At 40.7% G+C, this 72,089-nt stretch overlaps 1 long non-coding RNA gene across 1 annotated transcript; it reads right to left on the bottom strand.

The window, feature by feature from the left end:
* Positions 1 to 41,908: 41,908 nt before the first annotated feature.
* Positions 41,909 to 48,705, bottom strand: LOC104248148 (uncharacterized). The gene is made up of 5 exons (XR_011404513.1): positions 48,371 to 48,705; positions 44,574 to 44,954; positions 43,601 to 43,865; positions 42,578 to 42,901; positions 41,909 to 42,091 (listed from the first exon to the last, which is right to left on the bottom strand). It is a non-coding gene; the product is annotated as an uncharacterized lncRNA (long non-coding RNA).
* Positions 48,706 to 72,089: the final 23,384 nt, after the last annotated feature.

The raw sequence follows: 72,089 nt of genomic DNA, 5'->3' as shown, positions 1-72,089 counted from the left end.
TTTATCCATAACTGGGTACTGAAAGGATAAGCTTATTATACCCGGTATGGATAATCTTCTACCGGGGGTAATGTTTATCCATAACCGGGTATCGAAGTGATAAGCTTCTTCAGGAAGCTTATTTCCAATAGAGTACTTAAATAGATAAATATATTTATAACAAATAATTATTTTTCCAGCTTGATTCTTCCTAAACATTTTCATGGTATCGGAACATTGCTAAAAGAAATCGTTCATTTTTTTCCTTTTTATCTCTCTCTATATTTTCATTTCTCAAACACCATGGTAGAAACAATAATTGATCCTGATACACAGGCTGGTAGGTCTTCACAAACTACTCTTACTCCTTCTCAGCAAATTATTTCTTGCTATCCTTACTTCTTAACTTCTTCTGATAACTATGGAATCAACCTCATCAATATAAACTTTGATTGAACAAGCTATGGAAAGTGGTGCAGGGGAGTACTCATCTCTGTCTCAGCTAAAAACAAGTTGGGATTCATCAATAGAACTTGCCCATGTCCAGCTCTTGATTCACCCTTATTTGAGCAGTGGAAGAGATGCAATGACATGGTTATTGCTTGGTTGCTTAACTTACTCAACAAATACATTGAAGAGAGTGTCATTTATTCCCAGACTACTGAAAAACTTTGGAATGAGCTTGAGCAAAGATATGGCCAAGCAGATGGTATTAAGTTATTCCAGCTGTAAAGGGAATTGAACAATTTCACTCAACGGTAAAGTGATGTGGTTGGTTACTTTACTAAGCTTAAGAGGATATGGGATCAAATGAAGGTGCTCAATACATTTATGATTTGTAGCTGTGAGTTTGAGAGTGGAGCCAAAAAACACAATATTAAGATGAATGGAGACCATAGACTAATCTAATTTCTTATGGGGTTGAATGAATCCTATACTAGTGTAAGAGGAAACATCTTGATGATGAAACCTCTTCCTTCCGCTTCCTAGGCATATTCAATCATACTACATCAAAACACAGAGAGAGGTATGGGCACCACAAAGAAATACAGGTGAATACAGAGGAGCAAGTCAGAATGTTATTAGTAGGGGAAAGAAGAGAGACTTGTTTTGTAAATACTGTAAAAAGTCAGGCATGGTAAGGAGGAATGTTATAAGCTGGTGGGTTATCCACAATATTTTAAGTTTAACAAGTAAAAAAAAGGTCCAAACGGTAATAAACAGGTCAATGCAACCATATGTGGGAGTGATCTTCCCTTAGGAATTGTAGGAGACACAGTTTCTACACTTGTTGCAAGCCAAGGGTTCACTAAGGAGCAGTGTAACCAGCTGATAAAATGTTCTAATCTGTACGAGGTAGTTTTGCAGCCTCAGCTTCTCAAGCCACTGCAAATGCCAATCTAGCTAGTATACATCATGCTTGTCTACTATTCACTTCTTTTCTTTCTAGATTAACTAAAATGTTCCCTGGATCATTGATACTGGTGCTACACAGCACATGACTTTTGATAGAAGCTTGCTTCATGACATAAGACTACTTCCTTCGCCTCTCTTGGTCAATTTAGATAATTCCTACAAGGTAAAAGCTTACTATGTAGGTAGTTTGCACTTATCTCCCGGACTAAAGCTACACAATGTGCTTCATGTACCTGCATTCAAGCACAATCTCTTATTAATCAGCCTCATTGTTAGGCAAATAAATTTTGTTTTGTTATTTACTAAGGATGGATATGTTTTACAGGAACCTTCAATGAGGAAGGGACCACACTTCGGTGAAGCTACAACTGGTCTCTATTTGCTGAAGGATAATACTTATAAGTTGGATGATGCTCCATTTAAGTCCCAACTTCCAATTTCTTGTCCTACTAGTAATGTGTCTAGGTCCAGTTTATCAGAGTCTTTCCTTATTTTTCAGAGTTTGCTTGTCAAAGGCTTGTGTGCCCAGTCCTCTTAGTCCTGTTTGTCATGAGAAATCGAATGAGAATGTGAATAAAGTTGTTTCAGTTTGCAATATAATTGATTTAGAGAAATTATGGCATTATCATTTGGGACATTAGCCTTATAATGCAATGAAATTGTTAAAGGGCTACATATTTTATTCACTGATAAAAGAGAATTTCCTTGTGATGTTTGTCCTATGGCAAGACAATCAAAGCCACCTTTTCCTAATAGAACAATTACCACAAAGCAGTGTTTTGACTTGATACATATTGATACATGGGACCTTATAACACACCGACATATAAAAGGAAAAATACTTCTTAACAGTGGTTGATGACAGCTTCACATACTTGGCTTTTCTTCTTTCTACCAAATCAAATGCATTACCTATTTTGAAATAATTTATGGCATTTTTTGAAAGACAATTCCATATCAAGGTAAAAGTTATCAGGTCCGACAACGCATATGAATTAGGATCTCGGCAAGTACATAAGGATTTCTTTTATTCTCAAGGTATCATTCATCAGACAACTTTTGTTGAAACCCCACAACAAAATGGGGTGGTTGAAAGAAAGCATAGACATTTATTGGAGACTTGTAGGGCTTTATTATTTCAGTTGCATGCACCAAAGAAATATTAGGGGAATGTTTACTAACAGCAACCCATTTGATCAATAGGTTCCCTTCTAATGTACTCAAATTCAAGTCACCTCATGAAATCCTATTTGGAAAAGAACCAGATTACTCCTATCTAAAACCTTTCGGTTATTTATGCTTCAGTTCCACTCTTTCTAGAAATAGGGACAAACTTAGTCCTAGAGTTTTACCTAGGGTATTTGTTGGTTATCCTTTTGGGAAGAAAAGGTACAAAATTCTCAATTTGCAGAATGATCATGTTTTCACTTCTAGAAATGTTAAATTCATTGAGTCTATTTTTTCTTTCTCTTATGCTACCCAAATGTCTAAATTGTTCCCTACTTGTTTTCCCACTATTGATGACTCTGTTTTGCCCCCTACTTCCCACATGTTCTCATCAGAATGGTCTTTCCAGAGAATACCTATTTATCATTCAGCTACCCATTCCAGTCCTATGTCATCGCATTTGTCTATGCTTCATGAATCTTTTTCTGATTCAATTCCTACAACTGAGCTATTTCCCTCAATACAAGAGAAACAGTTGTGGAGGTCACAAAGAGATCACAATCCTCCTAAGTATTTATCAGATTATATATGCAATAGTGCATTTTCTGTTGTCTCACATAATCCTCCCTTTCTTCCTCTTTATCATTGTTCTTTTTCTGCTATGACACCACAAAATAAATCTAACATTACTTCCATTTTTCACATAAATGAGCCAACTTATTATTGACAAGCAATGATGCATCCTGGTTGGAAGGCAGCAATGGACAACAAATTTGAGGCCTTGAATTCTAACTAAACATGGGACATCGTGAAATTACTGGAAGGGAAGAAAACTTTACCGTACAAATGGGTTTATAACGTAAAATTAAAGTCAGATGGTTTCCTAGAAAGACTAAAAGCAAGGTTTGTCATTCGGGGCGATACACAAAGAGAAGGGATTGATTACACGGAGACATTTTCTCCGGTAGTAAAGATGACTACAATTGGGTACATATTGTCTATAGCAGTTAAAAAAATTGGAAACTTTACCAGCTTGATGCAAATAACGCATTCTTGCACAGCGATTTGTACGAGTAAGTATACATGAAATTTCCACCAGGTTTGAATCCACCAACTCATTCACATGTCTGTCGTCTTCGGAAATCATTATATGGACTAAAACAGGCCTCGTGCCAATGGTATTCATGACTATCTTCAGCCCTTGCTACAAGGGGATTTACCTCTTTGCTAAATAATCACTCACTTTTCTTCAAAGTGACTGATGATTTGATTACTCTCCTAGTTGTATACGTAGATGACATTCTAATTACTAGGAACAAGGAGGATATCAGTGAGATTAAGCAATTTTTGGATTTTGAATTCAAGTTTAAAGATCTTGGAGAAGCTCACTATTTTCTAGGCATAGAATTGGTCCAAGAGAATGGGGGACTTGTGGTAGCCCAACGGAAATTTGCTCAGGAGCTTCTTCATGAATTTGATTGCATTGGTTCTCAAACAGTATCCACTCCCTTAGATCCTACTCTTAAGCTGACCAGTACTTGTGGAGCACCTCTTGTAGACCCTATTTCTTATAGAAGACTCTTGGGCAAATTGAATTTTTTGACGAACACCGGGCCCAATCTTTCTTATGTTGTGCAGACCCTTAGCCAATATATGCAATCTCCTCATACTGGGCCCTTCCAAGCTGCTTTGCGCACTCTTCAATATTTGGATGGCGATCCAGGACTTGGTTTGTTCATGACACCTGACCATTCTTTTCAAATTCTAGCATTTTGCGACCCGAATTGGGCTTCTTGTGCTGATACGCGACGGTCTGTGAGAGGATTCTTTTTGAGCTTAGAAGGATGTCCAATTTCTTAGAAATCCAAATCAACCTGTTGTTACTCTCTCTTCAACGGAATATGAATATAGATCGATGCCGCGAAGATGTACCAGGATTTGAGGTAGCACTATTAGTGGAGGAGGATGAAGAAATATATAGTTGTGTTTGTAGCTCGGTGCCTCAATTGTCAGCAGGTGAAGTATGAGCATCAGAGACTGGGTGGTTTGATTCAGCAGATAGAGATTCTGGAGTGGAAGTGGGAGCGGATCACTATGGACTTCATAGTTGGACTCCCACAGACATTAAGGAAGTTCGATGAAATTTGGGTGATTGTGGATCGGCTGACCAAGTCTACACACTTCATTCCTGTATGTACCACTTATTCTTTAGAGCGGTTGGATGAGATTTATATCCGAGAGATTGTTCGTCTGTATGGTATTTCAGTTTCCATCATTTTAGATAGAGGTACTCAGTTTACATCATGGTTCTGGAAAGTTGTGCAGCATGAGTTGGGTATTCGGGTGGAGTTGAGCACAACATTTCACCCCTAGATGGACGGACAGTCCGAGCGTACTATTCAGATTCTTGAGGATATGCTCTGTGCGTGTGTGATGGAGTTTGGAGGTTATTAGGATCAGTTCTTACCACTTGCAGAGTTTGCCTACAACAACAGTTATAAGTCCAGCATTCAGATGGCACCGTATGAGGCTCTGTATAGTAGGTTGTGGAGATCCCCGGTGGGTTTGTTCGAGACGGGCGAGGCTAGATTATTGGGCATAGACATGGTTCAAGATGCTTTGGAGAAGATTAAAATGATTCAGGATAGATTCCGCACAACCCAGTCCAAACAGAAGAGTTATGCGGTCCGGAAGGTTCGCAATGTTTCATTTATGGTTGGAGAGCGGGTTTTGCTTCGGGTTTCGCCTATGCAAGGCGTTGTGACATTTGGAAAGAAGGGCAAGTTGAGACCAAGGTTTATTGGTCCCTTCGAGTTATTGTGACGTGTTGGGGAGGTTGCTTATGAGCTTGCGTTACCTCCCAGCTTGGCAGGAGTTCATCCGATATTTCATCTTTCGATGCACTAGAGGTATTGTGGCGATCTGTCGCACGTGTTGGATTTCAGTTCAGTCCAGTTGGACAAGGATCTATCTTATATTGAGGAGCCAGTGGCTATATTGGATAGGAAGGTTCGAAAGTTGAGGTCAAAGAACATTGCATCAGTAAAGGTTCAGTGACAGGGTCAGCGGCCAGTAGGATATGCACAGTCGTTACCCTCATCTTTTCACCACTTCAGGTATGTTTCTATGCTCGTTCGAGGCAGACGAATATTTAAGAGGGGGAGGATGTAATGACTCGACCGGTTATTTATGCCCCGATCCCCTATTAACTGCATTTCCTATGTCTATTTTTGCTATTGTGATTTGCTGGTATGGTTCATCTTGAGTTTCGGAGTGTTTTGGGACACTTAGTTCCTAAATGAGAGTTTAAGTCTTAGAAATTTGAACGTAGTCAGAGCAATGTGAAGACGGGTCCGGAATGGAATTTCATCAATTCTGTTAGCTCCGTTGGGTGATTTCGGGCTAAGGGGTGTGTCTGGATTATGTTTTGGAGGTCCGTAGCCTATTTAGGCTTGAAATGCCGAAAGTTGAATTTTTTGAGTTTTTAGGCTGATAGTGAAATTTTGATATCGGGGTCGGAATCTGATTCAAGGAGTTGGAATAGGTCTGCAGTGTTAAATATGACTTGTGTGCAAAATTTGGGGTCAATCGGACATAGTTTGGTTGGTTTTGGCATCTGTTGTAGAATTTTTGAAATTCAAGTTCATTAGGTTTGGATTGGAGGGTGATTCATGGTTTATTGTTGTTTAGTGTGATTTGAAGGCTCGACTAAGTTCGTATGATGTTTTAGGATTGGTTGGTACATTTGGTTGAAGTCAGGGAGGCCTCGGGTGAGTTTCGGATGTTTAACGTCATTAATTTGGACATAGGCAAAATTCTGAAGTTGACTACTTCTGGTATTTTTGCACCTGCGGTGGGGAGGTCGCAGGTGCGGTCACCCAGAAGCGAGGAAGGAGGTCGCAGGTGCGGTCTGAGGCATGAAGATTAGTAGTCGCAGATGCGACTTAGGAACCGCAGAAGCGGAACCGCGTCTGCTATAAACTGAGCGCAGGTGCGGTGCTTGGGGATTTAATGAAATTCCGCAGATGTGGAGCCCGAGCTGCAAAAGCGGGACCGCAGGTGCGGTCCTGGGAGAGCAGATGCGGGCACCGCTAGGCAGAAAAGGAAATTTCGAGGGTTTGAAGTTGATAACACCAAATTCGATTTTTAGCTCGGGAAAAGGCAATTTTGTGAGGATTTTGAAGAGGAAATTTGTGGGTAACGATTCCTAACCCTATTTTGTTTATATTTCATCAATTCTAGTAATTTTCTCAATCTAATCAAGGAATTTGAGTGGAAAAATGGGAATTTGGAGGAAAAGTTCCCCAATCGAGTTTTTAGGTTTTGATAAGGTTTTAGGTGTCGGAATTGAATAATTTTTTGACGAGTGATCTCGTGAGTGAATGGGTGTTCTAGATTGTTAACTTTTACCCAATTCTAAGATGTGGGCATGGAGAGGATTTTTGGGGGGTTTCCTAATTTCTCGTCGTAGCTTTAAATTCATTAGTTAAATTCGTTTTTTGAAGCTATATTTATGTTATGCAATTGATTTGATTAGATTTGGGTCACTCGGAGTTGGATACTCGTGGCAAGAGCATGATATCGGATTGAATTTGAGCTTGGTTCGAGGTAAGTGGCTTACCTAACCTTGTGTGGTGGAACTCCCCTTGGGATTTTGGTACTATTGTTATATGAATGCCGTGTACGTGAGATAACGAGTGCGTACATGTGCTAATTGTTGAAAAGCCCCCATTTTCATTAAGTAAATATTTATGTTTTATTTTAACTGAGAAATACTAGTATATGAAACCTCCTGTTTAGCTTTGGAAATCATGCTTACTTGACTTAACTGTCTTATTTGCTTTGATTGCTTACTTGGATTCTCTAAAGCATGTTTAGGGTAGAAATTACATGTTTATTTGATACAAACTTGAATAGAATTGTAGATTTCCTTCTTGAGACTATTGTGCATATTGATTTGGTTTGTATTTACTTTGAAAATACGGAACAGTATTCCGGGAGATCCCCTTGTACTGCATGTTTACTTTGGGACTACGGAACGGTATTCCAGGAGATACCCCTGCACATTTGTATTTGCGACTACGTGACGGTATCTTGGGAGATCCCCCTGTACTGGATATTTACTTTGGCACTACATAACGGTATTCCGGGACATTTCCCTGCACATTTCCGATTTGGACTACGGGACAGTATTCCGGGAGATCCTCTGTTCATTTACGTTTGGGACTACGGGACGTTATTCTGGGAGATCCCCTGTTCCTATCTCTGTGTATTGAGTTATTTCTTTTTTTGATTTTATTTTTCATTGACTGCTAGTTTTTTAACTATACTGCCATATTTCACACTGTTTTACCTTATTATATATATATAACCAGTAGGTCCCTGATCTTCCTGGTCAGTACTCAATCGAGGTTTGGCTTGGCATTTACTAGGTACCTCTGTGGTGTACTCTTGCCCTTTCCTGCACATATTTTTCGTGTGCGGATCCAGGTTCTTCTGTTTAGCCATACTATCCGTGAGGTGAGGCAATCCAGAGACTTTGAGATATATCTGCCTCGTCCGCAGACTTAGAAGTCCCTTTTTATCTCCCTTGGGTTATAGACTTCTTGTATTTTCCTTCGTTTAGACATGTGGAGTTAGAACACTAGGTATTTCTTTAGCTTTTGATTTATGAGATTTCGGGATATTGGAGTGATATGTTCAGTCGAGAGTGTTATCATTGTATATACCGAGTGGCATTTTAAACTCTTTATTTATATTTACCTGTTAGTTGGCTAGTTTTGTATCCTTAATTCCTTTTTCGTAATTTGTTAGGCTTACCTAGTCGTAAAGACTAGGTGCCGTCACGACAGTTCACGGAGGGAAAAGTTGGGTCATGACAGAGTTGCTTTTGTCTAGTTGTGAGCCGTTCTGAGGTCGCTACGCGCGTGATGAAATTTTTGGAGCATCGCTTGGCTTACTAGGTGTTGGAATTGGCTTGTTCAAGATAAGTATTTCTTCTAAATTTAGTGCAGAGAGTATGAAACCCCGAATTACATGCTATGTGATTGATGATGAGGTACCGCACATGCTAGGTGATAGGCGTGTGGCCGTGCACCCTGTGAATTGTGACTCTGTTGTTTTCATGACACTGTTTAGTGGTCTTATTTTGTTTATATTTGTGTCATCACCATGTGCTAAAGTAACTGAGCTATCAATCATGCTAGATATCATATTTAGGCTTATGCTGATATTGTTAGGGCCCAGAGTGCTCGTTACTTGCTGTCATCTCACTATCATTAATATTTCGTATTCAGTCATATTCGTGCATTTATTTCATGTCTCAGTATTAGTTGTTACGTATTGATACATCATATCAGTTCTGGATTAGCTTCCATGACATTGTGAGCTCGTGAGTAAGACTGGAGAGATTGATCACTGAGTGAGGCCGGGAGCCTGATTATGAGTGACAGTTGTAGGATAGGGCTGCACGCCACAGTAGTATTATTGATATATGATAGCGCTTGGGCTGAAGGAGCCCCTTCAGAGTTCGCACACACCCCTAGTGAGCGCAGACGATAGTATTGAGGGATGAATTTTCCTGGACATGAATTTGTCCGAAATACTAAATACCTGGAGGTGGATTTCTTCACAGGGTTGGATTGCCCTTTTTCCTCGATACTAGGTGACTTATAGTTAGTGTTATATATGTTCCGGGATGAATTTTCCTAGACCGCATGGGCCATATACAGTACCGAGTGGTTGAGCATGATGAGTGAAAAGTGTGAGGCAGTGAGATTGAGTATTCTGAGAGTGTGAGTAAATATTTCATCTCTGAGAGACATGGTATTGACATGCACACATGACATACACGCATAGAGATGCATTTTTTCCTCATGCTATACGATATCACATTATTCATGACTTTTTACACTCATTGATATGTGGGCGTAGAGGGGTATTTCACACTTACTATCTGGAAAGAAAATGAAACATCTTATCTATTGTGAAAAGGATTTTAGAAAAATTATAGTTTCAAACTATCTCATATTTTTCGACGATTTTGATAAAGGATTTGGGGTTTCACTGTTAGTCTTGAAAAGATGAATTATTTTCGGAAAATTATGAAAAAGCTGAGCATTTTAATTCTGAATTGCTTCCATATTTATATGCTCTACACTGTTATAAATTGTTGATTGGTTATTGGTGTTGGACCCGACCATGTTCCAGCTCATCACTACTTTCAACCTAAGATTAGGTTTATTATTTATTGAGTACATGAGGTTGGTTGTACTCATACTACACTTCCTGCACATTCATATTTTGGATGCCGATGTTACTGTGTTTGGTGGGAGCTGGATTGGAAGGTGTACCTACGTCTTCGATTGTAGTTGCCTCTTGTTCATGGTAGCCGTAGATTTTAAAACTCTGTTTATGTACTTTTCAAACAGAAAGTGTATTAGTTCATATCAGCTTTGTAAACTCTATTATTAGAAGCTCATGATTTGTACTACCATTCCTTGGGGAATGTATAAGATTCAAATAATTCCTTTGTTTAAATTGCCTTATTAACATTATTGAAATTGGATAGTTCTTAGTTGACTTACCTAGCGGGTTGGGTTAGGTGCCATCACGACTAGTGGATTTTGGATTGTGACATCTAGTGGAGTTGAAGTCGAAAATCCTATGCAGTAGGTCGTAGTTTTTGCACCTTTTGAGCGGGTGATGTTTCACATAAAAGTTGATGTGTTTACTTTATTGCTTATTCTACTTCACGTTTAAGGAACACAGTAAAGAACCTACTTCTTTAGTAATTCATACGGGACCTCAAACTAGCATCTATATTGATAATTTGTATATATTCAATGAATTTTTGAAGGTAAACATAGAGTTTGGACCAAAGCTATTGAGTTCGATCGAACCCGCATCCGAAACTCTAGCTCCACCCCTGCTCTAGATTAAGAAGATTCCCCCTGTTGCGTGTTGTTATATTCTAACCAAGTTCAATTTACTACAGTTTTCATCAGTCTCATTATCCAGTATACATGTCATTACACAGAATATCATGCTAACAATTAAATCCTTTTTATAAAACTTATTATTCAAACGTAGTTGTTTATTATCTACTGATCACGTATCCTTTTCACTATATTTAATTTAAAAGATTTTTCAGTGAGACACGGCATGGGGAGGGACCAAATGATTAATACTTACTGAATATATAATTAACGTACCTTATATAAAAGTAATGAATGAACCAATAAAAAAGAACGCTGGCAAGTAATCCACACTCCATATATATTGTTTAAAGAACTAATTAAGACGTTTAGCATCATTAACCAATGTCTAATCATGGTCCCATTGCAACTAATTAGCTTATATGCATGTTGTTAACGTTGACAAAGTTAGTATAGATACTCGAAGGGTTTTTGTCGATAATGTTTTCTAGTTTAGGACAATTGACTTTTTCTCCAAAATTGGAGTTGGTAGTTGCTTATATTATAATTAATGTGCATAACTCCTTGATTAATCCCTCATATGATATCATTCTAATTAAACAAATCATTCTTGTGAAGTAAATCTTTTGGCTATATCTATCCCCGGAGAAAATGTTTGATATGTGGGAACCAAAATACTTTACAGATGACCCACCGTCATATTTTATCCAAATACCTGTCATATCAAATCATTGAGAATTAAAACTAGATACAGAAGCCTACCTGAATCCATGAGAACAAATAAAATTGCTCATTTTGCGGTCAGCAGTATTCCAAATCAAAACTTAGGAATTGCATAGAAGACGACTCTCCTTTTTCCACCGATAGTTTATTAGAAAAGAACTCAACGTCTGATTTGGGGACCATAACCCTATTTATAGATGCACACAGTTTACGTAATTCTAATTTAGCTCATCATTAAATTAGAAATTACATCCGGGTATCAATATATTAGACCCCATACATTAGGATGTGTCTTATAGATCTAATTAACTTTAAACCTTAGTAGATCACTTGTAATTTGGGTCAACCTTTTAATGATAGCAACCAACATACAATTATTCTTAATACCATACATGTGCAAGTCCATAAAAAATTCTAACAATCTCCCACTTGGACTACACATATAACTCTATAATTGTATGTCATCTTATGAGCCCAAAATATTTGCTATCATAATTCAAAGTACCGCCGAGGAATTTCGTCCATCAATCATGCCAATATTGAACGAAGGCGGCTTTCGTTACATTTGTCGTAACGAAACCTTCCTTGATCATGAATACCAACATAATCAAATGACATAGATCAAGTATGGATGAGTAGCATGAAAATTACATGCAATGTAATCCAAGCATGCTAATTTTGAACTGGTCCAAATAAAAAAATAAGTCAGAGTGGAAAATAACTTGAATAATCTATTTCTGCAGAAATAATCTTAAATATCCTTAAACTGAAATCATTACCTGAAACTGTTAATTGAAATTGAATTATATCCATACAGAACATTTAAGATGTTACAAACTCGCACTGGAACTGAATATCCTTAAATGATATGACACTCATATGAGGAATATGCTCATGAAAACTTTTGGTGGTGGTCCCTTAGTAAGTGGATCCATAACCATGAAGTTTGTATCAATATTCTCTATAGATACCCAACCACTCTGAACTCTTTCTTTAACAACCAGGAACTTTATGTCAATGTGCTTTGACTTTTACCGAATTCCTATTGTTATTGGAACACAAGACTGCTAACTTATTGTCACAACATCACTTAAATATGCTTTCAACTTTATGTAGTGGCAAAATTATGTAGTCATATTTCATAATCAGATGCTACATAATATGATATAAATTAATTGTCATGGTGAAAAAGGCTATAATCATTTGTTTAACACTCTTCTTTATTGTCACGATTCGGATTTTTCACCCTCGGGAATTATGATGGCGCCTACTAGTGAAAGCTAGGTAAGCCGGCAATTCCAGATTTTATTATCCTTTTTACTTATCACTTAACAATTTCACAAGTTAACATATGATCAACAGCGCAATAAAAAGTATGGAAGACGAAATTCAATAATTTAACTAAATGCTGGTACGAAATTCAAAATACAACTCCACCCAGAATTGGTGTCACAATGTCACAGACTATCTAATAATACTACAAATAGGGTCTGAACAAAGAAAGATACATGTCTGTCTCAGAAATAAGTAAGAACAGAAGGAAATAGAATAAAAGGGGATGCCAAGGCCTACGGACGTTTGTAGGACTACTTCGGGTCTCCGCTGGACTGAAGGCAGCAACCTTATTGTGGTCCAAATGCTCTAGCATCGGGATCTGCACACAATGCAGGGTGTAGTATCAGCACAACCGACCCCATGTGTTTGTAAGTGTCGAGCCTAACCTCGGCGAAGTAGTAAAGAGGCTAGGATAAGACTATCAAATAAACTTGTGCGGTTAAATCACATACAACAAATAATGATAACAGAAACTAGCAGTTAAAGATGGGAAGGGAGAACTTGATGCGGGGAATATCAAGTACTAACAGAATTTCAGTGGAGAAGCATAAAGAACACCATAATTTCATATCAGCAAGAATAAGGAAAATAGTAACAAGTGCACGGCATCACCCTTCGTGCTTTTACTCTCGTTCTCACCATAAGAATCAATATTCACTTTTATTCTTTCTTGTTGCGGCGTGCAACCTAATCCCAATTATATAATACTGTTGTGGCGTGCAACCCGATCCCAATCATATAATGATATTGTGGCGTGTAACCCGATCTCAATATACAAATCAACATCAATCACAAAAGAATCCTGGCAAGGGTACAATAATATAACAACAATATCCCGACAAGGGAAACAATATCATAAGAAATAACATCCCGGCAAGGGAATCAACAATATATCTCATCTCATTTCCACCATCCTTTCACAACATAAGTCTCAACTTGAGGCAATGCTCAACAATAGTCAATTACAAAGAATACTTTCATAAGCCTTGTTCAACATTTATAATCATCATATTAAGCATGGACAATACATAACAGAGTCACAACAATCATAGTATAAGACTCATGGGCATGCTTGATACCCACGTATAGATACTCGTCACCACACCTATACGTCGTACTCAACACTTAATACATAGCAAATAAGACCACAACTTTTATTACCTTAAGCTAAGGTTAGGCCAAATACTTACCTCGATTCCATGGACAAATTAAGCCTCAACTACCGCTTTACCCTTCGGTTCCACTTCCAATTCACTTGTATCTAGCCCAAATTAATTTAACAAAATCAATAAATGCTAAAGAATTCAACTCCAATTGTATATTGTAGGTTTTCTATCATTTTTCCCAAAAAGTCAAAAATCGAGCGTGGGCCTACTTGGTCAAAACTCGAGGTTCGGACCAAAACCCGATCACCCATGAACTCAAATATGTAATTTGTTTTAAAATCGGACCTCAAATTGAGGTCCAAAACCCCAAAATTTGAAAATCCTAAGTTCTACCCAAAATCACCCAATTTTCCATGAAAACCCCTTGATTTTGAAGTGAAATCATGTAAAAAGATATTATGGATCAAAGGAAATAAGTTAGAAATTACTTACTAATGATTTGGAGAAGAATCTTTCTTTAGAAAATTGCCCAAGAGAGTTTAGGGTTTGAAAGAGTTTGAAAAATGAATGAAATCTCGTCTGAAATCCCATTTATCAGGTGCAGATGTCGCAATTGCGACCAGGGATTCGCAATTGCGAACCCTTTGAAAATTAGCTGTCTTCGTAAATGCGAAGAAACTGTCGCATTTGCGACCCTTGATAATTCCTACCATCTTCGCAATTGCAAAGCGAAATGTCGCATTTGCGACCTCTAGCCCATCTGACAGCCTTCGCATTTGCGAGGAAGGCTGGCCCTGAGGTCTTTGCATTTTTTAGGCAAAAGCTCGCATTTGTTGTCCCTAAGTACATCGCAACTGCGATGCCTGATCTCGCAATTGCGAGATCAGGAGCCTGTAACACTGCTGCAACACTTCAGAAATCTCCCTAAGTCCAAAATCACTCTGTAGCCTATCCAAAACTCACTCGAGCCCTCGGGGCTCCAAACCGATCATGTACGCAAGTCTAAAAACATCATACAGACCTTCTCGTGCGATCAAATCATCAAAATAACATCAACAACTACGAATTCAACCTCAAATTCATAAAATTACTCAAGAACATTGAAATTTTAATTTTCTCAACTAAAGGTCCGATGTATACCAAACGAACTCTGATTCTTACCAAACTTCAGAGATTCGACTAAATTATTATTTTAAACCTGTACCAGGCTCTGAAACCATCAAGAAAATGCATCATTTCACTTCTAAAAGTCTTTATATTTACCAGAAAATAATTTTTTTTTAAAAATTCTTTTCTCGGAATTCGATTTCGGGCATATACCCAAGTCCCATATTTTATTACGGACCCTACGGGACCATATGATCATGGGTCCTGATCCATTTACCAAGAATATTGATCAAAGTCAACTTTAATCAATTTTAAAGGCCAATTTCCTTATTTTACTTAGATTTCACATAAAAGCTTTCCGAAAATGTGCCCGGACTGCGCACGCAAATCGTGATGAGACAAAAAGAGATTTTTAAGGTCTCGGAACACAAAATTTACTTTCAAAATGAGTGATGACCTTTTGGATCATCACACTGTCATGACCCAGATTTCCCACCATCGGGTGTCGTGATGGCGCCTACTATCGGAGCTAGGCAAGCCAAATATTTAAAATACCTTCCCTGCTTTCTTTCAAACAATATAATAAATGAGACAAAATTTAAGCGGAAGACTTTAAATTTAAAGTAACTGAGAACCAAAAGTGCGGATGTTTGAACCAAAATGCTACCCAGAGTCTGGTGTCACTAGCTCACGGACTACTACAGAATACTGCAATAAATGTCTGAAAGGAAAATACATCATGTTTGTCTGATACAAGATAAACAAATGAAAAACATGGAAAGGGACTTCGGCCTGCGAACGCCAGCTAGGCTACCTCAAGAGTCCCTGGACTGAAGATAGCTCCCAGAAGTCCTACTGCTGTGGTCCGTAAGCTGCTCCCTGATATGTGCACAAAAATGCACAGAGTGTAGGATCAGCACAACTGACCCCATATGCTGGTAAGTGTCTGGCCTAACCCCGTCGAAGTAGTGACGAGGCTAGACAGGACCTACCACAAGTAACCTGCACAGATATATCTAAAAAATGCAAGAAAACAATAACAAAATAATACCAAGTAAAGCTGGGAGGGGAACATGCTATCGGGGAGTAACAACTAAAGATAAAATATCGAAAATAAACAAAAGAAACTCCGGATTCCATGATATATATATATATATTTATAGTAGACGGTGTGCCACACGATCCCATAATATCATATATAAGTGGACGGCGTGCCACACAATCCCATAATATCATATATAAGTGGACGGCGTGCCACACGATCCCATAATATCATATATAATTGGACGGCGTGCCACACGATCCCATAATATCATATATAAGTGGACAGCATGCCACACAATCCCATAATATCATATATAAGTGGACAGCATGCCACACGATCCCATAATATCATATATAATTGGACGGCGTGCTACACGATCCCATAATATCATATATAAGTGGACGACGTGCCACACCATCCCATAATATCATATATAAGTGGACGGCATGCCACACGGTCCCATATTATCATATATAAGTGGATGGCGTGCCACACGATCCCATAATATCATATATAAGTGGACGGCATGCCACACGATCCCATAATATCATATATAAGTGGACGGCGTACCACATGATCCCATAATATCATATATAAGTGGACGGCGTGCCACACGATCCCATAATATCATATATAAGTGGACGGCGTGCCACACGATCCCATAATATCATATATAAGTGGACGGCGTGCCACACGATCCCATAATATCATATATAAGTGGACGGCGTGCCACACGATCCCATAATATAATTCGAAACATCTGATTTTGTAAGGAGAGTCCCATTAGGGAAAATCAACAACATATCACTCTAACTCGGCAAGGGTACAACTAACAGCCCAAAATATCCCGACAAGGGAGAGTATATATATCGGTCTACACATCCCGGCAAGGGAGTAATCACAACACATTCTCTTTTTAAATCCATTCTTCCTCAACTAACATATTCATGTTCGCGCTAACGCTCCAAAAGTACACCAATCGCAATTTTACCTCAACCGTTTACATTATATGAAACTCATCAAATAAACAAGGAGATTGTGTCACGTTATTCGAATTAAAATCAATTAAGACTCACGGTCATGCTAGACTTCGATGTATAGATAACCGTCACCATGCCTATACACCGTACTCCGCATTAACAAGTAGCAAATAACATCCTAATCCTATTCCCTCAAGCCAAAGTTAGAACAAACACTTACCTCGAATGCTTCAAACTCAACTCACGCTTCTAGTATAGCTTTACCTCTTGATTCCACCACCAATCCACTCGAATCTAGTCATAAGTTACTTAATCACATGAATAATTACTAAATGAATCACTCCCAATGCATGAAAATAATTTTTACAAGGTTTTCCCCAAAAAGGTCAAAAACACCCCCGGATCCACGTGGTCGAAACTCGAGGGTCGGACCAAAACCCGGTTACCCATTCTCCCACGAGTCCAAATATATGATTTGTTTTGAAATCGGACCTCAAATTGAGGTCCAACTCCTCAATTTGTTGAAAACCTAGGTTCTACCCAAAACACCCAATTTCACCCCTGAAAATCTTTGATTTGAAGTTGAAATTATGTTAAAAGATGTTAAGGGATAAAGAAGTTAAGTTAGAAATCACTTACCAATCGTTTTAGAGAAGAAAAGTTGTTTGGAAAATCGCCTCTTAGGTTTTGGGTTTTTGAAAAGTGAAAAATGACTGAGATTTTCCGAACTTGTATACCTTTCTGAGGACCTGGCGCGGACTCGCACAAAAATGTGTTGCGGCCGCGCCGAGTGGGAGAAAAATTGGGGCTTCTCTGAACCCTTCCAGCACGGACCGCACTGTTTTGGTGCGCGGCCGCACTGGTTAACCTGAATCCCTAGCCCTCAGACTCAGCCACGCGGACCGCACAGAAATGCATCGCGGCCGCGCACCAAAACAGTGCGGCCGCGCACCAAATTCTCCACTTTAAGTCTGAAACACGTCATATGACGTCCGTTTTTAGCCAAACTTTACAGATAGTGCTTAAAACATATTTAAGACCTGTACCGAGCGCCGGAACCAAACTATGGGCCCGATACCTATATTTCTAACTCATTTTCATTTCAAGTTTTCATATCATTTTCAGATAAACAATTTCACACAAAAATTCATTTCTCGGGCTTGGGACCTCGGAATTTAATTCTAGGCACACGCCCAAGTCCCATATTTTTCTACAGACCCCTCCGGGACCGTCGAATCACAGGTCCGGGTCTGTTTACCCAAAATGTTGACCAAAGTCAATATTATGCATATTAATATCGAAATTCATCAAATTTTTCACATATTCTAACATAAAAACTTTCCGGCTACACGCCTGAATTGCGCACGCCAATCGAGGCAACTAAAAGCGAGGTTTTCAAGGCCTCGAAAGCGCGGAAAAAGGAAGAACTATGGTGATGACCCTTCGGGTCGTCACATTCTTCACCTCTAAAACAATCGTTCGTCCTCGAACGGACAAAAGAAAGAAGTACCTGAGTCGGGAAATAAATGAGGATAACGGCCCCGTATGTCGGACTCAGACTCCCAGGTCGATGCCTCAGGAGGCTGACCTCTCCACCGAACACGCACCGAAGGAAAACTCTTCGACCTCAACTGTCGAACCTGCCGGTCTAGAATAGCCACCGGCTCCTCCTCATATGACAGATCCTTTTCCAATTGGACAGTGCTAAAATCTAACACGTGCGATGGATCTCCGCGATACTTCCGAAGCATATATACATGAAACACGGGATGCACAGCTGACAAGCTAGGTGGCAAGGCAAGTCTATAAGCCACCTCTCCCACACGATCAAGAATCTCAAATGGACTGATGAACCTAGGGCTGAGCTTGCCCTTCTTCCCAAATCTCATCACGCCCTTCATAGGCGATACACAGAGCAATACCCGCTCCCCAACCATAAAAGCAACATCTCTGACCTTGCGGTCTGCATAACTCTTTTGTCTGGACTGAGCTGTACGAAGTCTATCCTGAATAATCCTGATCTTGTCCAAGGCCTCCTGAACCAGATCCGTACCCAATAATTGAGCCTCTCCCGACTCAAACCATCCAACTGGAGACCGACATTGCCTACCATACAACACCTCATACGGAGCCATCTGAATGCTGGACTGGTAGTTGTTGTTGTAGGCGAACTCTGTTAAAGGCAAAAACTGGTCCCACGAGCCTCCAAAATCAATGACATAGGCTCGGAGCATGTCCTCAAGAATCTGAATAGTCCTCTCGAACTGACCGTCCGTCTGGGGATGAAATGTTGTACTCAACTCAACCTGGGTGCCCAACTCTCGTTGAACCGCTCTCCAGAAATGCGAGGTAAACTGCGTACCCCGATCTGAAATGATAGATAGCGGCACCCCATGAAGGCAAACAATCTACCTGATATAAATCTCGGATAACCTTTCGGACGAATAGGTGGCTGCAACAGGAACAAAATGCACTGACTTGGTCAGCCTATCAACAATGACCCAAACTGCATCAAACTTTTTCTGAGTCGTTGGAAGCCCAGTAACGAAATCCATCGTAATCCTCTCCCACTTCCACTCGGGAAATGCAATCCTCTAAAATAGACCACCAGGTCTTTGATGCTCGTACTTAACCTGCTGACAATTCAAACACCGAGCCACATGCAAAATGATGTCTTTCTTCATCTTACGCCACCACTAGTGCTGCCTCAGATCCTGATACATCTTCGCGGCGCCCGGGTGAATAGAATACCGAGAACTGTGGGCCTCCGCTAAGATCAACTCTCGAATCCCATCAACATTGGGCATACAAACTCGCCCCTGCAATCTCAGTACACCATCATCATCTAAGGTTACTTTCTTGGCACCTCCACGCTGCACCGTGTCTCTCAAGACACACAAATAGGGATCCTCAAACTGCCGCTCGCGGATATGCTCTAATAGTGAGGAACGAGCAACCGTGCAAGCTAAAACTCTTCTAGGCTCAGAAATATCCAACCTCACAAGACGATTGGCCAAGGCCTGAACATCCAAAGCAAGCGATCTCTGGCTGACTGGAATATAAGCAAGACTACCCATGCTGGCGGACTTCCTGCTCAATGCATCGGCCACCACATTGGCCTTCCCCGGGTGGTATAAGATAGTAACATCATAATCCTTTACCAACTCTAACCACCTCCTCTGCCTCAAATTCAACTTTTTCTGCTTGAACAGATACTGAATGGTGGAAAGGTATGAAGAGGGATGTCGCTGAGTATGTGGCTAAATGCTTAGTGTGACTCTTGTGATCAGTGTAAACCTAACACGTCACGCCATATAAGTAATGCCTCCAGATCTTCAAGGCATGAACAATGGCTGCCAACTCGAGATCATGAACCGTATAATTCTTCTCGTGGATCTTCAACTACCTCGAAGCATAGGCAATGACTTTGCCTTCCTGCATCAACACTGCACCAAGCCCAATACGAGACGCATCACAATAGACCGTATATGGCCCTGAACCTATGGGCAAAACCAATACCGGTGCCGTAGTCAGAGCCGTCTTGAGCTTCTAAAAGCTCGCCTCAGACTCGTCCGACCACCTGAATTGGGCACCCTTCTGGGTCAATCTGGTCATAGGGGTTGCAATGGATGAAAACCCCTCCACGAACCGACAATAGTAACCTGCTAACCCCAGGAAACTCTGAATCTCCGCAGCTGAAGTTGGTCGAGGCCAGTTCTTGACTGCCTCTATCTTCTTCGCGTCTACCTGAATACCTGCTGCTGATACGACATGACCCAGGAATGCGACCAAACTCAACCAAAACTCGCACTTTGAGAACTTAGCATACAACTGACTTTCCTTTAGGGTCTGAAGAACCACTCTAAGGTGCTACTCATGCTCCTCCTGACTGCGGGAGTATATCAGAATATCGTCAATGGAAACAATCACGAACCAATCCAGATAGGTCCTGAACACTCGGTTCATCAATTCCATAAATGTTGTTGGGGCATTGGTCAACCCAAATGACATGACCAAAAACTTATAATGCCCATACCGAGTACGAAATGCTATCTTTGGGACATCAGACGCCCTAATCCTCAGCTGATGATAAGCAGATCTCAAATCTATCTTCGAGAACACCCTCGCACCCTGAAGCTGGTCGAATAACTCATCAATCCTCGGCAGTGGATACTTATTCTTAATTGTAACCTTGTTCAATTGCTGGTAATCGATGCACATTCTCATCGAACCATCCTTTTTCTTAACAAACAACACCGGCGCACCCAAGGCGAAACACTGGGTCTAATGAAACCTTTCTCAAGCAAATCCTGCAGTTGTTCCTTTAACTCTTTCAACTCTGGCGGGGCCATACGATATGGCGGGATAGAAATGGGCTGAGTGCCCGGGGCCAAATCAATACAAAAGTCGATATCCCTGTCGAGCGGCATACCCGGTAGGTCTGAAGGGAAAACCTCAGGAAACTCCCGAACAATGGGCACAGAATCAATAGAAGGGGCCTCCGCGCTAGAATCGCGAACATACACCAAGTAGGCCAAACATCCCTTCTCGACCATACGCCGAGCTTTCACATACGAGATAACACTACGGGTACAATGACCAGAAGTCCCTCTCTACTCTAAACGGGGTAAATCCGGTAAGGCTAAGGTTACGGTCTTGGCATGGCACTCCAAGATAGCATGGTACGGGGATAACCAATACATCCCCAATATAACATCGAAGTCGACCATGTCCAAAAGAAACAAATCAACACGGGTCTCAAGACCCCCAAACACTACGATACAAGAACGATGAACTTGGTCGACCACAATAGAATCACCCACCGGTATTGACACATAAACAGGAATACTCAACAAGTCACTAGGCATAACCAAATAGGGTGCAAAATAGGACGACACATATGAATACGTAGATCCAGGATCAAATAGAACAGAAGCATCCCTATCACAGACCAGAATAGTACCTGTAATCACAACATCTGATGACTCAGCCTATGGCCTGGCTGGCAAAGCATAACAACGGGGCTGGGACCCACCTCCCTGAATTATATCCCTGGGACGATCTGCTGCTGGCTGACCCCTACCTCTAGCGGTCTGAGCTCCACCTCTAAGACCTCTACCTCCACCTCTATGTCCTCTACCCCCGCCTCTAGCTGGCTGGGCAGGCTGTGGGGCAACTGGTGCCTGGATCATCGGGCGAGGACCCTGCTGCTGCGAGCTGCTGGAAGCTCGAGGGCAATATCTGGCAATGTGACTCACATCTTCGCAAGTATAACAAGCCCTCGACTGCTGAGAATAACAAAGTGGTGGTGCACTAATAGGTGCTGATGGTGAACTGAAGAGCTGCTGGTCAGAATACTGCGGCTGAGAACCACGACCACCTGGTGTACCATGAAAAGCCTGGAGAGCTGACTGAAAGGGCCTCGAAGGATGGCCTCTACCATAAGAATCCCTACCTCCAGACGAGGTACCACTAAATCTACCAGAATGACGGGGCCTCTTATCAGACCCATTACCACCTCCCTGAGCAAGTGCCATTCTATCCGGCGGGCACTATCTGCCACCTCCTAAAATGAAATCTCACTACCGGCACTCATGTCCATCTAAACATGGATCGGCTGGGCCAACCCATCAATAAACCTCCACACCCTCTCTCTTTCGGTGGGGAGTATCACAATGGCATGACGAGCAAGATCAATGAACCGGGTATCATATTGGGTGATCGTCATAGGACCCTGCTGGAGATGCTCAAACTGCCTGCGAAGAGCATCTCGCTGAGTAACTGGGAGAAACTTCCCCAGAAATAACCCTGAAAACTGATCCCAGGTCAATGATGGCGACCCTTCTGGCCTGGCTAAACAGAAATCCCTCCACCAAGTCTTGGCGGATCCTGCCAGGCGAAAAGTGGCGAAGTCGACCCCATTGGTCTCTACAATGCCCATAGTCCGTAGAACCTCATGATAGCTGAATATGAAATCCTGAGCATCCTCTGAGGGGGTGCCACTATATGTGGTTGTGAAGAGCTTGGTGAAACGATCAAGCCTCCACAAAGCATCCGCGGACATAGCCGCACCATCGCTGGACTGAGTCGCAATACCTGGCTGGGCTGCCACAGCTGGATAAACTGCCACGGCTGGCTGAACTGCTGGAACCTGAGCCTGAGGAGCTACCGGCTCTAGAGTACGAGTATCAGGAGTCCGAACTCCTCCCCCGGCCTGAGATGTGGCTGGAGCTACGGGAAGAGAACCCGCTCTAGAAATGCCCTCCATAAAGCCTACCAGTTGGATCAAAGCGTCCTGAAGCACTAGAGTGGCTATGAAACCCTCTTGGACCTGAGCTGGGCCCACTGGAACAGCTGGGACCGGAACCTCCTCCCCAAAAGCGACCTGAGGCTCCGTCGCTGGAACTGCTGCTCGGGGCTGAGCTCTACCCCGGCCTTGGCCTCTGGCACGGCCTCGCCCTCGCCCTCTGCCCCTAATAGGGGCTGATGCTGGGGGATCAAGATATTGCGCGGTAGAAGAGGAAGCACGTGTCCTCGTCATCTCGAAAGAACAGAGTGGAAAGACAATCAGTACTTGAGAAATAGAATCGCACGACAAGAATGAACAAGGTGAAGTTTTCCTAACTCAGTAGCCTCTGCGAGATAAATACAGACGTCTCTGTACTGATCCCTCAGACTCTACTGAGCTTGTCCGTGAGTTGTGAGACCTAAGTAACTTAGTGCTCTGAAACCAACTTGTCACGACCCGGATTTTCCACCATCGGGTGTCGTGATGGCGCCTACTATCGGATCTAGGAAAGCCAAATATTTAAAACACCTTCCCTGCTTTCTTTCAAACAATATAATAAATGAGACAAAATTTAAGCGGAAGACTTTAAATCTAAAGGAACTGAGAACCAAAAGTGCGGAAGTTTGGACTAAAATGCTACCCAAAGTCTGGTGTCACTAGCTCACGGACTACTATAGAATACTACAATCAATGTCTGAAAGGAAAATACATCATGTTTATCTGATACAAGATAAACAAACGAAAAACATGGAAAGGAACTTCGGCCTGCGAATGCCAGCTAGGCTACCTCGAGAGTCCCTAGACTGAAGATAGCTCCAAGAAGTCCTACTGTTGTGGTCCGTAAGCTACTCCCTGATCTGTGCACAAAAATGCATAGAGTGTAGCATCAGCACAACCGACCCCATATGTTGGTAAGTGTCTGGCCTAACCCCGACGAAGTAGTGACGAGGCTAGACAGGACCTACCACAAGTAACCTGCACAGATATATCTAACGAGTGCAAGAAAACAATAACAAAATAATACCAAGTAAAGCTGGGAGGGGAACATACTATCGGGGAGTAACAGCTAAAGATAAAATATCGGAAATAAACAGAAGAAACTCCGATTTCCATGATATATATATATTTATAGTGGATGGCGTGCCACACGATCCCATAATATCATATATAAGTGGACGGCGTGCCACACGATCCCATAATATCATATATAAGTGGACGGCGTGCCACACGATCCCATAATATCATATATAAGTGGACGGCGTGCCACACGATCCCATAATATCATATATAAGTGGACGGCGTGCCACACGATCCCATAATATCATATATAAGTGGACGGCGTGCCACACGATCCCATAATATCATATATAAGTGGACGGCGTGCCACACGATCCCATAATATCATATATAAGTGGACGACGTGCCACACGATCCCATAATATCATATATAAGTGGACGGCGTGCCACACGATCCCATAATATCATATATAAGTGGACGGCGTGCCACACGATCCCATAATATCATATATAAGTGGACGGCATGCCACACGATCCCATAATATCATATATAAGTGGACGGCGTGCCACACGATCCCATAATATCATATATAAGTGGACGGCGTGCCACACGATCCCATAATATCATTTAAAACATCTGATTTTGTAAGGAGAGTCCCATTAGGGGAAATCAACAACATATCACTCTAACCCGGCAAGGGTACAACTAACAACCCAAAATATCCCGACAAGGGAGAGTATATATATCGGTCTACACATCCCGGCAAGGGAGTAATCACAACACATTCTCTTTTTAAATCCATTCTTCCTCAACTAACACATTCATGTTCGAGCTAACGCTCCAAAAGTACACCAATCACAATTTTACCTCAACCGTTCACATTATATGAAACTCATCAAATAAACAAGGAGATTGTGTCACGTTATTCGAATTAAAATTAATTAAGACTCACGGTCATGCTAGACTCTGGTGCATAGATAACCGTCACCATGCCTATACACCGTACTCCACATTAGCAAGTAGCAAATAACATCTTAATCCTATTCCCTCAAGCCAAAGTTAGAACAAACACTTACCTCGAATGCTCCATACTCAACTCACGCTTCTAGTATAGCTTTACCTCTTGATTCCACCACCAATCTGCTCGAATCTAGTCATAAGTTACTTAATCACAAATGAATCACTCCCAATGCATGAAAATAATTTTTACAAGGTTTTCCCCAAAAAGGTCAAAAACACCCCAGGACCCATGTGGTCGAAACTCGAGGTTCGGACCAAAATCCGGTTACCCATTCTCCCACGAGTCCAAATATATGATTTGTTTTGAAATCGGACCTCAAATTGAGGTCCAACTCCTCAATTTGTAGAAAACCTAGGTTCTACCCAAAACACCCAATTTCACCCCTGAAAATCTTTGATTTGAAGTTGAAATTATGTTAAAAGATGTTAAGGGATAAAGAAGTTAAGTTAGAAATCACTTACCAATCGTTTTGGAGAAGAAAAGTTGTTTGGAAAATCGCCTCTTAGGTTTTGGGTTTTTGAAAAGTGAAAAATGACTGAGATTTTCCGAACTTGTATACCTTTCTGAGGACCTGGCGCGGACCGCACAAAAATGTGTTGCGGCCGCGCCGAGTGGGAGGAAAATGGGGGCTTCTCTGAACCCTTCCAGCGCGGACCGCACTGTTTTGGTGCGCGGCTGCACTGGTTAACCTGAAACCCTAGCCCTCAGACTCAGCCACGCGGAACGCACAGAAATGCATCGCGACCGCGCGGCTCCAGCGCGGACCGCGCGGAAATGACCACGGCTGCGCTGGTGTCTGCAACACCTGAACCTGCATTTTCTTAAGTCTAAAACCTCTCGGGCCCTACTCAAAACTCACCCGAGCTCTCGGGGCTCCAAACCAAACATACATATGATCTTAAAAACATCATACAGACTCATTCATGCGATCAAATCGCCAAAATAACATCATATACATAGGATCAAGCCTCAAAACACATGATTTTTCTCTCAGCTTTCATAAAACTCAAATTCTCCACTTTAAGTCCGAAACACGTCATATGACGTCCGTCTTTAGCCAAACTTTACAGATAGTGCTTAAAACATATTTAAGACCTGTACCAACGCCGGAACCAAACTACGAGCCCGATACCTATATTTCTAACTCATTTTCATTTCAAGTTTTCATATCATTTTCAGAAAAACAATTTCACACAAAAATTCATTTCTCGGGCTTGGGACCTCAGAATTTAATTCCGGGCACACGCCCAAGTCCCATATTTTTTTACAGACCCCTCCGAGACCGTCAAATCACAAGTCCGGGTCCGTTTACCCAAAATGTTGACCGAAGTCAATATTATGCATATTAATATCGAAATTCATCAAATTTTTCACATATTCTAACATAAAAACTTTTCGGCTACGCGCCCGAACTGCGCACGCCAATCGAGGCAACTAAAAGCGAGGTTTTCAAGGCCTCGAAAGTGCGAAACAAGGAAGAACTACGGTGATGACCCTTCGGGTCGTCACACACACTTATATAGCTAATAATCAACCAAGTATGTCATATTTATATCAGCATCTAATGAAGTCGATATCTGAATACCTGATTCTTTTTAACTTTTTTGACGTCCTTTATGTGGGCATAAAATATTTGTTCTATGTAATTACTTTTTGAACATTTTAAGTTGCTTTCAAAAGATAAGTTTATAAATTATTTAAATATCTTCCCTACATCCCTAAATTAAATGAGATATTTAGATACATACAAAACTAATCATACATCACACAACAAAAAAATGTACTTACTCCCACTAAACTTGTGATTTACATAATAATTAACAAGATTTATCTCGAAACCAAATGAGATATTAACTTAATGAAATCAGTAATACTATTAATGAGACACTTTCTTAAGTTCACAGATGATTTTTTTTATTGAAATCTATTCTTGAAGTTGTAGAGTTTGTTCTTTGGGAACTATTTCTTGAAGGACATGTTGATGAATATTGTCTTTGATCCGAATTTGCTTCTTGAAAAATGTCAGGTATAAGAATATGTTCCCCAGCATTGGCAATAGCAATTAGAGGAATATAATTATGTTCCTCTTCAAAGACAAAGTCTTTAACTCTCTTTCCCTCCGCAAACTCAACATCCTAATAGAATCTCATATTATTGGAAAGAGTAGCGTCAGTAATAGGATAAAGATTCTGAAAAATTGAGGGGATAGAAAATATTATTGTGCATAAGTCTCTTAATTCTCCTTTAGATATATGATCTAATCTATCATGCCATAAAGAAGTTGTCTACTGGATGGTTACTTTACCCTTATCACCAGTTATATTAACATGCAAGATTTATTGAATGAAGCAATCATATCAAGTAATTGTAGATTATTATAACCTGATAAAGAACTGGGATCAACCAATTTTATATTATAAACGAGACTATTTTTTTTGTCTTCAAATAAATAAAAATAACCAAAATTGTCTAATACAGAAATCAAATCCCATCAAAGAAATGGTGCAACATTGTCACGACTCGGAATTTCCACCTTCGGGATCGTGATGGAGCCTAACATTTCACTTGCTAGGCAAGCCAACATTAGAGTAATTCTTTACCAATTTTAACCACTTCAAACAATTTAACCAATTAAACAGAAATAAAGACTAAAATAAAATACTAAATAGATTAATAATCCAATATCTAGTACAAACCGGATATGGAGTCACAAGTATACGAGCTTCTAAAGTTTCTAAAAATAGGGTTTGAAATAAGTATAACTATCTCGAATGAAAAGAACAATAAATAGGGAATGCAGAAGGGGATTTCAAGGTCTGCGGACGCCAGCAGATCTACCTCGAGTCTCCAAATGCTAATCTGAGCTGATGCACCTCGCGTACAGCCGGGACCAATACCAAAATCAGCACAAGAAGTGCAAAGTATAGTATGAGTTCAACTGACCCAATGTACTCCGTAAGTATCGAGCCTAACCTCGACGAGGTAGTGACGAGGTTATAATAGGACACGCAAGTAATTAAACCTGTATAGATTAAAATATACATACAACATAAAAACAAATAGAGAATTAACATATACTATTAGGAGGAGACATGTGACAGGGGTACAAGATACGGTAACTATAGCAGGGAATTATAACAAGAAACAGTCAATAAACCTTCAACCAATAAAACGAATAAACATAATGAATAAAACTGCACGATATCGCCTTTCGTGCTTTTACTCTCAGCTTCACCATGAACCAGTAATAATGCCACGATATCACCCTTTCTTCTTTTACTCGCAATCTCTTCATAAAATGATAAATACGGCACGATCTCACTCTTCGTGCTTTTACACTCAATTTCATCATGAAACAATAGATATGGCACGACATCACCCTTCATTCTTTAACTCTCTTTCTCATTATGTATTAATCAATAATTACAACAACACTCGGCACGACATCACCCTTTGTGCTTTAACACTCTCCCTTACCATGTAATAATGAACATATAACAATAGGGAGATAGAATAAGCAAGAACAAGTCTTACATCAATAATAGTTTCACAATACCAACCTTAACTTTAGAAACAATATTCAATTATCACAAATAGCCCATAAATGCGGAAAGAACGATGAATTTAGTAATAAAATAGTCTAAGCATGGATATTATGATCAAAGAACGGAAGTAAATTACAAATAAAAAGTCTCACAAGCATGCTTTAACCCAACAACAATGCATAAGTACCAGTCGCCTCAGATATACTTTGTACCCAACCCTTAACCATGTAGCAAATAGGCAAACAAGTCCTAATCCCTCAAGTCAAGGTTAATCACGACACTTACCTCACTCCAATAATTAACTCAAAGCTCAAATGCAGCTTTGCCTTTCAAACAAACCTCCGAACCAAACAAATATTACAAATTATCAACTAAACAATTCAAAATAAGCCTTAGGAACTACCCATGAATGAAAAAGGTTCAATTTAGGTCATTATTGAAAAATTCAATAAAAGTCAACTCCCACGACCGCATGGTCAAAACTCAAAATTTGGACCAAAAACCGACTTACCATTCACCCGAGCCCGGTTAAGTAATTTGTTTCGAAATGCGACCTCAATTTGAGGTCTAAATTCCAATTTTACACAAATCCCTAATTCTACCCAAATCCACAATTTCTACCATGAAATTCCTAGATTTTTTTACTAAAATCTTATGAAATATATTCGGCATTTAAAAGAAAATTAGGTTAGAATAACTTACTAACAAATTAGGAAAAAAAAGCTATTGGAAAAATTGCCTCCGGGGTTTCTAGGTTTGAAAATTTGAAAGAAGGAGAAAAATCATGTCTAACTCAGCTCTTACCCAACTGCAGATGTCGCAATTGTGATATCTTGTTCGCAATTGCAATAAAATGGTCGCAATTGCATTAAAATGATCGCAAATGCGAACCCTGATGCCCTCGAAAATGCAGACATTTCTTCGCAAATGCAAAGACAACCCAGGATCGCAAATGAAAGGTTTCTTCGCAATTACAAGGCTCGCAAATGCGATCCAGATCTCACAAGTGCGAGAACTGCAACAGACACAAAAAACACAAGGCACTAGCTATGATTCTAAGTTCAAAATCCTTTCCCAACCTATCCAAAACTCACCCAAGCCCTCGGGGCTCCCAATCAAACATGCACACAAGTCCAAAAACCTCATACAAACTCGCTCGCACGTTCAAATCGCCAAAATAATGCCTAGAACTACGAATCGGATACCAAATCAAATGGAATTTTCAATGAAACTTTAGAATTTCTATTTAAAAGTTGGACGTCTGAATCATGTCAAACTAACTCTATTTTTTATCAAATTTTGCAGACTAGTTATAAAAATAGTAATGAATGTATACCAAGTTCCAAAATTAAAATTCGGACCCGATAGCAGTAAAGTCAAACTTTGGTAAGAATCTTTGAATTCATTTAACCTTTAGACTTTAAATTTTCAACAAAATGCGATAACTTGAGGTAGGGACCTTCGAATTCGATTCCGGGCATATACCCAAGTCCTAAATCACGATACGGACCCACGGGACCGTCAAAATATGGACCCAGGTTTTTTTTCTCAAAATGTTGGCCTAAGTCAACTCAAATAGATTTTTAAGGCATATTTCACATTTTATCAATTTATAACATAAAAGCCTCCCGAAAAAAGATGTTGTCTGTGCACGCACATCGAGGAAGATTAAATGAGATATTTGAGGTTTCAAAATATAGAATTAAAGTTTAAAACTCTAGATGATCTATCAGACCATCACAAACATAAGTCTCATTCAAATTCAAAGAAAACTGGTTCTTAACAATAATCAAAAGTTCCAATTTCTTCGAATTCCACCTACTTGCTATTACCATCGTAGATGTATCTTTCACCATCATTAGACTTTCGATAGTTTAGGAAACCCTGCATAGACACAGTGATGTGAATTGTTATTCCAGAATCTATTCGCCATATGTATCTTGGTACTAAAGTCAAATTAACCTTAGAACAAACATAATTAAGAGGTGTACCTTTCTTTGCACGCCATGTGTGATAGTTGGTACAATCCTTTTTCTTATAACCTTTAGCTTTACAAAAGAAACAACCATCTGTAGTTGGTTTTCGATGTTGTTCCTTTTGTGTTGCTATATCTACAACTTCCTTATTCTTTCTCTTCTTGTCCTTCCTTTTATCCTTAGGCACAACGGCTAAGTGAGCACTTTCTATTTTTTCCTGCTTCAGTCTATCCTCTTCCTGAACATAGTGTGCGAAGAGCTCATTTAGAGACCAAGTCCCTTTCTGACAATTATAGCTCACCTTAAACTAGCTAAAGTGTGGTGGAAGGGATATCAAAATCAAATGCACTAATAAGTCCCGAGAGAGGTCCAACTTAAATGTTTTCAAGTTAGAAGCAAGATGGGACATTTGCACTATGTACTCCCTGATATTACATTTGCCTTGATACCACATTGGAATCAGGTTTGTCAAGAGTGTACCAAACTCAACCTTTTCACTCTTGATAAATACTTTCTCAATTTCAGCCATAAATTCTTTAGCCATTTTAACTTTGTCGGACATAGCACCCCTAAATATTTCTGGAATGGCCTTCTTCATGATCGTCATACACATGCGATTTGATCTCTCCCAATATTCCATCTCCCTCTTTTCATTAGAGGTGCTCTTATCTGTAAGAGGTGGTGAAGAATCAACCTTTAATGCAAGGTCGAGATCCATGACTCTGAGAACTATATTGAGATTCTCTTGTCATGACTTGAAGTTAGTGCCATTTAATATTGGATATGGATTGATGTTGGCAGTAATATTTACAAGAGTAATTTCAGCTGAATTAGAAAACAACAAACAACGAAATAAGCTCAGATAATACTTAAATTAAAAGTAAATTAAATTTGAATAAAGGTAAACCCCATCTCAAGGTACCGAAAACTCTATTAATATTTCATCTTCGGACAAAATATTAACTTGTAAGTGGTATCTTGGTATAGTAATCAAACGCTGATAATAAAGAACATGTCAAATAATAAAAAAACTCTCTATTGTCTTTCCTTTGATTTATTACTTACATTTATTGTGTTTTATTGATTGTTCTTCATTTATTATTCATCATTGATCATAAATAGTCCTCATTAAAGCTCTTAGAACTATTAGTCCTTCATCGGCCGTCCACAGCCTGACGTTTAGCTCGACCCCGAGGCCCCGTATAGTCTGGCTCGAGGTCCCGATTCTCGGCCACTCGGTTTGCATAACATACTATCTTCAAACTCTTATCTTCTTTTCTAGTCTCATACTTAGCATCTACTTCCTAACAACTAGCATAAAAATAAATCACGTATTTTTAGAACCACAAAATAAAATCTAATTGTAATTACCATTTTCGAGGTAAAGAGTTTTGCGCCCACCGTTGGGCTAAAAATAATAGTGATTGTTTTCATGTTGGTTTACTAAATAACTCAAGTTATTCTTTACACTTTTTCTCGCCCAAGAATCTTTGATTTCATGTCAAAATGTTTAACTCAGTGAATGCACATGAAAACAACGGTCTTGAAAAGCATGGAGAGAATGGTGTAGTTGTTCCAAGAGTCGCTATACCACCCCAAAACCCTGAGTATGCGCCAGAGCCAATCCTCGTGGATGTGGTCTCACGCAATGCCTAACATGATGATATAACCTCCCATACTAATAGGAGTATACGCAAAGCAAACCAACAAGAAGCTCAGAAAACCCCAGCTCGGTAGGGACATGAGGTTAGCCTTCACGTTATTTTTGAGATGTTACAGGTACAAAAGCTGGTGATTGCTCAACTGCAAAGCCACCAAAAAACTCCAAGCACAACAACACCGGAAACGGCTCCTCGGGACGAGCAGGTACTGGAAAGATCAAGCAAAAACGGGTCAGCAGCCAACCCCGCTATTATGAAGATGCTCGAGGACCTCACAAAGAGGATTGAATCGGGCGAAAAGAAAATAGAAGCCAATGACAAAAAGGTAGATACCTACAATTCAAGGGTCTAGCAGATCCCGGGCGCTCCCCCAATCCTAAAGGGTGTCAATTCAAAGAAATTAATACAAAAGTCATTCCTATCAAGTGCGGTTCTGAAGCCCATCACGAAGAAATTCAGAATGCTCGATCTTCCGAAGTACAACGGAACCTCAGATCCTAACAAGCACGTCACTGCCTACACTTGTGCCGTAAAGGGAAATGACCTGAAGGACGACAAAATTGAATCAGTCTCGTTGAAGAAGTTCGGGGAAACACTTTCGAAAGGGGCCATTATGTGGTATCACAACCTGTCCCCAAACTAGATAGACTCATTTTTCCATGCTGACAAATTCTTTTATAAAGGCACATGTCGGTGCCATCAAGGTTTCTACAAGGAAGTCTGACGTCTTCAAAATCAAATAAAGAGAAAACGAGATGTTGCGGGAGTTTGTATCTCGCTTCCAAATGGAGCGAATGGAATTACCACCACTCTCTGATGACTGGGCAGTGCAGGCCTTCACCCAAGGTTTGAACGAACGAAGCTCGGTAGCATCAAAGCAACTAAAGTAGAACTTGGTTATATATCCCACCGTGACTTGGTCGGATGTCACAACTGATATCAGTCAAAGATTAGGGTCGAGGACGACCAGTTGGGAGCCCCCTCGGGCTCAGTATATCCTAGTAGGCTCCTGGCAAAGGAGCCAAAGCCAAACAAGGAAATATCAAAGAAACGTCCTAAGGCGTAACATACCCCGAAACGACCAAAGGACAGATCGAGGTTACAATCCTTGGGGACTCATAAATAGAGCCAGATTCAACAGATACACAGGGCCGACTGAGGCACCCCAATTATCTGAGTACAATTTCAATGTCGATGTTTCAGACATCGTATCAGCCATAGGTAAAATCAAACACATCAGGTGGCCAAGGCCCATATAGTCAGATCCGTCATAGAGGAACCCTAATCTGGTGTGCAAATTCCACGGCACGCACAGTTATAGAACCGAGGACTGTAGACAGCTCTGAGAAGAAGTAGCCCGACTAATCAACAAAGGGCACCTCCGAGAGTTCCATAGTGACCGAGCCAAAAATCAATTTTGGGAAAGAGAGACTAAGAGGAAAAATGAGACAGAAGAACCACAACATGTAATCCACATGATTGTTGGGGGAGTCGACATCCCACAGGAACCCACTATCAAAAGAACAAAAATATCCATCACTAGGGAAAAGCGAACTCGTGGTTACATACCCAAAGATGCTCTCACATTCAGCGACGAGGAAATTGAGACCCTATCTCAGCCTCATAACAATGCATTGGTAATTTCTTTTTTGTGAATACATTTCAAATTAACGTGTACTTGTAGATCCAGGTAGCTCGGCCAACATTATCAGGTCGTGGGTGGTGGAGCAGCTCATATTGCTAGACTAGAACGTGCCTGCCTCTGGAGTCCTCAACAGATTCAACATGGCGAGCGAGACAACTAAAGGGGAAATCACTCTTCCAGTCAACGTGGCTAGAATAACCCAAAATGCCAAGTTTCATATCATCGAAGGAGACATGAGATACAATGCTTGCTCGGAAGGCCATGGATTCACTACATGAGAGCAGTACCATCAAACCTTCATCAAATGATGAAGTGTCCAATAAAGGACGGAATATAAATGGTATACAGGGAGCAACATGATGCAAGAGAGATGTTCGCAGTGCACGATGTGGCAAGGACATCGACACCCTAAAAATTGAAGGAGCCAAACGATAAGCAAACAACAAGCGATCAAAAGCTACGTCTTTGGCTGCACCCGAGTAAATAAGCGAAGGACCGTACTGCGTCCCCGGAGAGAGTAGTTGAAGCATATCGAGGCTCGAGAGCCATCATAGCTAAGGTATAATCATTTCCCTTTTTATTTACGTTTTATACTAGCCTTTGCGTAGGCGTCCGGTTATGAAGAATTGAAGCACCTTCCATCTTGAAGACCTTAGGTTTTAAAGCATGTGTTGCACTCTTTTTCTTCGATCTAATTTTATCCCAAGAAAGGTTTTACCAGCAAGGATTTTAACGAGGAAACATTTATATGCTAACTAAGGAGAACTCAACAAGTATTCAAGGCTTCTCTTCAATCAACCTCAAATACTGGGGGGCATCCCCCCGGAAGGTCATCTCCCCAGAGAAATCAAGACAAGCCAAAGAGGGTCTCAATAGAAAAATGATGTATCGGGCCAAACGGTCGAAAGAACCATGTACGCATCGAACAATCAAACCCTCAGCGGCAAAAACTATGTAATACTTATGCCAAGTAATCAAGGAATACATTTTGACTTTTACCACCAGAACGTTTTGCGCTCCGAGCGAAGATTGCTATTTTTACAAGAAACGGCCCCAGGGCCAAAAAATTCCCAAACTCTCGAGGACTGACATCAAAAGATCAAAGCCGTATGACCTCCGAGCTGGAAACTTCGAGCTCATAAGCCATCAATAAGGCAACGCCAAAAAATGGCTCCAGAGCCAAGAACTCTCGATGTCTTGGGGACGCCGCCTCATCGAACTATCGAAAACTCGAGGCCATAAGACCCCAAGCGGGCAACCTCGAGCTCGAAAAACCCTCCATGTGGCGATGCCCAAAAATGTAAGATCTCCATGAGGAAATATCAACAATATAAGACCTTCATGAGGCATTATCAGCAACGTAAGTCCTCCATGAGACATCTTCAACGCTATAAGACCTCTGACCATGCCCAAATCTGTAAGACCTCAAGCCAGGCATGATTTATACTTGTCCCACGTAACCTATATATAAGACCTCAAGCAAGGCATGCTCAAATTAATAAGTCCTTACAAAATCTATAATCCCGATCTTAAAGTCAAGGCTATATATTTGAACTTGTAAGACCTCGAAAAAGGCATACCCTAGATATAGACGTCGAAGCTACTTCACTCGGGGAATTAAAGGCTACGGCCAAACACAATGACTCCGGTGACAAGGCTCCAGCCAAAATAATGCGACTCGGGGATGCCCGACCGTCGCCATAAAACCAGAGGGCTTCAATTACTTCAAAATACTTCGAAAAGAATCAGTTAAATAGGCTACCCTCGGCATAAGCAAAAGAGCTTCAATCATATCAGCTCCAAACAACAAAAAGGCTTCGAAACAATTCAGCCATCGAGCGAAACCTCCCGAGGTGCTCATCTATCTTTACATAACGGCTCACAATCGAGGTTTTTATCGAACCGTCGAAGAGTCGAACGAACACAAAAACATCAACGAGAGAAAAATAAAGCATATACTAAGGGTCGTACCGACCCAACACTTAAGAGCCACTATCTCCAGCTTAAATTAAAAGGTCGCACCGACCCAATGCATAAGAGCCACTGTCTCCAGCTTAAATTAAAAGGTCGTACTGACCCAAGGCATAAAAGTCGTTGTCGCCAGCTTAGATTAGAGGTTGTACTGACCAAATGCGCAAAAGCCTACGGGCCAGCCTAACAAGACTCAGGACCGATTTGTAAACCTAAGGGTTTTTACTCGAAGGTCAATTCATCTGGCTAATCATTGACAAACTTCAAAACATAAGACAAAGAAAGACACGCACAAGTAAAGGGAAATGCATGACAAAATGTAACCGAAAGGCTTCTTTTTATATGTATATGTGAAAAAAATACAAAGCTTCATTTATAAATGTTCTCTAAGAGCATCATACACAGAATCAGAAAGGAAAAGCCTAGTCTACTTTCCTATTGGGGACTGTGGCACCATCGGCCCCTTCCTCATTATCTTCGGCGTTAAATACGAGGAACTTGGAATCATATTCATCCACATTGGCCTGCTCAATCTCATCCGAGAAATCGAACCCCTTAGCATGGATTTCCTTGAGGGTTTTTCTCCGAGACATGCACCGGGCATACTCACTGCTTCTTCTATCTCGATCAGAAGCACCTCTCAACTTAGCTCGAGCATCAACATCATCTTTTAAATAGACGGCCACTTTCTTGTCAACCTTAGCCTGAATCTCCTCAGCTTCAGCTCGGGTGTCCATGATCTCGGCCTTCATCTCCAAAAGGTCAGACTCGAGCCTTGCAATCCTGCTCATCTGGATCGAGCTATTTTCACAAGCGTTCCGAAGTTGTACCTCGAGGGCAAAAGCATCATCTAAATCATTCTTCTTGGCCACAATATGGGCATATATCTAAGCCCTTAGCTCGTTACACTCATACTTAGCCTGGCCAACTTCGCCCCAAAGGCGTTCCAGATCTTGTGTCTTGCTCTGCAACTGAGGTATCAAAATATTAATCTCTGAGGATAGAAGAAGAAGCATGCATTCCCTCGAAGCAAAGGTTACCTGTTTCTCGAGGTGGCTTTCATAGTTAAGGCTTCGATTTGCCTCGTACCGAAGGTGCCTCAATTCTTTTCCCCTTTTATCACAAAGAAGCCTGAGGGATTCCTCTCCATCCAAGGCTTTCCTAAACCTAGCTTCACAGCAGAGCAGCTAGTCCTTGAGATTGTCAAAGGCCTATGAAAAAGAAGCTCAATGAGAAAATGAAAATGCAAAATCAAAAAACCAACAAAGTCATTCAAAGCTCACCATAGAACAAAGCCGCTGAGCCTCCTCAAAGGTTGAGCGTGCATCTACTGGCTTGGTTTCACCGGCCCTAGTTGAACCGATCTCGATGGGGACACGGTCGCTCGAGACCCCGTTTGATTTAGGCGGCCCCTGACCTCAAACATCCCTCTAAGTACCTTCGACAAGAGGTGAAAAAGGAGGCAGAAAACTTATATCCCTCGAAGTACCTTCGACAAGATATGAAGACGAGGACAGAACACCTATATCCCTCGAAGTACATTCGACAGGAAAAGAAGACGGCGGCAAAGGAGGAGCCATTCTTCCAAGGCTAGAAGCCTCAGGTACTACAAGCTCAGCCGATACATCTCCTTTTAGCTTGCGAGCAGGGCTTGCTTCGCTATGAGAATCTTTCTCATTCTAAGATTCCTTTCGTTTGTTATCATTCCTCAGCCCTGAAGCCGACAATCCTTCCTCCTCTCCAAGAGGGCACGATCTCATATTAGAAAATTCTCCAATGCCTGCGGTGACAGAGTTAATACACATAAAAGAAAGTACCTTTCAAAGAAAATAGGCCACACAACATGTACCGTGGTGTTTGGCCTCCCATCTACCTTTGGACAAATTTCGCCACTTACGCTCATCGTAAGTTGAGCAAGCTGCCAGTTTTTGAGTCCAATCTGCCAGATCGAGAACCTCGTATGGAAGCCATGGGATCGCTGTAGAGAAGGAAAAAAGACATCTTTAGAGAGTCTGCCTCCACCACGGGCAAAATTATAAAAACACAAGTGTACCACATACATGTGAAATTCCATTTCTCAGGAAATGGCAGGAACTCTACAGGGATAATATCTACAGTCCAAACTTGGACAAATCGACTCATCCACCCTCGGTCACCGTCTTCTTTATTACTGGCAATAAAGGGCCAGATGGAACGACGTCGTAGAGCAATCAGGCCTTGATAATGTAAGGGCCGGTACAATCTAATAAGGTGGACGAGGGTAAACTCGATCCCTGCTTTGTCCGGAAAGTACCTTATCATCAACATTATCCCCTAGAATGACGGGTGAACCTGTGCCAGGGTAACCCGATATCTTCTGCAGAACTTGAGCACAACTCTGTCAAGAGGACCCAACGTAAGGGGGTATGTGTATACATTCAAAAACCCCTCTACATGAGTCATGATGCTCTCTTCCATGGAAGGTGCCTGCAGTACCACCTTTTCTCACCCATCCGCAGTCTCTCCTAACCGCCACGAGGTGTTCCTCTCTTATTGAGGAGATAAACCTCTATGCATATTCCTAATGGTCCTAAACATTAGGCGATCTCTCTAATGAAAACTCCCTCCTCGAGACAAAGCATCTCGAGGTAAGCTCACCAGACGTCGGCGGTGTACTACCGACTGAGCGGGAAGCAGATGCAGAACTCTCCTCTACTTGGTGGATAAATTTGGTCACAACAGCATTAACTACGGTGAAACAAGAAGAAGGAGATGAAAACTTAAACGAAAGCTTTGAACTAAAACGATGGAAGCACTGATGCGAGGAGGAAAAGCTATACAAATATAGCAAAGTCCTCAAATAAGAGGAAAGTAAGCTCATATATAGAGCAAGCAACGACTGCTTGCCTACCCTAAAGGCCAATTAATTCTTACTAGGCCATTATCACTTTTGGGGAAGTGTACCGGTGGGGCCACCTCGGCTACTTCATGGCCATGTCATACAAATGACACTGCCATACGGCGTCCGAGGGGTCGAGGTTTGCTTATCAATCTAGCCTTGAGATGGTGCCCAATCTCGAGGGCCGCTATTATACCAAGTATGGGCTCTAAAGAGCCGAACGTCAAAATTCAAAAGACTAGCTCTGCATAAGCATTGAAAAATAAAGGACTTGAAACAAAAAGGTCTCTTTGCATTTCCAAAAATATGTTTACAGATTGTATCTTTACAAAACTCCCTCGAGGAGCCCATGCACAAAATAAAAATAAAAGAAAAAGCAGAAAGGATGATGTGAGACAATTCTCTAAGAAGCCATCAATATCAATCTAAGCCTCGAGATGTGCCCAATCTCAAGCATCTCTGTCAAAATAAAAATAAGCTCGAAGGAGCTGTCAACATCAATCTAGCCCCGAGATGGTACCCAATCTCGAGGGCCGCTATTATACCAAGTATGGGCTCTAAAGAGCCGAACGTCAAAATTCAAAAGACTAGCTCTGCATAAGCATTGAAAAATAAAGGACTTGAAACAAAAAGGTCTCTTTGCATTTCCAAAAATATGTTTACAGATTGTATCTTTACAAAACTCCCTCGAGGAGCCCATGCACAAAATAAAAATAAAAGAAAAAGCAGAAAGGATGATGTGAGACTATTCCTCACCCTCGCTACCATCTGGATCACTCCCACAGTCTTCATTTGAAGTAGTCGAAGGTGTTGATCGTTCCTCCAAAGTCCTAGCTTTCTTGATCTCAGCAGAGAGATCGACACCTTCGGCATTTGTTTCCTAGAAGGCCTACCTCCGAGATTGCAGACAAGCATAAGCAACGGTCCGAGCCAACTTCTGCTCGGCCTTTTCAGATATCTCTCTGGCTCGAGCGTTTGTAGTAGCAACATCCTTCTTGTATGAGGACGCGTCTTCAACGGCCTCAGCCTTTGCCACAGATAGTGCAGCAACCTCCTTCTGAGCATTTTGAAGAAGTTCTTGGGTCGAGGCCAACTCTCCCCGCAAAAGGTCTTTTTCTGAGGTCATAAACCCATTCTGCCTCCTTAGCTCAAGGATGTCCACATCCTTGGCCGCAGCCTATTCCCGAAGTTGACACATCAGGGCATCCTTTTGCCCAATCTGCAAAGGCGAAACAAGATCATGAGCACCAAGTTATAAGAATAAAAGGATAAGCACATGAATGCCATGTTGCTTGCTCGGCAAAACTAATAGTTGCACCCCCATCAGGCTTTCATCGACACGGACTGTGCCATGTCCGACTTGAAGCTCAAGCACCCGAACCCTCCTCGAGGGTCTCCTCAGCACAGGTTAGGTCCACATCGACCATGCCCGGCTCGGCAGCCTTGCGCCCAACTGCATGTGGAATATCCGCACCATGTCTTGTCGTTTGTACCAAAGGGCGATCATCATATCCTCGGAACGAGGGCTTGCCGCAGCAGCCGAAGCCAAGACAGTGATGTCGGTCCGTGCCCTAAGAGCTTTGGGTTTTTCTGATTTGGGAGACTCATTCGATGCCTCCTTCTTCCTTTTCTTACCCTTGCCAGGTTTTGAGGTCCCTTCTTCACTATGGGGAGACGGTCTCATCGACACACCCTCCCTGAGGCCTGCATAATCATGATGTATCAAACTCATCACCATAAAGAATACTCATAAGAAATTTGGCGATGACAGTAAAAACTTCTTACCATAGTTCTTAGCTTGCCACCGCGCCTTGGCCAAAATGTGCCAAGCATGTTCGTTGTAAGGAAAAGCGAAGTCTAATTGTATGATCTACCCCGAAAGGTTTTGAACTGTGCCGGGGTACCAAACGGTAGCTGCATAATCAAAAGAAGATTACTTCAGAAGGAGAAAGTAGGGGCAATTAAACGTACTCGAGGTAGGGACACTTACGCTTCATGTTCCATTCCTCCGGGAATGACATCCTATCAGCCGTGATGATGACCGATGTCCTAACTCTGACAAACCGGCTCATCCACCCCCGGTCCTTGTCCCCATCGATGCTTGAAAAGAACTTCTTCGCGGATCGAGGATGGAGCTTGATCAAACCTCGGAAAAGATGAGGGATGTACAACCTGACCAAGTGATCGAGGGTGAAAGTCATTCCCTCAAAAAATATCGGAGTATGTAAAGAATCCTCCAAAAAGAATGATAGTTTTGACCGAGTGTCACTCGGTACTCATGGAAAAAATCAAGAATCACCGGATTTATCTTTGGGGAATAAGGATCTACAAGACCTAGAGTAAATGGGTATGTATATATGCCGAGAAAGCCAGCTTTGTGGTCTACTATGCTTTCCTCAGGTTTGGGGATCTCTACTTGTAGTGCCTCCCCCATTGGCAGTCTTCCTTTACCCTATTCGTGTCGGTCACCACGCTGATGTATCGAGACAAGGGTTAGCATCAACCCGATGTAGAAGGGGGGTTTTCTATGATAAAATTGGACACAATATCGAAGTTGTTAGGGGTACGATGTTCGATGCTCGGAGGTACTTTTTGTTTGCCGTTGGATAGGCGTGAAAAAGAAGCGACTCCCTCTTTCCACTACAAAAAAACGGGTATATTGCGGAGGTTAAAATTGCAGTTTGCGGAGGTTAGTAACCTCCGCTAATTGCTGTCACGGCGGTTAAGCAGTCCCCCGCAGTAAGCATTGCCACTATTAATTTGCGGCAGATAAATGCGGGGGTTTCCTAAACCATCGTGACAGCAAATAGCGGAGGTTACTAACCTCCGCAAACTGCAGTTTTAACCTCCGAAATTTAATGCGCGAAAGTAGATTTGTATTTTTAAAATTTAATTTTTTTTTAGCGTGGGGGTTGTAAACCCCCGCAATTTCTTATGTGTACACCATAGGAGCTGCTCAATTTCTCTTTGGGGGTTTTAATTATCCCCATCTACTTTTAAATATATATACCATACCCTTTCCCTAATATCAATTGAAATATTTATGCTTAAACCAAAACATTAAAATTAAGAAATATCAACATTTCATTAACCGTGAAAAATACCATGACAGAGTAGTATCATATGTCATCAAGCTAAATTAGAACATAGTTAACCGTCTATATTAGTCAGCTATTACATTGTCCTAATACATCCACTTCAATTAAAATGAATCTCAATGGTTGTCACTGGGATTATTATCGCATCTTCTTGCATCCGTCGGTGAAACGGGTCCACTAGCTGCATCACTTGGCTGCAGCAACAAGTTAAAAAAATACTAGTATTAAGAGGATTTTCAGAAAACAAGTCATAACTGGTTGCCAAGAATTTTTTGGAGCTCTTAAAATACTCATTATAACATTGATAATAGAAAGAGTAAATAGTTTTCTTGGTTTCTTACTAAAAAGATTGGAAAAATACAAAGAATTTGAAACCCCAAATGCGAAGGTGAAAACTTGGAAAGGGGAATATGAAATTAGAGATTATGGTATGAACATATTGCAAATTGGGACTATACAACTAGTGTCTAGATTAGTGAGCTACTTGGTTTCTGGTATATTCTATTTTCCATTCATCCCAGTTTCCTGCACCTACGACTATTCAACTAGCAAATTCTCTGCTTTACAACTGTCCATTGCAGATGAAAACAATGTGTGTGTGCATGTGAATGTGTTCGGATAAAAGACGAGACAAAATAAAATTGCACAATACACCAAAAATAAAAGAACTTAGCATTTACCAGTGTAGGAATAGAAGCAAAGATCCCAGCAAATTGTTTTGGTATTGACCCTTCCTTCATTATCATGTATGCTTTGAGAGTATTCATAAATTGATTGTACTTCTCTTGGCATCCAGAAGAAGAACATCCAATATTATTACTCACAATTCTAATATTACCAGGACGAAGATTTGTCTATCTGAAAGTATTGCTTGGAGTAGCTCCTAATCCCAAACATCTCACCCTTCCAGGATGCTCTTTGTCTAGCACCTTACCAACAACATCATTTGGAGAAATTTCAGACTCATCCACTGTACTTTCACTCAATGCTAGCTCAATTTTGTCCTAAACACAATACACATCAAAAAAATCTATTAACTAGAATTAAGAATTGCATGTAAACATTAATCCAAACCAATGCAAATAACATGTACTAAACCGACTGGAGGAAAAATGTAATAGATGTGGAGTGCCAAAAACTCATGGATGGTGTGACCAACTCAATGTAAATAGATTCAAGACAACTTATCCAATAACAAATTTTAAGTCACGTAAATCTTTTAAGGTAAAAAAAAGGCAAACACAAAAGAACAACAATGTCTTAAGAGCCAAAAAGACTGAGGTAAACCAAAATTGACTTATCTACACTAGATAGGACTTGAGACAATGGTTAATCATGGCTGCATTCTTGAGAAAAATCGTGAGGATGCATTCCAGGTTGGATCAACAAAAACTCATTATGAGATTGAATAAATAGAAGGGAAAAAAATGTGACTACATATAAACCATGCATGACCAGTTTTTAAGAAGTTAAACAATGTTATCCGAAACAAAAAAAAAGAGGGGGCAATGTTATCCCTCAGCCTCATATGACTGAAGGAATTGACAAAAGCAGATTTTGATGGAGCTAATATTTCTGCAGGGTGATCAAGCCAAGCCAAAACAAGGATATGAGGTTGAGGGAGCTCCAACTGATGTAGTTGGAGACAAGTGAAAGAATTTACAAATGCGCTAATTCTTAGAATTCTCAAAGTAGTAACTTACACATATTTCTTTTGCCTCCTCATTTATATATGATCCATCTTTTTTCGTATGTGTAGCAAAACAAAGTTGTGCTCGTCTAGGCTTACTCCCTGTATCAGCCATCTATGTATGAAAACAAAAATAAGGCCACATACGCCTGCAAGAAGGCCTTGTGCTTCACCAATTGGATCCAAGCAATCAAACTCCACTACAACACGTTCTCCCTGAGGTACACTTAATGCTTCTCTAGTCTTCAATTTGAGCCTTTTGGTATCTCCATGTGAATCTTTAATAAATAAAAATAAAAGCAAAAAAGTGAAGGTAAGAAGAGAGTACTTAAATATTTTTGCAATCAGTAGTGATGATTCTGCAAAGCACTTAAATATTTTTTCTTGGTTTTATCCTTACATTACATATAGGAAAACTCAAAATCAAGAGAATAAGAGAGTACTGATTCACTTTCAAGTAGAGCTCAAGCCCATTTGGAATCAGAATCTCCTATCAGTAGAAAGCATCATCCTCGTAACAAAATCAACTTCAGATAACACAACAACAGTAGCGGTAGTTTCATCAAGAGATGTCAAGTGATAATAATCCAAGAACTGAAAATTTACAATCTATTGAACACATTACACGCTAAGAAACCTCTGTCATGAATTAGCAACATAAAATGGCACTCTAGAGCTCACTAGTTTAGCAAGCATATCTGGAACTAGAAAGCTACTGAACTTTCTCAGTACTGGATTGAACAGTAATGATGAAAGGTTTAAAGGGCATTTAATTTACAGGTGATGTTTCAGGGTCTTAATAAACAGGCTGCCTAGATTGTCTACAAATAAGTGCAAATAGATCCACTCTCACCCCATGGGAAAATGAACTCTTTTACTTAATGGAAGTAGAAATCACCAGAAATATCAGACAAAATTCAACAGATATGCCAAGAGCCACAGTTAGACTCTAAAGTCCTATACATCAACGAAAGGATAATGATTACCTATTCCATCGACAGTCCAATGATGTGAAGACTCACGTTTAGCACGCTTATTGGATGTTGCTTGTGCTGGTGTGGGATTAATTGGAGGTTGAAATGAAGGAGTTGTCTGTCCCGTGGCCTGAAATGAAGGAGTTAGCAGTGTTGTGGCCTGAAATGAAGTGGTTTGCTGTCTTGTGCGTTGAAATGAAGGAGTTGGTGGTGATGCTGCCTGAAAAGGAGTCGGCTGAATGCAAGGAGTTGTCTGTCCTGTGCGTTGAAATGAAGCAAATGCAAAATCTAAAAACTGATTTAAACCACATAAATATTCTGTGGTGTTCCTTGGCTTTCTCATCCAAGATTTATCCATAGAAAAGTATTAACTTTCAAGTGCAGCTGATGAACCTTTCAAAATATAAAGAGAAAATATCAGTTCTCTATTATTAGAATAGAGAATATTAACTATGAAGCAATAAATACATACAACAAAAGCCACCTATAATCATAAATACTACCAAACTTGAAATCCCATATTTGATTGTGGATTATTAATACTATAATATAATTTCTATACCAAAATGGTGATATTAGTTATCCTATATAGGAGGTAAGATAGTTAATCTCAATCGAGATCCCAGGATTATAATTACATGAGATATTCCAGAATTGAATACGACCCCAAGTATTACATCAAAAAATAGACAAAAACTAACCACATTCCATTTAATTAAGTTGTAGAAGCAGATTAATATTTTTCAATCGCAATACATGCACTTTTAGATTTCATTACATCTTGGTAACATTCATCTCAATGATGAAATAAATCTAGTCATACTCAATGTACTCAATGTTTATAATCAACCGAGAAAATGAACTCCAGTTATTAATGAAGAAGAAGAAGCGAAGAACTACCTGCTTTAGTGGACAAAATTCAAAAATGAGCAAAAGAATCTCTTAAACCAGGTATGTATTATACGATTAACTAAAAAATGCATCATCCAAAATCAAAAGCAGCAAAACTAATTATTAAAAAGCAGAAAAAGTACGATTCTAAATATGTAAATAGCTAGAAGTAAAAACAAAAATAGAACTCTTTTTAGACTTAAGAATATAAAACTTATCAACGGAGAGAAAGAGAACCAATTTTGTCTTGGAGAGGGGGTGGGGGAATGTGATATTAAAAAACCAAACCAATTCGTCATCAAAAACCTTTGCCTTTGCACGTTTTGATTTTGTTGAAATTAGGATTTTAATCTCAATCGCCAAAAAAAAAAGAGAACAAAAATTGCACATGTTTGAACTCGCAACAGAGAACACGATAGAGATGAGAACAAAAATTGCACCTGTTTACACCTCTTTGTTCAGCATAGAGAAGTTAAAGTGCCCAGGTTTTCTTATCCCCAAATTCAAAATAACTTTTGGATTTGAAGCTTTTAAGGTTCTAAATGGACTTGGTCTCACTGAGATGGATTAATGAAGAAGAAGCGGTGAAAAAGAAGAAGAAGTGGTCTCACAGAGTATTTTGTTGTTGTTGAGGCGGAAATTTCTAGGGCGAAAAAGTTTGGGGAAAAATTGGAGGGAGTGTGAAATAAATTACCCGCTATTATTTTAGGGTTGCGGAGGTTTTAGACCCCCGTAAATTGTATAATTTTTGTGGGGTTAATATATTGCCGCAAAATTATGCAAATTGCGGAGGTTACTTATACCCTCCGCAAATAAACCTCCGCAATTTACCCGTTTTTTTGTAGTGTACTGAAGTACTGTTCTAGAGGTTCTAGCCATAACCATAAAAAAGGTTTCTAAGAAAGAGGATGAAGAGGCAAGCACAGAAAGGAGATGAATGTAGAAGATGGTGAACTTAGCCATAAGAACTTGATATTGTAAAAGTGTGAATGGCAAAACAAATTGAAGTGTTTATAGAAGCCATCTGGGCGACGTTTGAGGAGCGGAAAAGTCGAACCAATGATGGTTCATGGGCTTCTCGATAATCGTAATTAACAACGACATCTTCGCAGCCTTTTGGTCATGGCATTTAATGCTCTAATGGGCTGACGTCATAATAGGAGTATCGAAGAGGCAAGATTTCAAGACCGTTTCTTATCATTTCACTCTAAGAAAGGCGGGGACTATCTGTATACGGCTAAATCGGACAGTCCAATTTTAGGGTCATCATGGAATTCCATAGTTCGTTGCTAGAAGGCTCGAGGCACAGCTTGAGGTTTGAAGAACTAGAAGGCTCGAGACACAGTTCGACCTCGGAGCAGTACAAATCGGTGGCTATGAGGAACGATTGGAAGGTTCCCAAAGCGAGTGGTTAGAGCTGACCAAGTCCATAAGAATAGTACGATCCCGTACCGTGGCATTAAATGGTGGTACCAACCATTTATATTTGTAATAAATGCATATGTACTATGTTGGGATTCCCCTTCCTATATAAAGGGGACCCTTGTTATTTTTTGCACACATGATATTCAATACAAGAACAAGAACATTCTCTGCTCCCTAACTTAAACACTCTCTATTGTTTTTCCTTTGATTTATTACTTACACTAGTAAGTTTACTCACGCTTCGCGCGATCCTAAAAGACATTTGTCACTTTACGAAGAAATCAATAGATTAATACCAAATTTAAAATACTATCAAAAAGAATTATTATAAACAACATACATTTAGGTTAAAAATGTGTTAGTCCATAATATTGATTTATTTAAAGCAAATAGTCCATAGAAATGTATAGGTATATATTATCAAGAAAGCTTATATGACTTTTATCTAACTAAGAATGGTTCAGAGTAATTTAGTGCTAGAGAATTTGCCATTCCATTTTCAAAGACAACCGAGTATAAATTATATTGTATGCTTTACTTTCCGATTCTATCATCCGTATATGATGATTGATCATAATTCATAAGGAACTTTCTTAACTGAAGATTTATCACCTAAAAGCTTTTGAAAGAAGAGTCCATGATTGATTCCGAAGAGGAAGAGGGACACATCGATTTTGTTACGTTACTACTTCAAATTACAACAATCATATAACGTGCCTATTGATTAGGCAGGAGTTTTTTGTTTATTAAATGTTGCAGCGCTTCCACAATTTTCAAAAAAATATGATCTTTGAGAACATAAATAGCAATCGTAATTGGTCGTAATTTGAGAATACGACCGTTATGCTTCTTCAATAGACACCTTTTAGTTTAATTATTAATGAGTTAAATGGGAAAATAGTACAAAACAACCCAAAAAATGGAGGGAAAAGATAAATGACAAACGTGTAATAGTACAAAACACCCCAAAAAATGGAGGAAAAGGATAAATGACAAACGTGTAATAAAAATGGCAAACACGTTTAGGAATAAAAATTACAAATATTTATATAACAATTAAATTGAGAAAATATCATTTACACAAAACTTAAAATAAGAAAACGAACCAAAACTAACTTTGTGCAAATTCTAAAAGTTGAAAGATTATTGCCTTACTTACAGTTGCTCATGCATTTCAATAATTCGCAAAGCAGAGCATTTAAAAATTTTAAGAAAAAATCAGTTAACAAAATATATTTTAAGTAAAGAAAGCAAAAACTAATTCCATTGACTGTTAATACTGGAAATAATTACCATGTAATAAATTGTTTTATTTTGTCTTTCCCTCATAACAAGATGAGATCTTGTACTCATCAAGATTCAAAGTATATTGAACTCTATAAAATGGCCGTTTTTAATCATCTACGACACAAACAAAAGTTTAGTGCATAATTATCTATACTGTTGTACTTTATCATTGTTAATAAGTAACTAAAATTAGTATTGTTAATTACCTTCAAAATGAATGGATTAATGGTTGACTTGCTTGGCACTACCTTCACAATGAAACGTTGGTGGTGGAACTCTCATTCTCCGGAGCTCTCATTCTCCTTATCAGTTATCGCTGACATTATTATCGCATTCGTTTTTCACCAGCATTCATTCTTCTATCATGAATGGCAATGGCAGGAGTTTTGAGAAAGAATTTAGATTGTGAGGATAAAAGAAGGTAGGAAAAGGATAGAGGCAAAGAAATGTAAAGTAAATTTTATACGCGCGCCTAATAGGTGCATGCAGGAAAAACCTATTGTGCAAGCGTTACAACTGTTGAGGAAATGGTGGGAGAAATAATAGGAGAAGTTGAAGGAAATAGAGAAAGTGCAATTAAGAGATTTGAAGAAGTGCCTTTTCGATTTGTAATTAAGATAGCAAATAAACGGTCAAAGAAGGAAAATTTGTGAGAATTAAGAAAAATGTGTATTCCTGTCGAAGAGACATGCCGTGTCATCAGCCAATACCCCTCAATTATATATATAGATTTATTGCGTTTCATTGATTTTTCTTCATTTATTATTCATCATTGATCATAAAGAGCCGTCACTGTGAGCACGTGATTTTTGTTTTGCGCGACAATCGTTCCAAAAGAATAAAAAAAATAATAACAATTGGTCTTGCTGTACAATATTTTGGATTTCTGTACGGCACTTTGTTAATTATTTGTGATTTTTGCCCATTTTTATTTTTATTTAAAACAAAATACAAAAAAATGTGTGTGTCATGCATAATTCGAACCGTAATCCGTTTGTTAAATAGAAAATTATAAATAGGCATCTTCGTCCGTGATTTTGTTTTGTTTGATTTTACCTGTTTTGAAATGTTTTAGTGTGTGTGCAAATAATTGTATTAAGTGTTTATTTAATTTTAATTTGATTTTACTTAGTTGTGTTTTTTTTAAAATAAAGAAGAAAAGGAAATAATAAAAAAAAGAGGCCCTTCCTTTTTCGGACTTGGGCCGATTTGTTAAAATTGGCCCAAACAAACAATGCCCAAAACCAGGCGTGCCCGGTCCAGTCCAAGCTGACACCAAGGACGTCCAAACGATGTCGTAATGGCTGTGTCTGATTTGAGCCGTTGATCTCCGAATGATCAACGGCCAAGATCACCTCCCTATAACCCACTAATGAACCCGACCTGAACCAACCTTGACCCCTACTAAGCCAAACGACGCCGTTCCACTTAAGTCCTCAGATCGAGACCGTAGATCTGGATTGATCTAACGGTTGAGATCAAGCCATCCACCCCGTATATAAACCCTTCCCCCTTCACCCCGCGCCCTAATCCAAACCCCCCCTGCCTTAGTTCGTCTTCACCAGACCCCAACCCTCCAAACCCTAGCCGCCCCTGCATACCTTCGCCATGAAAGCCGGCGGCATGGACGCCGGTGACCCTACCCTTAACACCATAGATGCTCCTCACCGTCCTGAACCCAAATCCACCAACCACACACCTCGAATCCCATCCCACCTTCTCGAATCTTCATTTGAAGATTCGAGTCAAAACTCGATCTACCCCGATCTGCCCTAAATTCATACCAGGCAGTCCCCGGACCCCCCTCGTGACCAAACCATGCTTGGTTTGGTCCGAATCTGACCAGGGAAGCCCGAATCCCGGATCTAATTTTTTGGAACTTTAAAGATCCTCGTCACTGGTCCATATCCGTTCAAACCAAAGGATTAAGGTCTAATACACCTTAATCGAAGTGTTTCTCATCTGAGAAACACTTCGATTAAAGCCCGTTCAGCCTTAAGAAAGGTCTGTCCGAATCCGAGTTGGAATCTTTTGATTTTTCAAAGATATGAGGTGAGTCTTGCTTTTTCTTTTCTTATTTCTGTTTAGTCCATGTGATTGGCTAAAAGTTTGTTCATGTTTGTTTTGATTTTGTGTCTTTGAATTTTATCAACTGTGCCCTGTCCACCTCTCCTGAACCTTTGTTGTTTGAATGAGTCTTTCTATTTGCTATGATAATGTGTATGTAAGTGGTGCGCAATTAGCTGATTTTCAAAATTGAACTAACTGATTGATTTCCTCGAGTACCACTTTGTATAGTCAGTATAATTCAAATCATGGGTCGATACTGTTAAATGTCTGATTTTTGGTTACGATTGTATGTGTTAATGCTAATATAGTCGAGTCGACATGTGTCGTCAATTAGTTTCAACTGTCTGAACAAAAATAAATCTATTTGCTTCTGTTGAACATTGCCTGAATCAATTAAGAACTAAGTTCAGTTACTTATAGTGGTTAATGTGATTTCAGAAACCTAAGGCTTGGTCTGTAATTGTAATCTGAATTGATGTCATGTTCATTTGTGCACAACATGTGCATAAAGGTCCTGTTTGAATTAAAATAGTTTGACAGCATATGCTGTCAGACTACATTCTGCTGCCCATACTCTACTTTATCCTCAGAAATAATAAACATTACTTAAAGTGAGTCTGCCAGGGAATATCATGGGTTTTTGTTCATACTTAATTAGCCAAGTGGAATCTGAAAATGTGAAGGCACATGGGAGGGGTGTTGTGATATTCTAAACAGGCTGTTAAAGGTTTGATTTTAGGCTTATAAAAGGCAGACTGCCATCAGTTTTAAGGGGGAAAACAATATAGGAGGAAAAGAAAAGGGATACCACCTGATATTAAAGAAGAAAACACAGAGGGAGAGGGGATCAGGAATAGACACAGACTTCCATCAGTTTGGAAAGGGGGATACACATTGAGAGATATACACACACACACACAGACAGACATTGACAAGAACAGAGTGATTTGAGAGGGAACACTTTCAGAAGAGTGAAGTTCTGGAAACAGAAAACTGGAAAAGAACTTTGTTTGATAACTCAGACAGACAAAACTAGAAATTGCATTCTTTCCTGTTGTTTTGATTTCACTAAATCTTGACCTGTTTGTGCAACATTGATTTCTCCCAAATCCCAACTGAGTCTGCTTGGTTGTTGTTTGTTTTACTCGAGAACTTGGTCTAGTTGGGGTCTTAATCCCACTCCAATTGTTTCGTGAGTTGTTGCTGCTGCTATTCTGTTTCCTGTTGCTGCTACTATTCTGTCCTGCTGCTACTGCTAATCCTGTTTCTTGCTGCTGTTGATTTCCCCATCTTCTTCCTCTTCTCCTTTGCATTTTCAGTATTTCCAGGTACACATTTCGAGTCCCATTTTGGTGTTAACTGTAACAGTTCGAAAGCATGAAATGAAAGGAGTTTGAAGAAAATTTAGATGTCTGTTTTGTAATGCTCATGGTATATTGACTCCTTTTGTATAAATTGATTAGTGTGTGATTCAGTAGTGAAAGATTAGTTAGATGATACTTAATCAAGTTTTAGCCTCTTGCATCTTAGTTTATAGTTGTTTGCTAGTACAGGATGTAATGGTACAATATATAGAAGGTATGGATAATTGGTATAGAATTTTCGACTGGATTCCCGTTTAACTAATGACATGCATAGGATAGAATATTTCCACCTTACACAATAATGTTCTGTGTTATTTTTAGTTCTTTTATCAGGACCGCTAGGCAATATATAAGAACACGTTCGAATCCCCATTATTAATAATGCCTAGCGTTCAATTTCCTTAGTCTAGCCTAAATAAGTCTAGTTAAGTTCGATTTGAGAAATGTTAGGATTAAGTATTGCATTCCATCCATCACACATATAACTTCTTTGTTCAACCAAAGTATTTCGTAAGGTATGGCGTCTTTTCACTTTATAAGTAATTAGAAATTGATAGGAATCCGGTTTAGGCCAAAGCATATACTTCAATTAGCATACATCTTTCTTTCTTCCATTTCTGGAAACAAAAAAAATAATAAGAAATGTAGTCACTATAGGTTTATCCTTTTAAAAATAATGAGATGAGCCTCGCCAAATAAAAATGTAAATTGCGGGGCCCTCAACAACTAATCATAATATTTAGAATTCAGGCTAGGCCGTTTAGTGAATCTCATGGCCTTCTACAAAATAATAACGCGTTAGACTCTTTAGGCACGACTTAATTAAAATACATTCTTAAATTCGGGTGCGCATTTATGTGACCCAAATTCAAATCTCAACGGAGTCGAAATGTGTTAAGAACTACGGGTGCATTGATTGTGACGTGGTTCGAGATGCATTTTCACGACGTTGCAATTCTATAAAAAAAATGATAATAATAAAAGCGGTTTAAACTTAATAAAAGCACATAATTCACAACATGTATTTAAATCAGATATTTAGCCATTGTAACAATTTAAGCGACCGTGCTAGAACCACGGGATTCGAGGGTGCCTAACACCTTCCCTCGGGTCAACAGAATTCCTTACTTAGAATTTCTGGTTCGCAGACTTCATTTGGAAAAGTCGAAAATTTCCTCGATTTGGGATTCAAGATAAACCGGTGACTTGGGACACCAAAAACCAAACCTTTCCCAAGTGGCGACTCTGAATTAAATAAATAATCCCATTTCGAATATTGTCACTTAAATTGGAAAAACTCCCCTCGCGCATTTAACCCTTCGGGGCGGGCGCGCAAAAAGGAGGTGTGAGAGCTCTGGCGACTCTGCTGGGGATATAAACCCAGAACCACTGGTTCAGGGTTCAAGAATTCGAGCTTAGAATAATTGTTATATTTGGCTTTATTATCTGATTTTTATTACATGTTTTTGCATAACGTGCTAAATGTTGTCTTTTACCGCATTGATATTATCTGAACTGTATATAAACTGTGCCGAAACCTTTCTCTTCTTACCTCCGGGGAGAAGCTCGCTGGTCGAGACTCCATATTCTGTTAGTGTCAATACCTGAAATAAGAAAGAGGTCGGACAAGTTACAAAGCCGGACGATCTCGCGGGTCCCCGGTACGTAGCCCCCTCCTCGACTCGAGTTGTCCGCTCGGGCACACAGTCTAGAACAAATACCCAAGTTACGAACCTAGAATAACTTGACTTCATGTCGGATCCCTTATTTGCATCATGCTGCATTTGACTTAGGGGACTCAACATAGGGGTTGGGTCTGTCTAGGACAGGCAACCTGAAATGAAAAGACTATCATGCTGCATTCCTATCTGTGTTGTGCATTTATTTGCTTCGGTTCCGCATGTCGACCGGTTCCTAAAAAAGGAAAAATAGCAGCGTAGGGGAGATAATTACTTATTTTGGAAAAATAAAACCAATGTCCAAGTAGTGTCAAAACCTCGCTGGAATTTTTCTAAAAACATTTTGTCTTTTTATTGAGAGTTATTAAAAACAAATATATAAAAATTTTCTTTTTTCACTTTCAAAATCAAAAAAAAAAAGAAGGTATTTATTTTAAAAGTAAAAAAAAAAACGGAAAATTCATAATTCAAAAAAAAAATTTGTTTCTTTCGTAGTACCCCTTTTATGAATTCAGACTAATAGTCCAAGTTTTTCCTAAAAAAAAAATAATAAATATTTTCTTTAGTCTTTATCTCTTTTCAAAAATAATAAAAATACGTATTCTTGATTTCTAGGTTTATTCGATTTTCCCTATTTACGGTATGCCCGAACTACGCCGGTTTGATTCTCACCGGGTGTGAGATACGTACGCAACCCTCGTCGGGTTCAACCCTCATTCGGCTAAAATAGCCAAAATTAATAAAAAAAAGGGAAGTATGTCAAATTTTTTTTAAAAAAAGGAGTCATAAATAAGTCAAGTGATGTTGTTTTATCATAAATAGCCGAATGTTCCCGAAAAGGGACGCCGGAAGGCTGACTTTGCATGAACAGCCACCTTTGGGTCTTGTTTAGCATTTTTATCCAGTTGATCCACACAGCCTTAAAATCCTCATCCTCAAAGTGTTTAAAGGCCGTGTTCAAAACTTGATCCCCTCTGTAAAAATATTTTGAGTCAGTCATTTTTGTTAAAATCACCTTAATAAATGTGCAGGATGAGCACGATGCAAAATGAACATTTTTCAATAATGACCAAAATCCCTATCAAGTTACGGCTATGGTGGAATGATCTAGGTGTTGAAGGACAAAATGAGGTTAAGAAATATCTGAAAGGTCTTGTGGGTTTGTTGGAAATCCAGCCTCGGGGAGATATCATAAGAGCTTTGGTTACCTATTGGGACCCGGCGCACAATGTTTTCCATTTCTCTGATTTTGAACTCACCCCGACTTTGGAAGAAATGGCCGGATACATCGGGAATACTGAACTTCCCTTGAGGGAAAAATACTTGGTCGCCCCAAGAGTCGTCACGGTACATCGGTTCCTAGATTCATTGAAGATACCTAGAACAGTCCACAACCCGGATCTGGCAGCCGGATTTTGTACTCCATGCTTCATATATGATAGGTACGGTCATGAGGGGGGATTCAATAATCCAATCAACAAACTGTGCAGCAAAGGAGTTCGTCAGAAGTGGGACAAGCACAGACGGGTAGCGTTCATGATGATGTTCCTGGGCCTTCTGGTATTTCCAAGGAAAGACGGAAACATTGATTTGAAGATATCCGGGGTCGTCAGCACTTTACTCACGCAAAGTGACAGTACTCTCGCGCCTATGGTGGTATCTGACATCTTTCGAGCTCTTACAGCTTGTAAAGCTGGGGGAAATTTCTTCGAAGGTTGTAACTTCCTCCTGCAGATATGGATGACCGAGCACATCTGCCATCATTCTGAGATTTTGAGCCATGGTTCCCCAGAAAAGACCTGCATAGAAGAATCTTACACGAGAACCAAAGAGATCAGTTTGCCCAAAGGAGTCCTGGCATGGACCTCGTTCTTTCAAGCTCTTACAGCCAGCCAAATACAATGGACGTTGGGATGGTTGCCTGTTGATGAGATCCTATATACGTCGGCAGCTAAAACTCATTTCTTACTGATGGGGCTTAAGAGAATTCAACCTTACGCACCCTGCCGAGTTTTGAGATAGTTCGGAAGATGCCAGACAGTACCTCATGAGGAAGATCTTAGCACTCAAGCAGTTGAGATAAGTCCTAACGGACAATTCCCAGAAGCAAAGATTCGCCAAATCTGGAGTGAGTGCCAATATTTGAAATCAGATACTTGCGTGCGGGATCGAGCCAAAGGAAAGACGGCGCCAGGTTACCTTGCATGGTATATAAGGGAATTTGAGCATGAAAGGCCAGCTAAGAGACCCCACATCCGGAATTTCACCGAATTATCGCAAAGGCAGTGGGATTGGTTAGCAAAGGAAAGAGGCTATTGCGCCGAAATCAGCAGGTTAAAGCAACAAGTGGAAAGTTTGAAATATGAGCACAATGTGCAAGATGCTACCAATCTGGGAGAGCGGAATAGGTTAATTTAGGACAACGAAAGGCTCAGAGCCCAGATCAAACAGATAAGGGTGGATGCGGATAAACAGCCTAGGCATCGATTAGACGAGCAGCTGATAAAAAGGCTAAAAGGTGAAATCAGGGAATGACAAGATAGTTTGGAGAAATCTGAAAACGTCATAGCAGAGCTCAGGGTACAGTGGGATACAAGAGCAGATAAGTATCGCCGATACCTGAATCAATTGGAAGGCGACCACGAGAAAACTGTTGCTAAAATAAAGAGAGAGATGGCTACACTTGAGATCAAAGCAGCTAATCAGGCCAAGGGTTTCCAAATTGAGAGCAGATACTGGTACGACTCAATAGCCCAGATGTAGTTGGAAGTACGGCGACTGAAGCACCAGCATATACAGGATGCTCAAGTATTCAAGATATGTAGTGATCAGATAGAACGCCTACTCATAGAGAAGAAGCAAACCAGAGATAGGATCAAGGCCATTGCCCATGCCATCACCAGACGATGTCTACGATGTGAGAACATGTCCAACGTTACCGTCCTCTCGGCAGTGATGGGTTATGTCAAGCAGACTATGCATGAGCTGGAGCAACTTGAGAGGGATCTCACGCCTAGGACCGCGGTGAGGCCGAACGATGCCCCGCGGACACCCATTTTCAAAACCATAATGCACTCATAAGTCATATCTGTATCTTAGCATCTTCTGCTTGTTTTTCCCATCAGGGCGATTTTTAGTCTATTTTGAGTCTAGGTTTATTTTCAAAGTTCGCTTTTTCTTTTTGCAAAATGTAGTTTGTAATAGACCATTTCAACAATAAAGATGTTGCTTCTTTTATGCTCATTTGTGTTTTTCGAACTACGTAATGATCTGATTCACGTAGGCATCGTGATACGTAGGCAATCCTCATCGGATCCGGTCGCATTTCTCTTACTGCAAAATAAAAAAAATGACATAAAAGAAAAACAAAAGAGAAAAAGAAAAAGAAAAGTAAGAAAAAAAAACTAATAAAAATGCCGGAATGACGCATGCTCTCGTAGCAAACATATAGTAATCCACTTAACTGTATAGGTGCATCATGCCCAACGTGAGATTAACTATCTGTTATTTGCTACAAATTAACCGTGCGTTTGTCGTTGAGTATTTCCAGTGTTTTTGAAAAGACGGTTGGTTTGGTGAAAGTCTGGCCTCGCACTCATATTTCACGAGGTCAAGGAGAAGTGTTCAACTACCTGTTATTAGGGCCAGAAGCAGTACTCACACTTACTTCACCAGGTCAAAAGGAAGTATGGAAATGTCTTCAGAAATTCCATTGCAAACAATCCCTGTTTCCGAGGAAAGCTCGATCTCAGCCGTCCTCACACCTGAGTCCGCAACTGCGGAGGAAAATAGAATCCTACGGCTCCGCATGCTGGAAATGTTGGACGATTGGAATAATGGGAAAGAGCCGCCAAGTGTCGTCCCCGGATTCCCTGAATTATTCTCCAGGTCAAGTGGGATTTCTAATGTCCCCATAAATTATCATGCTACCCCATTCGGGTACCCAGCCACCTCAGCCTACTCTGCTGGATCGCCTTCTGAGCCTCATCCCTGAATGTCGGCCACTGACGCAAGCATGAACATCTTTACTGCATCGCCTGGCCCGATCACGGCACAACCAGCCACGTACAAGCCAAACCATGACTCATCCTCTTTTACATTCCAAGCACCATCGTTCTCAATGGAACCAACTAGGTTCGCTACCAGTACTAATCCTCTACCGCCTCAGTGCGAGCTTGCACCTGGGCAGGATTAGAACCCCAGAATTGCGGAACAAAATGAGATTGCCAAGAGAATGAGAAGCCTTGAACAAAGTTTGAAGAATATGCAAGGATTGAGCGGACAGAAGAGCGTCTCTTACGCCGACCTATGCATGTTCCCTCACGTGCACCTGCCAGCGGGTTTCAAGACCCCAAAGTTCGAGAAATACGATGGGCACGGTGACCCCATTGCACATCTTAAGAAATACTGCAACCAATTGCGGGGAGCCGGCGGAAAAGAAGAACTGCTAATGGCATATTTTGGGGAAAGTCTAGTAGGGATAGCTTCGGAATGGTATATGGATCAGGAAATGTCCCGATGGCATATATGGGATGATCTCGCCAGAGATTTTGTAAAACAATTCCAGTATAACATCGACATTGCGCCAGACCGAAACTCTCTGTCGAATTTGAAGAAGAAACCTTCGGAAAGCTTCAGAGAATATGCTATTAAGTGGCGTGAACAGGCGTCGAGAGTGAAGCCTCCCATGGATGAAGTGGAAATGGTCACTACCTTTCTCCAGGCTCAAGAGTCTGACTATTTCCAAAACATGATGTCAGCCATGGGTAAGCCATTCACGGAAGCGATCAAGATTGGAGAGATGGTGGAAAATGGCTTGAAAATAGGTAGGATTCTGAGTCAAGCCGCCATAAGGGCGACCTCCCAGGCCGTCCAAAGCGGGTCTGGGGAAACGACAAGGGGGAAGAAGAAGGAAGAAACGACTATGGCAGCCTCTGAAGCAAGGGAGTATCGTCATCCCAGGCCCCATTTTCCGGAAAGAGCCCCACAACACTACTACCCCCACTCAAATTTGGCATATGCTCATCAACCTTATATGGTCATGAATGCCCAACCTTATAACCATCCACCACAACAAGCCAACCGAGGCCCAGCTCCACCTCCCAGAAATCAGCCTCCTTACCGCAACCACTATAACCCACAACCCCCGCAGAATAACTTCCGCCCTTAGGAGCCACCCAGAAGGCGGACTTTCACGCCCATCGGTGAGCCATACTCAACTTTGTTCCCAAAGCTGGTCCAGTTGGGTTTCTTGCAACCAATCCCTCAAACAAGGCAAAACCAACATCACCTTCTTACAAAGCCGGAGTCAGATGCGCCTATCATTCAGGGGCCGAGGGACATGATACAAATGACTGCTGGTCATTTAAAAGAGTGGTCGAAAATTTGATAGAGCAAGGGAAAATAGTGCTAAGGGACGAGGAGATCCCGAATGTAACTAACAACCCATTACCTGCTCACAATAATGGGCCGCTGATCGGAATGATTTGCGAAGACAAAGAATTCGACCCTGCTCTGAAAGCCATAATTGCCATTGTCGACACGGGAAAGAGGCCCGAAACGAACCAAAAACCAGAAAAGGGGGAAGATGTCAAAGCTATAAAGAAAGTGCCAGAAAAGAAGGTGGAGAAGAAAGTGGTACCGGTAAAGGATGAAGTTCTTTACATACCACGAGGTCAAGCTGAGAAGACGCAGAACTTCGGAATCAAAAAGACAAAACCTATGTACGTGCCGAAAGGGGCCTATGTGGTCCGGGGGACGATTCAACCACCTCGGCTGAATGAGCCAGTGGTTATCGGACGCGTGCCACAAAAGCCAATGACCAACCCATCCACAGTGCCGTGGAATTATCAAAAGACTTTGGTAATGTACAAAGGTAAAGAGGTCATGGGAGAACTTCCAGAAAATACTTTCATTGGAAGGTATTCAAATACCCAAGAACTGAACGACGCCACACAAAGGCGCTTTCCGCCAAAGAAACCCATAAGTGTTGAAGAAGCGGAAGTGTTCTTCCAACAAATGAAAATGCCGGATTACGAAGTGATAGATCAACTGCGCAAGTACCCCGAGCAAGTGTCCATGTTGTCATTGTTAATGAGGTCGGCCGAGCATCAAAAGATCCTACTGAAGACTCTGAATGAAGCATATGTGCCAGTTGAAACCTCGGTAGAACAATTAGAGCGGATGACAAAAAGATTCTTCGCCGTCAACCAAATCTCTTTCAGCAAGAATGATTTACCCCCGGAAGGAGCAGCACACAACAAGGCTTTGCATTTAACAGTTAAATGCGAGGACTACTATGTCAAGCGGGTAATGTTGGATGAGGGATCAGGTGTTGACATTTTCCCGCTTTCCACGCTACAAAGGATGGAAATTGGGACCGGAAGAATCCGACCCAACAATGTCTGCGTAAGAGCTTTCGACGGCATCAAGAGAGATACCATGGGAGAAATAGACCTGCTGTTAGTCATAGGACCAGTCGAATTTCAAGTAACCTTCCAGGTAATCGACATGGATACATCCTACAATTTTCTCCTTGGCAGACCTTGGATCCATGCGGTAGGAGCCGTGCCTTCCACTCTTCACCAGATGGTGAAGTTCGAGTACAAAGACCGGGAGATTATGGTCCATGGGGAAGATGAGCATGCTATTTATCGGGACCCATCCACCCCATATCTGGAACCGAGAGAAGGGAGCGAACATGCGGTCTATCAAGCTTTTGAGATTGTACTAGCAGAGCAGCACGAAGAGGGAATACCCTGCCCCCAGCCTTTCCTGTCTAACGCCTCGGTTATGGTGGCCAAAGAGATGATCCGGCATGGATTTAGGCCAGGGAAGGGGCTTGGACGAACCCTTCAGGGAATAACAGAACCCATTACTTTGCCAGTCACCAAGAAACCTTTTGGACTGGGTTTCAAACCTACTCCAGCAGACGAAGAATGGGCAAAGAAAAGGAAAAATGAGGGTTGGAAGTTACCTCGACCACTGCCAGATTTATATGCAACTTTCATCAGGCCAAGGTACGCTAAAGAAGAAGACGACGAGGTCTTCACAGCTGAGGAAATCGAGGAGATATGTGGGGCGATGAGAAATATGCTCTACGAGGTCCACATGGTTCAACCGGGTGAAGGCACGAGCATTGCTAAGATGATGTACATGGGGCCGAACGCCAAACTTCAAAACTGGGAAGCTACGCCATTCTCGACTAGACGGAAGTCCGGGTAGACCTGCCCTGCCACCTTTCCTGTGTCACAAGTTATCTCCAGGACATAACTTGAATGTTTTCTTCTTTTCAATTGTTGTTTTGAATTCCCAAGTTGTAAACATTGTTTGTCTTCCAACCTTCCAAAGAAAATAATTAAAAAAATCAACATTTGCTTTCCCATTCTTTCTTTTGTTCTGATTTTTGTTATTTTTCCTTTTATCTTTCTTTTTAGTCATAATAATGCGGCTTTAAATATGACGTGCTTGCGAACTTCACGCCCAGATCACGAACTGCGAATTAATGAACCCAGAACCAGAATATGATGCGGAAGAGGCTTTTAGGGAGATAAACTGAGAGTTGGAATATTTCAAGAATAAACCTAAGCCAAATCTGAATGACACTGAACCGGTAAATTTAGGAACCCCGGAAGGAATCCGGGAGACCAAGATAAGCATTCACACGGACAATAAAACACGAGAGGCGATAATTCAACTTCTTTTTGAATTTAAAGACTTGTTTGCTTGGTCATATGATGACATGTCGGGGCTAGGTGTTGATCTAGTGGTTCATAAATTGCTGATTCATCCTGATTGTCCTCCAGTTCAACAAAAGAAACGAAAGTTCAAAACTGAGGTCAGTGACAAGATTAAAGAGGAGATCACCAAACAACTGAAAACGGGAGTGATCCGGGTAGTCCAATATACAACATGGTTGGCGAATGTGGTTCCAGTACCAAAAAAGGACGGGAAAACTCGGGTATGTGTAGATTACCGAGATCTGAACAGAGCAAGTCCTAAAGATAATTTCCCGTTGCCCAACATCCACATCCTCGTTGATAATTGTGCCAAACACGAGATACAGTCTTTTGTAGATTGTTACGCTGGGTATCATCAGGTACTGATGGATGAAGAGGACGCCGAGAAAACTGCCTTCACCACGCCTTGGGGCACCTACTGCTACCGGGTCATGCCGTTTGGTTTGAAGAATGCGGGGGCTACTTACATGAGGGCCATGACTGCCATTTTCCATGACATGATGCATCAGGAAATAGAGGTGTACGTGGACGATGTGATAGTCAAGTCCAGGACACAGGATAATCACATCCAAGACTTGAGGAAATTCTTCGAGAGATTAAGGAAGTATGACTTGAAGCTAAACCCAGCCAAATGCGCTTTCAGAGTTCCGTCGGGCAAACTTTTGGGCTTCATCGTAAGCAGGAGAGGAATCGAGTTAGATCCAACTAAGATAAAATCCATCAGATATCTACCTCCCCCGAGAACAAAGAAAGACGTGATGAGTCTGTTGGGTAGGTTGAACTACATCAGTCGGTTTATTGCCCAGCTGACAAGCACGTGTGAGCCCATATTCAAGCTGTTAAGGAAAGATGCAGCGATCAAATGGACAACTGAGTGTCAAGAAGCCTTTGATAAAGTCAAAGAATACCTTTCGAATCCCCCAGTATTGGTCCCTCCAGAATCGGGAAGGCCACTTTTCTTGTATCTGACAGTCTTGGAGAACTCTTTCGGCTGCGTCCTCGGGCAACACGACGTAACCGGAAAGAAGGAGCAAGCAATCTACTACTTGAGCAAGAAATTCACCGGCTACGAGGCCAAATACACTCTGCTGGAAAGGACATGCTGCGCTCTCACATGGGTTGCTCAAAAGCTGAGACATTATCTCCAAGCCCACACTACGTTCCTCATAAGCAGGTTGGATCCTTTGAAGTATATATTTCAGAAACCAATGCCTACTGGGAGACTGGCTAAATGGCAAATCTTGCTTACGGAATTCGACATAGTCTATGTCACTCGCACGACAATGAAAGCCCAGGCGTTAGCAGATCATTTGGCCGAAAATCCAGTCGATGAGGAATACTAGCCATTGAGTACTTACTTTCCAGATGAAGAAGTAAACACCGTAGAAGTGGTCACGGAGGACGCTCATGTCTGGAAGATGTTCTTTGATGGAGCCGTAAACGCCAAGGGTGTGGGGATTGGGGCAATTTTGATCTCGCCTTCGGGTCAGCATTATACCGCCACAGCTAGACTGCGTTTCTTTTGCACAAACAATACAGCTGAGTATGAAGCCTGCATTATGGAAATGCATATGGCAATCGATCAGGATGTCGAAGACTTACTGATTATGAGAGATTCTGGCCTGATTATCCGACAAGTCCAAGGTGAATGGGAAACTCGGGATGTCAAACTTATCCCATACCGACAACATGTGGAAGATCTCAGCAAGCACTTTACATCAATAGAGTTCAGGTATATTCCGAGGTGTCACAATAAACTGGCAGATGCACTTGCTACTCTGGCTTCAATGCTACCATACCCGGGCAACGCCCACGTCGATCCTTTGGAAATCCAAATAAAGGAAAGACACGGTTACTGCAATGTAATCGAGGCGAGATCAAATACGCAACCTTGGTACCATGACATCAAGAGGTTCCTGAAGACACAAGAATACCCCGATCACGCTACTGGAGATCAAAAGAGGACCATTAGGCGACATGCGAGTGGTTTCTTTCTAAGCGGTGAATTGTTATATAAGAGGACCCCGGACCTCAATCTCCTAAGATGTGTCGATATCGAGGAATCGAGAAAGATCATGCACGAAGTACACGCAGGTGTGTGCGGACCTCACATGAACGGGTATGTCTTAGCGAAGAAAATCCTTCGAGCAGGTTATTACTGGATGACCATGGAAAAGGATTGCTTTAGCTTCGTTCGGAAGTGTCATCAGTGTCAGGTGCACGGTGATTTGATTCATGCACCTCCCACGGAGCTGCATCCCATGTCTGCACCTTGGCCATTTGTCGCCTGGGGCATGGACGTCATTGGACCAATCGAACCGAAGGCTTCGAATGGACACAGGTTTATACTGGTTGCCATCGATTACTTCACAAAATGGGTAGAAGCTGTCACTCTCAAGTCGGTCACTAAAAAAGCTGTAGTGGATTTTGTACACTCAAATCTTATCTGTCGTTTCGGTATTCCTGCGACTATCATTACAGATAATGCAGCAAACTTGAACAGTCACTTGATGGGAGATGTATGCGAGCAGTTCAAGATAACGCATAGGAATTCTACTCCTTATCGGCCGAAAGCCAATGGTGCTGTGGAAGCTGCAAACAAAAACATCAAGAAGATTTTGAGGAAAACGATCCAAAGTTCCCGACAGTGGCATGAGCAGTTACCTTTTGCATTATTGGGGTATCGCACTACGGTACGCACATCAGTAGGAGCGACTCCTTATCTTTTGGTTTATGGGACCGAGGCTGTAATACCGGCAGAGGTAGAAATTCCTTCGCTTCGAAACCATTGTCGAAGCAGAAATCGAGGACAGCGAGTGGGTCAAGACTCGGTTAGAGCAATTGACGTTGATTGATGAAAAGCGAATGGCCGCAGTTTGTCACGGACAGTTATACCAACGAAGGATGGCCCGTGCTTACAACAAGAAAGTCCGACCCCGGAATTTCGAAGTAGGTCAGCTGGTACTGAGGCGTATTCTGCCGCATCATGAAGAAGCAAAAGGAAAGTTTGCCCCAAATTGGAAAGGCCCATACATCGTAAGGAAGATATTGCCGAGAGGAGCATTGTATTTAGGTGATATCGAAGGAAATGACCCCGACACAGCAGTAAATGCAGATGCAGTCAAGAGATACTACGTCTAGATCATACTCCAGTGGTCCTGACAAATTTGAAAATGGCGAAGGTTTTATCCCCCACTACTCCCAAACACTATCCAATCCTCTCTACAAAAAAAAAGGAAAAAAAAAGAAAAAGAAAACAAAACAAAACATTGATTGAGGCCTGAACTACGTTTGACTTGATTCCGAAAGGATACGTAGGCAGCCTCTCCCTGAGGTTCAGTCACACCAACAATAAAATCCCATTCACCCTGAAATTGAAACCGGGGCACGTCGAGCAGTTTAGAAGTTAGTATTATCTACTTCTCTTTACCAAGCACAAGCCTTCAAATCAGTTACCAAATATGGTGGGGAACCAATAAGCGTCGCAAATGGAGACCAGCACACTCTGAATTGAGAGAGATAAAATGAGAGAGTCTCGTCGGTGAAAACCTTCGGGCACCACGAGTCGATGGGAGTAGAGAAACCAAAATGAGAGAGCTTGTTTTAGTAAAAACTCACAAAGAGTGCTATCATGCGACGACAGGAAGAGAAATGAGAGAAGTCAGCCAGCGAAAACCCGCAAAGGGCGCTGTTGGCCGAAAAAGAATGACTTCACCCCAAGGAAGTCTCGACAAAGTTCCACCGGTTTGGAATCACAGATCCGTTCTGGTTCAAGGAAACGCAAGTTCATGGAAGGTCAGGCGTCCAGTCCAAAGAGCATGTCATGTCATTTAAAGCCAGCGTTATCTTCCTCAGATAAGTCTTTCTCGTCCCGAAAAGGACACTCCCTTCCTGAAATTTGTTTTCTCCTTTCTTTGTTTCTTTTCGAATCTCTTTTATGTTTTAACCCCAAGTTCAGGATACACCAGAAAGGGCAGGTGGCAGGTTTGTTTGCACGGAATCCCGTTTCATGAAGGAAAATGCCTCATTTCATTGTTACTATTGCCCGAGCCTGATGAATCATGATGTGTGATGGTGTTTAAAGTAAAGAGGAAAAGAGAAATTCCCCCCAGCAAGTCCACTTTCAGATAAATCCCCACAGAGTCTCCCTCTGTACAAATCCCCACAGAGTCTCCCTCTGTACAAATCCCCACAAAGTCTCTCCTTTGGTACAATCTCCCACAGAGTCTCCCCAATATGAAAAAAAAAATCCCCGTTGGAATTTCCTCAGCACATCCCCAGCGAGTCCCTTTGTAAATATTCCCCAACAAAGCTTACCCCAACAAACCCTGGGAAACTCGTTTTGAAACAAATACCCAACATGCCCCATTGTACAAAATCCATACAAAGAATCCACTTTGTAAATATTCCCCCACAGAGCTTCCTTTTGTACAAATTCCCACAGAATACCTCCAATAAAATCCCCGTTGAGAACCTCTAATTAAAACAGGACACAAAAAAGAGAAAAGAAAAGGAGCCTTACGAGGCAAATCATCACAGAATATGGAAATGCAAGCTTGAGCAGTTTAAAGGGTTCCGACATATGAATCAAATCAATAGCGGGATTTCGCGACAGAAATGAAGATGCAACAAGGCAACCGGGAACGATCAAGGTCACCAAATCGACCGTCATTTTCCGAACTAACAAGTGTTCTTTGTCTGAAAAAGTTCAAACAGGCTTAATCCAAGACAACCGTGCAAGAGGCAGGTGTCGCCCAAAGAAGAAGGTACATGGGTACAAGAAACATTTTGGCAATAAGGAATTCACTCGAATGGTAAGTTTCCACGAAACTCCCTTTTATTTCTTTTACTAAAGTAAGAAAATTCAAAAAAGAAGTCAGTGGTTGTTCTCGAATTTTGTCCCCAACCATCAGCATTAGGGTTTTAAACCCTAAACTGAATTTTCCTTTTAGTCAGCATTAGGGTTTTAAACCCTAAACTGAACTTTTTTCCATTCAGCCAGCATTAGGGTTTTAAACCCTAAACTGAGCTTTTCCATGTAATCAGCATTAGGGTTTTAAACCCTAAACTGAATTTTCCTTTTAGTCAGCATTAGGGTTTTAAACCCTAAACTGAACTTTTTCCATTTCAGCCAGCATTAGGGTTTTAAACCCTAAACTGAGCTTTTCCATTCAGCCAGCATTAGGGTTTTAAACCCTAAACTGAGCTTTTCCATGCAATCAGCATTAGGGTTTTAAACCCTAAACTGAATTTTCCTTTTAGTCAGCATTAGGGTTTTAAACCCTAAACTGAACTTTTTTCCATTCAGCCAGCATTAGGGTTTTAAACCCTAAACTGAGCTTTTCCATGTAATCAGCATTAGGGTTTTAAACCCTAAACTGAATTTTCCTTTTAGTCAGCATTAGGGTTTTAAACCCTAAACTGAACTTTTTCCTTTCAGCCAGCATTAGGGTTTTAAACCCTAAACTGAGCTTTTCCATGCAATCAGCATTAGGGTTTTAAACCCTAAACTGAATTTTCCTTTTAGTCAGCATTAGGGTTTTAAACCCTAAACTGAATTTTTCCTTTAGTCAGCATTAGGGTTTTAAACCCTAAACTGAACTTTTTTCCATTCAGCCAACATTAGGGTTTTAAACCCTAAACTGAGCTTTTCCATGTAATCAGCATTAGGGTTTTAAATCCTAAACTGAATTTTCCTTTTAGTCAGCATTAGGGTTTTAAACCCTAAACTGAACTTTTTCCATTTCAGCCAGCATTAGGGTTTTAAACCCTAAACTGAGCTTTTCCATTCAGCCAGCATTAGGGTTTTAAACCCTAAACTGAGCTTTTCCATGCAATCAGCATTAGGGTTTTAAACCCTAAACTGAATTTTTCCTTTAGTCGGCATTAGGGTTTTAAACCCTAAACTGAACTCTTTTCCTTTCAGCCAGCATTAGGGTTTTAAACCCTAAACTGAGTTTTTCCATGCAATCAGCATTAGGGTTTTAAACCCTAAACTGAATTTTTCCTTTAGTTAGCATTAGGGTTTTAAACCCTAAACTGAGCTTTTCCATGCAATCAGCATTAGGGTTTTAAACCCTAAACTGAATTTTTCCTTTAGTCAGCATTAAGGTTTTAAACCCTAAACTGAACTTTTTCCCATTCAGCCAGCATTAGGGTTTTAAAACCATAAACTGAGCTTTTCCATGCAATCAGCATTAGGGTTTTAAAACCCTAAACTAAATTTTTCCTTTTAGTCAGCATTAGGGTTTTAAACCCTAAACTTAACTCTTTTCCTTTCAGCCAGCATTAGGGTTTTAAACCTTAAACTGAGCTTTTCCATGCAATCAGCATTAGGGTTTTAAACCCTAAACTGAATTTTTCCTTTAGTCAGCATTAGGGTTTTAAACCCTAAACTGAACTCTTTTCCTTTCAGCCAGCATTAGGGTTTTAAACCCTAAATTGAGCTTTTCCATGCAATCAGCATTAGGGTTTTAAACCCTAAACTGAATTTTTCCTTTAGTCAGCATTAGGGTTTTAAACCCTAAACTGAACTCTTTTCCTTTCAGCCAGCATTAGGGTTTTAAACCCTAAACTGAGCTTTTCCATGCAATCAGCATTAGGGTTTTAAACCCTAAACTGAATTTTTCCTTTAGTCAGCATTAGGGTTTTAAACCCTAAACTGAACTTTTTTCCCATTCAGCCAGCATTAGGGTTTTAAACCTTAAACTGAGCTTTTCCATGCAATCAGCATTAGGGTTTTAAACCCTAAACTGAATTTTTCCTTTAGTCAGCATTAGGGTTTTAAACCCTAAACTGAACTCTTTTCCTTTCAGCCAGCATTAGGGTTTTAAACCCTAAACTGAGCTTTTCCATGCAGTCAGCATTAGGGTTATAAACCCTAAACTGAATTTTTCCTTTAGTCAGCATTAGGGTTTTAAACCCTAAGCTGAACTTTTCCCCAGTTGGTCTGTATCAGAGTTCCGACTCTAAAACCGAACTTCTCCCCAACTAGTCGGTATCAGGGCTCCAACCCTGAACTGAGCATTTTTATCTTCCTTCAGCAATTTTATGAACTTCTTGGCAAATAATTAACGAAATTTTCCTAGTGAAACTGGGGCAGAAAATTTCGTTCGTTTGTTTTCTCCCGCAGGTCTAACCTCGAGCCACATGGATCGAAATGACCCACGAGATAAGTCCCAGTTCGGAATCAAAGAAAAAAAAAAGAGAAGATGTCCCGAGATATCGGAGTAAATGGAAGGCAGATTGACTCCAACATTTGGTTAAGGTTCTGAACCCTGCCAATCGCGTCTCACTCAGTATCCCAGAGATTAAACAAGTCGCCACAACTCGCAAGCATCAAGATTCAGATCGGAGTCTACAAGCAGAATCAGCTAAGACCCAAGATCAAGTCGCAAAAGAATCATAGATAGGAATCTTGTAACTAGCAGTTGACATGCATATAAGCAGTTAGTTTAGTTTCTAATTTTTCCTTTGGTTGTAATAAGGCGGTCAGTGACGCAGCAGTGACAGCAGCAACAGCAGTAACAGCAAGCATTGCAATCCCCATGGTAGTCCCAGCTACTAAAACTTCTCGAACTACATTGACCTGATTCCTATTTAGCCCAGGATATGTAGGAAATCTTTGAAGCAAGATTCGGTCAGATCTTTCAAAAAAAAACATGCTTCATACGGAGTAGTCCATAGGCAAAAAGCGCTCATACACGCTCACTTTATCTTTGCACGAAAACTCTTCATGTTTCCGAACAAAGAGGGGCAGCTGTGAGCACGTGATTTTTGTTTTGTGCGACAATCGCTCCAAAAGAATAAAAAAATAATAACAATTGGTCTTGCTGTACAATATTTTGGATTTCTGTACGGCACTTTGTTAATTATTTGTGACTTTTGCCCATTTTTATTTTTATTTAAAACAAAATACAAAAAAATGTGTGTGTCATGCATAATTCAAATCGTAATCCGTTTGTTAAATAGAAAATCATAAATAGGCATCTTCGTCCGTGATTTTGTTTTGTTTGATTTTACCTGTTTTGAAATGTTTTAGTGTGTGTGCAAATAATTGTATTAAGTGTTTATTTAATTTTAATTTGATTTTACTTAGTTGTGTTTTTTTTAAAAATAAAGAAGAAAAGGAAATAATAAAAAAAAGAGGCCCTTCCTTTTTCGGACTTGGGCCGATTTGTTAAAATTGGCCCAAACAAACAATGCCCAAAACCAGGCGTGCCCGGTCCAGTCCAAGCTGACACCAAGGACGTCCAAACGATGTCGTAATGGCTGTGTCTGATCTGAGCCGTTGATCTCCGAATGATCAACGGCCAAGATCACCTCCCCATAACCCACTAATGAACCCGACCCGAACCAACCTTGACCCCTACTAAGCCAAACGACGCCATTCCACTTAAGTCCTCAGATCCAGACCGTAGATCTGGATTGATCTAACGGTTGAGATCAAGCCATCCACCCCGTATATAAACCCTTCCCCCTTCACCCCGCGCCCTAATCCAAACCCCCCTGCCTTAGTTCGTCTTCACCAGACCCCAACCCTCCAAACCCTAGCCGCCCCTGCATACCTTCGCCATGAAAGCCGGCGGCATGGACGCCGGTGACCCTACCCTTAACACCATAGATGCTCCTCACCGTCCTGAACCCAAATCCACCAACCACACACCTCGAATCCCATCCCACCTTCTCGAATCTTCATTTGAAGATTCGAGTCAAAACTCGATCTACCCCGATCTGCCCTAAATTCATACCAGGCAGTCCCCGGACCCCCCTCGTGACCAAACCATGCTTGGTTTGGTCCGAATCTGACCAGGGAAGCCCGAATCCTGGATCTAATTTTTTGGAACTTTAAAGGTCCTCGTCACTGGTCCATATCCGTTCAAACCAAAGGATTAAGGTCTAATGGACCTTAATCGAAGTGTTTCTCATCTGAGAAACACTTCGATTAAAGCCCGTTCAGCCTTAAGAAAGGTCTGTCCGAATCCGAGTTGGAATCTTTTGATTTTTCAAAGATATGAGGTGAGTCTTGCTTTTTCTTTTCTTATTTCTGTTTAGTCCATGTGATTGGCTAAAAGTTTGTTCATGTTTGTTTTGATTTTGTGTCTTTGAATTTTATCAACTGTGCCCTGTCCACTTTGCCTGAACCTCTGTTTGTTTGAATGAGTCTTTCTATTTGCTCTGATAATGTGTATGTAAGTGGTGTGCAATTAGCTGATTTTCAAAATTGAACTGACTGATTGATTTCCTCGAGTACCACTTTGTTTAGTCAGTATAATTCAAATCATGGGTCGATACTGTTAAATGTCTGATTTTTGGTTACGATTGTATGTGTTAATGCTAATATAGTCGAGTCGACATGTGTCGTCAATTAGTTTCAACTGTCTGAACAAAAATAAATCTATTTGCTTCTGTTGAACATTGCCTGAATCAATTAAGAACTAAGTTCAGTTACTTATAGTGGTTAATGTGATTTCAGAAACCTAAGGCTTGGTCTGTAATTGTAATCTGAATTGATGTCATGTGCATTTGTGCACAACATGTGCATAAAGGTCCTGTTTGAATTAAAATAGTTTGACAGCATATGCTGTCAGACTACATTCTGCTGCCCATACTCTACTTTAACCTCAGAAATAATAAACATTACTTAAAGTGAGTCTGCCAGGGAATATCATGGGTTTTTGTTCATACTTAATTAGCCAAGTGGAATCTGAAAATGTGAAGGCACATGGGAGGGGTGTTGTGATATTCTAAACAGGCTGTTAAAATTTTGATTTTAGGCTTATAAAAGGCAGACTGCCATCAGTTTTAAGGGGGAAGACAATATAGGAGGAAAAGAAAAGGGATACCACCTGATATTAAAGAAGAAAACACAGAGGAAGAGGGGATCAGGAATAGACACAGACTTCCATCAGTTTGGAAAGGGGAATACACATTGAGAGATATACACACACACACACACACAGACAGATATTGACAAGAACAGAGTGATTTGAGAGGGAACACTTTCAGAAGAGTGAAGTTCTGGAAACAGAAAACTGGAAAAGAACTTTGTTTGATAACTCAGACAGACAAAACTAGAAATTGCATTCTTTCCTTTTGTTTTGATTTCACTAAATCTTGACCTGTTTGTGCAACATTGATTTCTCCCAAATCCCAACTGAGTCTGCTTGGTTGTTGTTTGTTTTACTCGAGAACTTGGTCTAGTTGGGGTCTTGATCCCACTCCAATTGTTTCGTGAGTTGTTGCTGCTGCTATTCTGTTTCCTGTTGCTGCTGCTATTCTGTCCTGCTGCTACTGCTAATCCTATTTCTTGCTGCTGCTGATTTCCCCATCTTCTTCCTTTTCTCCTTTGCATTTTCAGTATTTCCAGGTACACATTTCGAGTCCCATTTTGGTGTTAACTGTAACAGTTCGAAAGCATGAAATGAAAGGAGTTTGAAGAAAATTTAGATGTCTGTTTTGTAATGCTCATGGTATATTGACTCCTTTTGTATAAATTGATTAGTGTGTGATTCAGTAGTGAAAGATTAGTTAGATGATACTTAATCAAGTTTTAGCCTCTTGCATCTTAGTTTATAGTTGTTTGCTAGTACAGGATGTAATGGTACAATATATAGAAGGTATGGATAATTGGTATAGAATTTTCGACTGGATTCCCGTTTAACTAATGACATGCATAGGATAGAATATTTCCACCTTACACAATAATGTTCTGTGTTATTTTTAGTTCTTTTATCAGGACCGCTAGGCAATATATAGGAACACGTTCGAATCCCCATTAGTAATAATGCCTAGCGTTCAATTTCCTTAGTCTAGCCTAAATAAGTCTAGTTAAGTTCGATTTGAGAAATGTTAGGATTAAGTATTGCATTCCATCCATCACACATATAACTTCTTTGTTCAACCAAAGTATTTCGTAAGGTATGGCGTCTTTTCACTTTATAAGTAATTAGAAATTGATAGGAATCCGGTTTAGGCCAAAGCATATACTTCAATTAGCATACATCTTTCTTTCTTCCATTTCTAGAAACAAAAAAAATAATAAGAAATGTAGTCACTATAGGTTTATCCTTT

This window comes from Nicotiana sylvestris, chromosome 12 (assembly GCF_000393655.2).
Source record: "Nicotiana sylvestris chromosome 12, ASM39365v2, whole genome shotgun sequence".
Lineage (NCBI taxonomy): Eukaryota > Viridiplantae > Streptophyta > Magnoliopsida > Solanales > Solanaceae > Nicotiana > Nicotiana sylvestris.
Note: the sequence above shows the minus strand (reverse complement) of the source record. Positions and strands in the feature narration are given on the sequence as shown.